The following is a 72089-nucleotide window of genomic DNA, read 5'->3' on the forward strand; positions in this document are numbered from 1 at the left end:
TCTTGTTTTCTTCATGGTATCAGAGCATGAATTCAAGGCCTGACTCTGTAATTGTTGTTGTGGAGTTCCTGAGTTTGTCAGCTTATCATGGCTGGGAAATCGAGTTCTAAAGGTGAGGAGCCTCTTGTGTCCTCCGATGTTGAGTTTAATCCAAACCAACGTCTTAGTTCTGTTTTGTTGAATGAATTCAACTATCGTTCTTGGGCTAGAGCTGTTACACTTGCACTTGGAGGAAGGTCCAAGCTTGGCTATGTCAATGGAGTCATACAAAAGCCTAAAGATGACTCTCCTACATATGATTCTTAGTTGTGCAAGGATCAGTTGGTTATGTCTTGGCTGCTCAACTCTATGGAGAGTAGAATAGCATAAATTTTCAGCTTTTTTGAGTCCGCTATGCAGCTTTGGAAACATGCATGTTAAAGAGATGTATGGAAATCAGAATAATGCTACTCGAGTTTTTCATCTCAAACGAGATATTGTTGATCTTCAACAAGAAGGTAACCCTTTTGTTCAACATCTTGGTAGTCTTACAAGCATGTGGAATGAGCTAGATGTTTATAGACCTCATACCATCGAGGCTAGTGTTTTGTTAAAGAGAGATGAGGAGGACAAAATTTTTCAACTCCTTGCAAGCTTAAACTCAGAGTATGAAGATTTAAGAAGTCATATTCTTATGAATGCTGAGTTACCATCTTTCAACAATGTGTGTGCTACCATTCAAAGAGAAGAGGTTCGGAAAAAGGTGATGAATATGGAGATCAAGACAAGTGTGTCTGAAACTAGAGCTTATGTTTCTAATCACAGGCAAGTTGAAGCTAAGGTGTACAAAGGCAAGAGACCAGACTTGAAATGCAGCTTCTGTGAGGGTGTTGGACATGTCAAGGATAGATGTTGGGTTCTCCATCCTGAACAGAAGCCGAAGTTTCTAAAGGAAGGCAAAGGTCCTCAAAAGGGTTGGAATCCACCAAAAGCAAACCTTGCAGCAGCTTCTTTTACTCCTTCTGAGGGTATGCTGAACTTTACCTCCAATCCCACTACTCTAATTAATGAATTTGCTGCCTATCTCTGCAAGAAGCAGATGCATGGTGGAGGTGAAGAAGTCAAGAAACAGCCATGGCTGGGATTGAAGGTCACACTGCACTCCTTGGGAAGTTTGCTGGTTTTCTTGCTGAAACTGACTGTGTCCCTCGTAAAGAAGCTTCAGGTATTCTAAAATCCTTCTCAACTGCTCTCAATGTTTGTGTTATGGATGATTATTGGATTATAGACTCAGGAGCTACGGATCCACATGACAAATAAGCTCGAAAATTTGCATGATTTTGAAAAATTGTCCATTCCCTCTAAAGTTTCAGTAGCAAATGGCAAAGGAGTTTCTGTTTTGGGAAAGGGAAAACTAAAACTACTTTCTGGTTTCATTGAGTCAATTGCCCTTTATGTTCCTTCCTTTCCTTTTCAACTTCTGTCCGTCGGAAGAATTATACATACCTTAAAATGACTTGTCATTTTCTCTCCTTATAATGTTATATTTCAGAATCTCATCACCAAGAAGAAGATTGGTGAAGGTTTCTTCTTGAATGGACTTTATTATCTGTCAAAAACCTCTTTTGTCTCCAAGGCTTTTCAAGCTAGTTCAAGTTTAGCACAAGATCATCACCTGTGGCATCAACGTTTGGCTCATCCTTCTGAGAAAGTGTTGTCTTTTTTGTTTCCAAATATGTGCAAGGCAACTAATCAATGTGATGTCTGCCATTTATCAAAATCCTCTAGATTACCATTTACTTCTTCCTTGTCTAGGGCTAGTAATCATTTTGAAATCGTGCATTCAGACATTTGGGGTCCAGTTCTTGAGTCCTATGATGGATTTAAGTATTTTGTAACCTTTGTAGATGATTTTACGAGGATTACTTGGTTGTATCTTTTGAAACTAAAAAGTGAAGTTGTGGATTTTTTAAGGATTTTCATAATCTTGTCACCACTCAATTTTCATCATCTATTCATATTTTACGATCCGATAATGGTTCTGAGTATATGTCCAATAACATGTCCCAATACTTGTGCATCAAACAAGCTGTGTTGGTACTCCTCAACAGAATGGGATTGCCGAAAGAAAAAATTGAGACCTTCTTGAAATAACCAGAGCTCTTATGTTTCAAATGAATGTTCCAAAAAATTTTTGGTCTCAAGGTGTTCTCACTGCCACATATCTCATCAATAGACTTCCTAGTAGAGTGCTTGGTTTCAAATCTCCTCTTGAAGTGTTGAAAGGTAGAAAGATTGATCTGTCTCACTTAAAGGTCTTTGGCTGCACATGCTATGTTCATATTTAAGCTCATCAATGTGATAAACTTGATCCTAGAGCCAATAAGTGTGTTTTTCTAGGATAGACATCCACTCAAAAGGGGTATAAGTGCTACAACTATGCTACTAGGAAGCTTATTGTTTCTAGGGACGTGAGATTTGATGAACTAACTCCCTATTTCACTAAGAAATCATGTGATACTGGTCAGGGGGAGTTTCTATCTGATCAGTTTCCAAGTCCTAATATTCCTGTCGATGAGGATTGTAACTTGCCTGTCATTCCTGATATCAATTCTAATCTTCCTGTTGATGAGGATTGCAACTCGTCCATCAATCATGATATTCCAATTCAAGAAGTTCCAGCTGTAATCTCTGATTCAGAAATTGATATGCAACCTGTTGTTGAGCCTTCCTCTCCACCAGCAGTTATTCTTTGTAGAAACCCTTTGGTATCTCCACTTGTAGTTGTTCTTCGTAGAAATCCTCCACGAGAACGAGGTCCTCCGTAAAAGCTCAATGACTATAAAACCTACACTGCAAGGTATCCGATGACACACTTTATATCTTATAGGCATTTTTCCTCTACTCATTCTGCTTTTCTAAGTGCTCTTGATTGTACTCATGAACCTCAAAGTTTTGAGGAAGCTAATTAGCTTGGTGTATGGATGCAAGCTATGGCAGATGAACTTCAAGCACTTCATGACAATAATACATGGAGTGTTGTTCGAATTCCTAAAGGGAAGAAGGCTGTAGGCAATCGTTGGGTTTACAAAACGAAGCTTCATTCTGATGGTTATGTGGAGAGACATAAGGCTCGTTTGGTAGCTCGTGGTTTTACTCAAACATATGGAGTAGACTACAAGGAGACTTTCGCTCCTGTTGCTAAAATGAGTACAGTGAGAGTTTTGTTATCAGTTGCAGTCAATCATGCTTGGCCTCTATATCAAATGGATGTAAAAAATGCGTTTTTACATGGTGATCTTGAAGAAGAGGTTTATATGAAGTTGCCTCCAGGTCATCCTCAATCTCATGATCCTGAGATAGTATGCAAGCTTCACAAGTCTATTTATGGCTTAAAACAATCTCCTCGTGCTTGGTATGCTAAGCTCAGTTCAGTACTTGAGGAAGTTGGTTTTCAAAGAAGCAATGCAGATTCTTCTTTGTTTGTTAGGATTGGTTCAACAAGTAAGCTTGTGGTACTCATCTATGTTGATGATTTAATTGTGACAGGTGACAATGTTGAAGAGATTAATACTCTCAAGCAATCCTTGCGAAATAGGTTTGCTTTGAAAGATTTGGGCATTCTGAAATATTTTCTTGGTATAGAAGTGGCCACTTCTCAGAAAGGTCTTTTTATAAACCAAAGAAAATACGTTCTTGATCTTTTACAAGATACTGATCTACAGGACAGCAAGCCAGCTTGCACTCCTCTTGACAGCAAGCCAATTTGATGTACAAGGTGAGCCTCTCCTAAATGTGAGCTATTATCAAAGGCTGGTAGGTAAGCTTATTTATCTTACCATTACTCGTCCGGATATAGCTTATGCAGTAAGCATTGTCAGTCAGTTCATGCATTCTCCCACTTTGGTTCATCTTCACATTGTTAAACGAATTCTTCGTTATCTCAAAGGCTATGCTGGAAGAGGTGTTTTGATTAAAAACAATGGTAACACTCAAATCATGGGTTACACAGATGCTGATTGGGCAGGGAACTCTCTTGATCGTAAATCAACTACCGGTTTCTGCACATTTGTTGGTGGTAACTTAGTTACCTGGAAAAGCAAGAAGCAGACAGTTGTTGCTCGCTCTAGTGCAGAGGCTGAGTATAGAGCTATGGCTACCACTGCTTGTGAGCTCATTTGGTTAAAAGGTCTCCTATCCGATTTGGGGTTTCCTAGTAGTCAACCAATGTCCATTTTTTGTGACAATCAAGCTGCAATGCATATTGCTTCTAATCCAGTTTTTCATGAAAGAACCAAGCACATATATAGAAGTTGATTGTCACTACATTCGAGCTCAAGTCCAATCCAAGATCATTGATACTCACTACACCCGAAGCCATGATCAGTTAGCTGATATTTTCACCAAATCCCTTCCCACTGCTCAGTTTCACAGAATTTTGGGCAAGCTTGGATCAATGAATCTCCTTGATCCAGTTTGAGGGGGAGTATTGGAAGTATAGTTGCAGTATGGCTGCTCCTATTCACTGTCATTAGCCTTACTTTTTACTGTTGATAGCTTACCTTAGTTGTTAGAGTAGTTTAGCTAAGTTATGGGTGGGTTGTCCCTTAAATTAAGGGTCAGCTTTTCTGTTTCTTTTTCTCTTCTTTGTGTATTTATAGGAAAGCTTGTATTCAGTTTAATAAATAAAAGTAATATCAGAAAACCTTCCACAAAGTTTCTGTCTTGTTTTCTTCACCTATTCAATTTGGTCTTAAAATGATACTGTTAGCAATATTCGTTGTATTGGGCGTTCTGTACAAGTCAAACATTGGGGAGGGCTCTCCCAAATCCGTAAGTGCCATAATTTAATGCAAAAGCAGCATATTTGGAACATGAACGATGATCCTCAGGTCTCAAATTTTTCAGTTTTTTTTTTGTTTCTTTTCTCCTTTTAGTACTATTACAAGCGAAAACAAAAGAAATACATGATGTAGTCGTTAATTCTGACTGACTGTGGCTTTTTGGTCACTCAGCTTAGCAAAAGAAAAAAGACGAAGAGAAACTAATTATGAAGTTCACACTACTAGAATTTTGTTCATAGACATCGGTTCTGGACCGATGTTAAACTAATTTTCGACCGATGTCTTAGTGGGTGTAGAGAAAAGTATAGACATCAGTATAAGCACGTTTTCAACCGATGTCCCAGACAACAACCAACATCGATTCTAAAAAACAAATCGATGTATAATCGTTATAATCATCATATTTTTGTATGTTTGGTATGTCTAATTCTTCATATTTTCACATTTTATGCTTAAAAAAATATATGTCGAACAATACCTACTTGAACATTTGCATCGATTTCTATTCCAGAAGCGATGTCCAGTACACTTGTAGACATCAGTTCCCATGAGTATTGTTTGTTCGTGGCCATTTTTACATGTAGGTTGCCACATTATTTTCCTAGGAACGATGTCTGCATCTTTATTCTACATCGTTTTTTTATTCAGAAATGATGTTTCCTTTAAGACAGAACATCGTTTCCAATTAAGTAAACCGATGTTCAATGGTATTATGTACGTCGGCTATTTTTATTCAAACTGATGTGTTAGTTCATTGAAGCCATCGTTTTTGCTTTCCAAAACCGATGTTCACCTTTTGACCACACATCGGTTTGCTCCATGGTAGGTGATTTGTATGTTCATAATAGATTACTGTTTGGTGATTAGAAATCGAGAAATCGATGTGCAGTAGTTTTGATTTCATCGGTTTTGAGTTACAATTCGATATATTGATAATCATAGGACATCGATTTCATCTAGTTGCTGGAAAAAGAAATACATTTCTCATCACCCAAAAATTGGAGCTTTCCATTAATTTTCTTTCCAAATTCATGATTCAACATAATTCACAAAATAAAACGCAAAACCTACAAAGGCTAGCTTAGAAACATATTAGCAACCAACTACAAAAGTACGTTCTACACCAAACTTTGCTTCAAATTAAGCAAAAACTAGCCTTACTCAAAATCATGGAAGCCAAAAGTCTTACACCAAACTCTGTATAGAATCAGCCACTTCAATGCACACCTCGTCAATATCAATTTGGCTATATGATTTGCGCGCCTTTACTGCCCACTAGAAATGTATAAAACAACATATAAGTCACAATCATTGGGTAAAATCCCACAGTTCACTCAAAGTAGGATAAAGTCTTACCTCTTTCCTTAAAACATGTGTTATCAATAAGGGACCCTATAAGTAATGTAACAAAATTCTTCAACCAGGGGTGCACAGATCTCCTCATATTTTCTGGAAATATAAAGTATTTTGTCAAAATCATGTGCCAAGTGTAAAAGAGAACAAAATATAAGATGAACAATCAATACATAAGTAATTTTAACACACTGCAAACAAAGAAGGATGTAAGTTCTTACGACCTTGTGATTAATTGTTTTCTTTGTTCTTTTTTCTTTCTCAGCCTTGTGCTTATACCAAACCCAAAGTCCAATCAACATCCCTTATTATTTTACTCAAATAGATATATCTCTCTCTAGAAGTCTATATAATTTACTTACTATATATCAGGTCTACAAATATCATTGCTATGTAATTGACAAGACATACTAGACATAACAAGCTAGCTGGTCCCCATTTCTTAAGTGGAAGACTTAACTAATGCCATTTTTTTCCCGATCTGAAGACAGAACCATGTGATTCTCAAATGCTCATGTCTCCCTTGTGTATATTCATTCTCAAAACAACTATGATTTTCAATACATATTGGAAGAAGCTATTAGCCTATTACAAAAGAAGTCCAAGGCATGAATCAAAGTGCAGTACCACATTCTTGAAGCCAAGAAAAATAGTATGTGGAAGCATTACCAGGCCTTATAAAATCGGAGAGACCAAAATCAATAACCTTCACTGAAGCATCCTCTTCTCTTGTGGCAAAAAGAAAATTCTGCCAAGCAGTCATATGAAAAGAGTTATTGGTAATAGGTTCGGACGAGAACTGAAGATGTAAACAAACTACATGTGGAGGGGACTTTCAATACTATTCCATCAAAGTAGTGGAAAGTAGAAACTCTGAATGTAGTTGTACCTCTGGCTTTAGATCTCAATGCACAACATCTTGAAGATGACAATAGGCAATAACACTTAAAATTTGCACAACAATAACTTTAGCATCTTCTTCTGTGTATCTTCCACCCCTGCCACAAGGAGTTACTGAGAATAAATCAAACTGAAATCATAAATCTGAAAGTGCCCAACCACAAGTTTCAATATAAAGAATATAAATCTACCTGGACAAAATTTTATCCAGTAGTTCTCCACCTTTACACAACCTGAAAGTGAAAGAAATGAGAGAAAATCATATCAAATTTCAAAACAGGTTTTTCTGCCAACAAAAGTGTTCATTCTTCTCAGTTCTAAGACTAGGCTTAATATGTGTGTGTGTGTGTGTGTGTGTGTGTGTGTGTGTTCATAAAACTAAACCATAAACAACGATACAAATGATGTCCCAACAAGGCTGACTCCTATAAATTGGTGTGAAGGAATAAGACTAAAAGAAAAATTACACGTACTCCATGACTATGTAGACATTATTGGCATCCTCAAATGCATCATAAAATCTGACCAGATTCTTATGTCTAGATAATGCTTTCAGTATTTTTACCTCTCTACGGACATCTTCAATAGCTATTACTGTTGTCATCTGCAAAGAATCACTTAATTAGTAACCAATACGACTTCAAACAAAAACTTGTGTGATGACCATATAATACGACTTCAAAGAGCTAAATTAGATAGGATACAGAAGATCAATAAATTGAACCAATAATCTGATACAAGCAAAACCCATCAAGAGAAACAATCAAAATTTCCCTCCAAATTTTGATTGTTAACTTAATTAATGACTTAATTGTTAACTTGTGCAGTCAACAACAGAAATTCCTTTCCTAGTCATTGGATGCTAATTATTGCTTCTTCATTTTGGTCATTAAAATAGGGCTGAAAATATCTGCCTTGAAACTCATTTCATAATGTGATGAAACAAAAATCTATTGACAATATAACAGTACAGAACCTATTACAGGTTACCACTCATTGATGGTTATTCCATATTTTCATAAATCATAACATTATTTGAGAGAGAAACAACAGTATTAGTTTACTTGATTAAAAAAAAGAAAATAAGAACATGTTGAATAATATAATTAGGGGCTTCTAGCCATGTGATGCCCACATATCATGGTCAGTAATAGAAAATTATGTGGCAATAGAATATAGTTTGAGCACATTAAGAGCAAACAATTATCATGGCTGAACGTTAATATTATGCATCAAGCATGATGGTCAGATAGGATCAAAGCCTTGCAACAGAGTTATCAGTTATTTGTTGATATTCTTGACAGATGGCATAATCCCCAACACTGATAGTGATTTTGGCAGTTAATATAGATAGTATGCACATTATGCTAGTGGAAACATGAAATACTTTCCCAATGTATATTCACAGATTACCAAGCTTGAGAAATCAAAGGATATGCCAGCTGCGGCACTCTGTATCAACTATCTTAAGCAAAGTAAATCATATTGAGCAGAATGTAAGCAATACTTACCCAACTAAATCAGCTGCAAGAACTGAGCGCAGGAGCTCTGATCGTGATGGCAGTGTCCTATGAATTTCAGAGGAAGGAAAGGGAGTGTGGAGAAACCAACCGACTTTCATTTTGTTGTTATATTCCTTCAAGCATTTTGGAAGAAACATAAGATGGTAGTCATGGCACCAAACAACATCACCCTCTTCATAGTGCTCATTAACTACATCTGCAAACATTTGATTTGCCTTCTTATATGCAGAAAACTGCGACTGGAAACTCCGAGTGGTAGCAAGTCGATCTTCTTGTGGAAGCCCAAGGTAATGGAAAAGGGGCCACAAAATATTGTTGCAATAGCCATTGTAATATTGATGAACAATCTCCTCATCAAGGAAGACGGGGATACACTTCTGCAGCCAACAGTACGAGTGAAACAGTGTGTTACAATGTTCAAGCACAATCACCTCGCAATTAGTGAAAAAGAGTTGGATCTATGTCTATGAATAGAGAAATAAAAATCCATGTACAGAATTTGAACCTTTTCAGCTAGAGCTTTAGTAAGTGCCCTCTGTCCAATATCATCTGGCACATTTACCCCTGCCCATCCAAACCACCTTGCCTCAAACTCCTTTACACCTATAAACAACAACGAACATTACGAATTAGTTTCATATTTTGAGGGGGAAAACCGAATCATAAGTTAAAAGAACATGATAAGCACAGGATACAGAAACTTTGTAGAGATTGAAGATCTTAAGCAGAGTGAGCAACAGTCTCAATAAGAGTTGAAAGAATCCAATTAGATAAAGGACCAGATCTGTGACCCAATAACATGTAATCAAAAGAAGCAAACTTTACATAAGAGAAAAGGAAGCAAAGGCAAAGAGATCGCAAAGCAAATGCAGAGAAAGAAAAGGTACCTCATAAACCAAGTCGAAGAGGGCAATGAGAGTCGGAGGCGATGAGGAAGGCTCGACGCGTTTCAGAACCCCTTTTTGATTAGAGAGAGAGAGAAGAAAACAAAGGGAAAAGAGGAATAAGGGATGCTGTGGTACGACCTCGAAGAAGAGCAGAAGCATAACGATGGAGGAGGCGAGAGTGATGACGCCGCCGGGAAAGATACCACTGTCGAAATCTTCATTGATTTTGGGGTTGGTCCGTAGCTTGTTCAACATATTCTCCATAGTTTATAGAGAGAGAAAGTGAGAGTCGGGGGGGGGGGGGGGGGGGGCTTGGGTTTGAGGGAGGGGGAGAGAGATAGGATTTGGAAGGAGTGAGAGTCATTAGGGTTCGAAAGTTTCAGAGAAAGTGAAAAAACTTTCAGGTGTTGGAGGGAATGAAAGCTCAGAATGAAGGTGTCGCGCAAGACTAACGTTAGGGTTTTCTGTTTCAGTTTTGGGGTTGGGGTTGGGTGCAATTTTTTTTCTAAGTACGAAAGTTTTGAGTTTTAGTCCCCGCTTCTTCATTTCACTGAAAATACTTAGCGCTTTTTGCAAAAATAGGTTCCCGCAAATTTTCAAACAAAACTTTTAACACCGGTCATTTTAAGAACTGATGTTAATGATATACATTTAAATCGGTATTTTCGTAAAACGATGTTAGATTACTTTTTTACATCGTGGGCAAGTCTGACCGATTTAAAACATGCGATGTCTAATAACATAATTCTAGTAGTGTCAGGAATCAACCGCTGCCAAATCCCTAGGTTATTATCAGGTGTGATAATTGTTCGTATGACATTAACACTTGCATAATGAACGCAAAAGGAAACAGAGAAAGCAAAAAAGACTAAAATCTTCCATATCTCAACAAACTCAAAACGTAAATGAATGGTGTAATAATATGTTTGTTGATAAAGGATGACGAATCCACACTACTCAATTACATGTTTCTGTTGATGTTTTCGCATTCCGTTTCCTAATTAGAAGAGCTGGGTATGGTTGTCTCCCACTCGAAAGCAATTTTGTATGCCGACACAACCCCAACAATATTCAACCATCAATGATCAATATTGATGGTTGTCTTTACATTTTTTCTCAACCGAGAGAGAGCGAGAGAGAGAGAGAGTCACATTAAGTTTGCTGCTTAGCAATCGGATTATTAATTATAAATGTATATATCGACTTGTTTAAGTGCACCAATTTAATGATGCTCTAAGCCTCTAACAAAAAGTCTAAAGGCCTACATTGCTGCTTATTTCCTTTTTATCCCACTAACTAATCAATCCTACTTCTTTTTGACCCATTTCTTTGAAGATCAAGGAACTAATATGAAAAGTGGTAATTTTATAATAAATCAGTTTTTAAGAATTTGGTGATAAGTTGGGTCGGTTTTATAAAATACTTCAAAAACATAGGAATGTTAAATGTGGTTAGAAAATGCAAGATAGGGTTGACATAAGGTACCCATTGGTAATCATGACTGTGCTTAGCTCCAACCATTATGCCAACCCAGCACTTATTCTTGTCAATGCTCTGGTTACCTTTATTTAGTATCTTCTCTTGCACTTGATTTATTATCATCATTATTCGATATATACTTCATCCACAAGTTTATTGTCAAACTCTACTAAGCCAAACACCAAAACAATTGTCAAATTCTCAATGAGAACAATTTAACCATTAAGCTTTAACCCATATTTTTTAAAAAGAGTTTAGAACCCAGCCTAGCTAGGAGACTCAGCCTCACGCGGAATTCTATTTATTATATTAAAATTTTACATCAAGAGGACATATAACTTGAATCTTAAGCTACATAAAAAATATAATAATAGTCTTCATAGAAAACGTCTTTAATAATAACAGGTAAGGAAAGCTCATCTAAATTCCACATCTAGCAAGGTGTGCTAATCTATTGGCAACACCATTTACTTCACAAAATACATGTTAAAAGTGAGAAAAAAAAATTCAATGCACTAACATGATGGAAATAAAATAAAATAAAAAATGACGTGTCAAATATAATAGTCCACATACATGATGGAAATCGCATAGCAAATATTGAGGATATTCATATTAATGATGTGGCGAGCCTTTATTGGTCAAGTGATGTGGAGAATCCTAAATAAAATAGAGAATCAAGAAATTGGCTTCTCTTCTACTTCAAGGAATCTCAATCCAAAAAGGAATGAAAGTAAGGAGAACTATAAAAGTGCAGAAAAACATCTGAAGAAACTCTTACACACGGAAAATCAAGCAAGAGATCTGAGTAAGAACACAAGGAGACATGCTGTCGTTCAACGTACCAGTCGATATCCAGTCATTTTGACTAGTTGAATTCCACCCTGAACCACTTCTCAATTTTGGTTTTCCTTAGTTCTTTTCTTGATGAATTTTAGTGTGCTTTCACACAAGACTGTGTAACTAAACATTGACTTTTGAAGTCCTAAACATGATGTTAATAGCTTTTTGATACTTGATACTTTTAAATGTTATTTGGATGAAAGTTGGTTTTTTAATTTCTCATTGATGATTTCTATTTGCATGTTCTTTGAGTGCACGCTTAGAATGTATGATGATCTATTGTTTTCAGTTTTTAGATGACCACCTAATCAATGCATGTTTAATAAGAAACAACAAGGAACTTAACCCTCTTTGTGAAAATCAATTTCTAGGTAACCTAGTGATAACACCCTTTATTAGGTATCTTAATTGTTATCTTCATATATTCGATATTCTTCCTTAATGAGTTCAGCAACTTAGGTTTTTGATAACAGTCATCTTTACCATTTTTTTGAATATCACCCTTCACATAGCATGTCAACGAAGAGAATATCCAATACGGTTTTGACCTTAACATCCTAGGTTTAATCGTGAACATAGTCATCCAATTGCATTGAATTAAGTTAAGCAGATTGCTATTAATAAATTGTTTAGTGGTGTAGACATTCCCTAACTCTTTTTTCTGATTGGATTCTTTCGACGTACTTTTCCGAAATACTTAGTTCCAATAATCCTCTACAGGAGAACGTACTTCGATCCCTAAAATATAAATGACATTCTTAAGTGGTGGTAGGAAAATAATTGGGTAGTAATTTACCCATCAAGGCTTATTTGAACTAACCAATTACATACTAAAAAATGAAAGCCTAATAGAACTTGAAAAACAAGTGGCATGAAAGAAAGGGAGGAGCCTACGGTGATAATTTTTCTCTGTGTATAAAATATATACCCATTTTATCATGGATTAATCTATTATCAGTTAGTGTTGATAAGTCTTGTTCTGTTGGTTAGCTATAGTGTAAATAACATTGCGGGCCTTAGTTAGAGAAATATGAGATATGATGAGGGCTGTTGACCCATCATGTTGTACTCTCTGTGGACCAATCATGTTGAGAGGACGGAATTGGGATAGAATAATGGGGACAACTGATTTCATCCCACAATTAGATGTGATCCATCCACTTATAAATTATATTTTATTTGTCACTTTTCCAATGTGAAATCTTTCCTCTCCAACATGTATATATGTGCTCATGTAGGGTCCAGTTGATGTCTGTAGCTAGTAAATAAATCCCACAGATTTAAAGTTAGTATGTTCAAAATCAGTGTGGGTTGTCAGTTTTACTAGTAGTGTGGGATAACTACTAAACAGTTTCTAAGTCGGTAAAGAAATAAAGAGAAAAGAATGAACGCAAATTAACAGTAGAACAACTGAATAAGCTAGCTAGGACATGAAAGTCGATCATGAGGAAACTGTTTCATGATGCATCACCAGGCCAATACATTTTCTTGTCCAATTCTGGTGTGTCTCAATTCAATGACATAATGACACTACTGTTAGAGTAGGTCATGTCGACTGACAATGGCGAGTTGGGTTGAGGTAGTTCTGTGAGCACCGTCCGAGGTATTTCTGTGAGCCGCCAAAGCCAATTTAGGTTGAGGTACCAAATATGACTTGGGAAAGCTTTCGTGGCATCTTCTTATCTGTTAGCTCAGGATTATACATTTCAATTCAACTATTATGACACCATCCACGCAAATTTTCCACTAGGATCTGAGAATTCTGATCATCATACGCCTCGAGACGTGTTAGTTCGTCAGTGGGACAAGAAAGGAATCTATATCTCGAATGAACAGAAATAGGATAAATTTTTAACTCGAGCAGTGTCCTACAGATCTGCAGAATCAATACGTGAACTCATTTCTTGCTGATCGAAGAGCTTAATATATACGTGAACTTAGCCCGCGGATAACACTACGATGATCCACATGCGCTTTTTCTATAAACCCTTTCTGAAGTTGCATGCATGCACGCGAACTTAATTATCGAGCAATTTATGCTAATTAAATCCATTTATACGCATGCATGAATTAGGTACATGGAGCCATACCCGTTTAACATCTGCTTCACATCTTATAATGCTTTTCCCAGATGGAGTCGCCGCTATCAATAAGAAATTACAAAGTAATCAAACAGCAGAAACTAAAGGGGGCCGGGCTTAAATCTACTGCCTTTAAGAAGCATTATAAAGCACCGTTGAGCTAGCTGTGATGCCCTACCAGCTAGTATCATCTTCCACTATCCGGCCATCAACTTCCAGAACCCATCATGCAATTCAATCAATACAATATATATATATATATATATATATATATATATATATATATATACACGGAGCCGTTTCAAAGAGGACGTCTGCACTTTCGCTAAAGTGAGGACGATGACGCTGCAGCCCCGCTCAGGCCGCGACAGCGCGGCGCCGCTTGCCGGACGGAGGCCAGGGGTCGGACGGACCGGTCTGCAGTCGGGTGGAGTCGCCGGCGACGTGGTTGCAGCGCTGCCCAGAACCTACAACCTCGATCGCTGCCCAGAAGAGGTCTGGGATGCCTACAGCCTCCATCCGGCCCAATTCGCACTACCGACACGGCCTGAAACGCTGCAGAAGATCGACGTCCGCACTTTAGCGATAGTACGGACGTCCGCTTTGGAACGGGCCTATGTATATATATATAATGACTTGTACAACAGCTTCTTGGAAACTAAGAAAACTATATATAATTCTTTCCTTTTATTGGTTTAGGCGGCAGGTCAGTAACTCAGTATATATTGATCGAGTAGTGAGGTGTCAATTACGAATTATCTTCCCAACTGGGGATATACTTAAATGCATCATATTTTAGTCATATATAGTTTCCATCAGTAGTTCCGATCGAGTTACCGTACTTAATATATGGTTATTTTCATAAACGGTACGTACTTGGCTTTACCTCTACCTATTAAGGGTATCTAAATTTTAATTTTGCATTGTCACAACCCACAACTAGTACTTAAAGTTTTTGATTTCAGTTAAGTTTAAGTACCTAAACAATGGTTATTCATAAACTTTACAGGAGAATCTTCTAGTAGTAAACCCACTAATATAGAAATGCAAGCTTCAGGAAATAATCTCTATTTTAGAGATAAAAGTTTATCTACCTCTTCTTGTAGTTCAGTAGTGGGCTGATAACTGCGAATTGGAACCTTTTTTAGGTGTAGTTCACTGCGAATTCCATATAGTAAAGGATCAAGATGACTGATGATCCTATTGGCTTTTTCAACTGGCATTATGGTTTGGTTGACCTTGATGTTCTTCAGTTTCTGTTGATAACCATATTTGATATGATTGGTAAAACTTGTCTCGCTCTCTAGCAATGCTGAAAGGGAGAACCTTCAAAGAAAGACCAACAGAATAAAGTCAAATGAAGTCAAAGCACCTCATGGGGTGTATCTATAATGGAATCAATTAATGGGTTTCTGCCACGTTTTTAGCTGACTTTTTAATAGGTCATTTGAAGGAGCCGATAGTGCTGGAGGGAGAACCTTCAATTGTATGATTGTATTCAGAGTTTGGAATACAGTTGTAGTCATTTTAGAGACAAGAGACGTCGCTAGTGCTCCTACTGCCTTTGACAAACCAACCAACCAACCAACCTTTAAAAAGATATATATGATCGAATACATGACACAGCTAGCTAGCAAAAGTCATTAGGCTTTTTGTGTGCCTTGACTGCCTTCCCCTGCAACACGTCGATCTTACCTAATTTACGTTAGTGGCTTTAGTGCTTCTTCAAAGTTTAAATTCAAAAGAGTCTATAACATTTTAAATGGGTCCAACTATATCCGCATCAATTATCAAATAGTATAGGCTATATAGGCAACATATGGTTAATTGCTTCTTTGCCATACCCTAGAGGCACGTCCAGAAACTTCATATATTGTATAGATATATAAGACATGACATAAAGTCCGGCCGATGTGTCTATTACTTTGACTTTGCTTGTCATTTGGGATCGGAGACCACAATGGACGAGTGTCAAACTTTTATGATGATGAGAGTATTTGATTATTGTATTGGATATTACTTACAGTAGTTGTAACTAGTATACCAAACATATATGACGTGTTTTTTTTTTTATGCGAAATGACTATAATTAAATATGAAAGCCTCTAAGATAACCAACGTTTACAACATTAAATAGCAAAGCAGCTGATGTATTTTTCAGGACTGTATTAGTCCAAGAAAAACCATCAAATGACCTATAACCTACGCTTGCAATTGCATGTGCAACAGAGTTTGCTTCTCTAAAGACATGTTTGAAGGAGATGGAAGTAAACATAGTAGCCATCTGTTGAATGTCTTGGATTATCTTTGCTATCCTCCATGGTGGCAAAACAATCACTCTTACTGCATCAATGACCAGTTTTGAATAACCTTCAACTTGAAGGTTTGTAAATCCTTGTTGTTGTGCACTAATAAGGCTATTTCGTAGCGCTGTTGCTTCTGCCACTGGGACCGTTGTGCTTCCAAAATCTCTGACAGCTGCATATAGTGGTTTACCAGCAGCATCTGTAATGATGAATCTGCCTGCTGAAGAGTCTCTTTGTCCAGATCCATCAAAATTAATCTTGACATAGTCTTTGGAGGGAGGTTGACATATAATAGTGGCTGGATGGTTTTGTGAAGCCATCCCTCCATTTGGGTGAACCAATCCTTTGATGTCATTTAGTATAGTAGCTGAGGCTGCTAAAACTGCATTTGGGAAGCTAATAGTTCCTCTAAGGACAATTTCATTTCTGGTTTTCACACTTGCCAACAAATTATTATCATCTTGGCAAATCTTTAACTGTCATAAGATTGATTACCAAACGTCCCCTGAAAAACCTTTAAGTAGCCTTCCTCCCAACTAATTGGGGTCTGAGCTTGGGCTATTCTCCAGACTTCACTAGTAAACTCACAAGAGCCAAACAAGTGGTTAGCAGTTTCATTATCATTGTTACATAAAGGGCAAGAATTATCATCAATGTTGCCAGACTAGGAAAGTCTATCTTTTGTTTTTGTTAGCTCTATGGTCCTATTCAGCTCAACACCAGTAACTAATTGGTTAGTCTGCTCACTCTACTGCGTGCTTATATGGATGGTTAATTAGCCTGTGGCCTACAGTTGTAGTCCACGTGTAAGCAATCTGCAGCATAAGTAGTTAGTATATAAAGCTAGTAGCTACCTCAGTTTTCATCGATTGTATAAGAGCCTTATTCTTCATCAATAGAAATTCTGTCTCTCTCTAAATTCTCTATTCTCCTCTGTTCTTCACACAAAGCTTTCATGGTATCACAAGCCAGGTTGCGACCTCGGGTTTGTTCTTCGAGCTCCATCGTACTCCTTCAGCTTAGCTTCGTCTTCAATTTCACTTTCTCTGTGTTCAATCTTTGGATTTGCTACAGAGATAAGTGCATCCCTCTCTCAAGACTCTAACTTCATGTTCTTGAAGATTACTGAGACATTTATAAAAATTGATTAGCTTCGAAGCTTTGTTATCATATACATTTTGTTCGATTTTGATTTGGCACAAGATACAGTAGTTGATTCATAAGAAATTCTGAGCATTTGATACTTTGAAACCCTAGAATTTTGGGGATTGTAGATCAGAAGTTCTCTTTGTTATGGTTTGTGGTTTCTTTTAGAATCTGGTTGTTGATCGATGAAAAATTGGTGAAAGAACGAAGTATACTTTGATGCACATTGTCAAGAAGAAATGAGCGGTGAAGATTTCTGAGTCTCTTTCAGGTTGCCTTGCATTATGGATACCAATACAATGTTACAAAATTGTCTACTATCCAATTTCTATAATCTCATTACAGTTCAGTTAGATGACTCTAACTACGTAACATGGAAATTTCTAGTAGCTAGAGACATTGTTAAAAGGTTGTGGCCTAATGAGATATGTCGATGGATCAGTCCCTTGTCCTTCAGAACGCGTGATTATGGAAGAAAATGGGGTTGCATCTGATATAGAAAAGGAGTACATGAATTGGGTACAAATTGATTCTGCCATTATGTCGATACTTGCTTCTACTCTATCCAGTGATGCTTTCTGCTTCATTATTGGAAGTAAGTCTTCTAAGGAAATTTGGTGTCGACTTAAGGAGAAATATGTTGATGATTCACGGTATAACGTCATGAATCTCAAAAACTCCTTATACAACATCCAAAAAGACTCAGACTCTATTGATAGGTACTTACTTCGAGTCAAGTCAATCTGTGATCAGCTTGCTACAATGGGAGTTTATATGGATGATGAGGACATGGTAGTCTCAGTTATCCATGGTTTGCCCTCAGAGTTTGCTACCATAAAAGCTGTAATAAGAATCAAAACACTAAGCTCCTCTGTTGCAATGAGAGGATTAAGATCTATTTTGCTCATTGCTGAAGATGAGATTGAACAAACTATGAAGTCTATCTCTGCTCCTGCAAGTCTTCCTTTATCACCATTGAATGCAAGTATTCCTTTGTCACCTCTGGCTGCTATGGCTGCACAAAATAATCTTGTCAACTCATCTCAGAAAATGCAATATGGGATATCAAATGCAGGAACACCATCCAATGCATTCTTTCCATCTCCATATGTTGGTAATTGTTCTGTGTGATCTACTTCACATACTACTGCACCTATTATTGGTTTGATGCCCTCATTGTCTATCAGTAATGGTGCACTTAATGGGGCATTCAATGGTACTCGACAACTACAATCACAAGTACACAATGCTGCATATGGTGATGGTTATTTTCAGCACAATGGAGGTTTTTCACAACAACAAAGTAGTGGTGGTTTTCAGCAAAACAATGCCCTTCAATCTATTGGTAACCTATCATACAGTGGATCTAAATCTCAAGGTCAAGCTCAACATGATGTCAAGTTTAGTAAAGGCTGCTCAAAATCAAAAGGTGGTGTGTTTCAACACAATGTGAGTTCTTATCATAAGTCAAGAAACTCTAACTCAGGTGATGGATTTTATATGCATATTCTACCAATTATTGTTCCCCCTGAAAAACCTGTTGCACATGTGAGTATTCCACAACAAAATGATAAAAGTGAGCCAAGTAGTTCTATTATGGGTGCTACTGCTACTACACCAGGAGAGAGTTTGGTAGGAACAGATTTTGAGAAAATGATTAAATTTGGTGCTCCAGCAGACATTGGTCAGAATGTGACTAAGACAAGCTCTGAAACATTGGTTGAACTTGGAGTTAATGTCATATTGGCTGCTAAGACAGGAAATGAAGGTACAATGAAACAATATGAAGAACTTGAAGTTTCCTCTATTCTTAACACTACAAATGGTACGGTCCTGCTACTATCGATAGTGTGATTAATTCGAAGAAGGGAAATATCAGCAAAGGTGATGATTTTCATATTGTTTCCAGTAGTGATCAAATGAAGCACTTTACTTCACTGTCTGGAAGCATGAGACCAATGGTTAGAGTCAAGCAAGGAGAGCAATAGTTAATAGAAAGCCAAATGGATTTGGTCAACACTGGCAACTTGGTATCTCAGGCAATGGAGCTCCAGAAGGTCAAAATTATGATGAATTGTAGGAGAGCTTGTCAATCAATGGAGTTATGGCCATCACTTCCTCTTCTTCATCCTGGTTGAAACAAACATTATTTGCTGCCATTCTCTAGTTTTCTCGTTTGCTTCTTTTACATATATGATGGTGCTAAGGAGGGGTATTACAACTTACTTGTCATTTGCTGCATCTTGAAGCTTCACTACACCAAAAACTGCATCACACGACGGTGAAAAAACGTCGTCTGATTTGAAGACTCACCGTCGTCTATCTCGATGTTGTCTGATGAAAAATCAGACGACGGTGAATTCACCGTTGTATGATACAAAGTCAGTCGACGTATATTTCTTAACACCGTTGTCCAAGAACTCGACAGATGCCGGACGGACCCATGCGCAGCAGTTCACACAACAGAATTTGCTTTTATGCCGTTGTGGGTTGAGATTTTCATACAACGGTTTTGTAGTTTAGCTGTTGTGTGATTAAAAGTAAGACAACTGTGTTCTAGTATTTTCTGTTGTATGAGCTTAAAACTAGACGATGTTACTTATTGAAATCCATTGTGTGATATCTATGAACGAGTTAAATTAGACAATGTTACTTATTGAAATCCATTGTGTGATACCTATCAATGCGTTGTGTGAATACCCAGAATTTTTGGTTCAGACAACGTTGGTTGACATTTTTGAAAATCTGTTGTATGATTGCTGCAAACATCCATTCTCTGAATTGATTTGTGCATTAATTTGGTCCATTTTACCTAATAAACAGTGACTATATCTTTCAAGCAATCCATCATAATCCAACATTCTGTACATAAAACTGCAAAAGGCAGTAGTTCCCAAACAAAATTGTCCAAATTTCAAGCCAACAATAAAAGAAGAAAAGCATTCCTAACTAGCTACACATGAATCAAAAGCTGATATAATATCTTTTCACTTCAACAAAACCTTCATGTGTCACTTTACCAAGCATCTTGTGCACTATATTCTTATTTGCATCACCTCCAAGCTTGTTGTGAAGCTTCACAAGTTAGCACATATTGCAGCACCAGGAGGAATGTTCCTATTTGTTTGTGGTGTTGAGTAGAACAAATCTGAATGGTTCTTCTAGGATTTGGATATTGGAGTGCGAAGAACCGTTTCCTCTATATCTACATCTTCACCATTCAAAATCCTGCACAAGGTTTCCCATCACTTATCAAATACTAAATTACCAATTCATGTCATAATAATTCTATGTCGATAGATAAGTCAGACTAGTGATTGTATCAGCTAAGATAGAGGTACATTTGAACATTATACACATTTAATTAATGAGACAAAGAAGCAAATCATAGTCTACCAATGAGACTAAACAGCTTAAATGATAGAGCAAACCTGAAATGCACAGGAGCATAAGTTCGAAAAAGTACATAAGTATTGCTCATGTTGACTTCACTATCAATCCAATCAATCAAAGTTTCCATTGATCTCTGGTATGCAGTTTAACATGAAAAAGTCAAATTAACAAATTAATAATAAGCCTCTAGTTGTGAAGGGTACCAGTAGATGTCGGATGGTTTGTAATCAAAAGCATATTTAAATTTTGTAGCAGCTGCACCATATATCCCCAGTTGTGTGCAGAACTCGCTGCAAGGTAAGAAATACATGATATCTTTGCCATATGCCAATCATTTGGCAGCTGAAGTCAAACTTCTAATCAGATTTGACAACTACAATTTGTCTCACAGTCAAAGCAGCTATACAAACTGAAATGTCAATAGATATATTTATTACAACATGGGTACTACACTAAAATAAAAGAACTAGATTAAAAATCAACCTAGTAAGCATTCGCAACTAATCAAAACCAGCAGTACACAAAACTGAGCTAATTGACCTTATTACTAACCACTGAGACAGTATTACTAACCATATTTAGAATTGAGCAGCTTAGAGTTTCAATAATTTATTTCTTCCCAGTAATTTTTTACCATCAGATCAAAGGAAAACTAAAAAGTAGAAATGTACCTTAACCACTTCCCGATGAATTGCTTTACGATTCCTTCTTCCCTTTTGAGCATTAAACATCTTAATGGCACTGCATCATGGAGAGCTCAATAATAACCACAACACTTGAAGCTCCATTGATATTGGTCCCTCTATGCATGAATTGAACGTAATAGGTCCCTCTATGCATCTTTTGGTTTTGCTCTTTCTTATCCCTGAAAGGGTGTTGTTTAGCTCATGCATTGAATATAATACATAAAGAGAAAGATAATTAACAGAAGTTTAAAGACACACAAGCACTATATCAACTCCAATAAAAGTCGGCAGATATTAATAGCAGGCAATTCATGGTATTTTGCAATCATTTCTATATTTCGTGTTTTTGTGTCACTGGATTTGAAAAATGCATGAGACAACACAAAATTGACAATAAAAACTGATGGTGATGTTATACCATTGAGTTTGTTTGAGGTATCAAAAGCAAGATGAAGCAGTATGGTAGTCTTTAATGGCTAAAGCAGTAAAACTTAAGATACTGTTCCTGCAAGAAAATTGCAAAAAGCACATTGCTATATACCATGAAGAAAGAACCATCGACTGACTCATCCATATATGTTATTGATTCTGTAATTTTTTCTGTTATAGTAATTATTCTTGGCTACCATTTGTTTCGTACCAATTTCTTTGGTGTACCGAAAAAGCAAGTCTATGCAGATCAGACCGGCCATGTGAACTGGTGGCCAGGAACAAAATACCAACAATCATTGAGATATACCTGCTTGTGCTAATTTGCTACTTCTAGTCTTTCAGAGAGCAGATCATATCTGTTCTTGGAAACTAGTCTTCACACCAATGATGGTACATATAGTCTTGTGCAATCAATGTCCTTTACCCTTAGCTGCTAACAATAACCTTAGCTGCCTATATAAGAGAGAAAATTCATGTTGACAATAAAAGAAGGAATGTTCATACTCAAGATTAACTGTTTCTGACAGACTATAAAGAAACTACAGCTTCAGAAATTGCCAGTGCAATTATTGATCCTGTAATTATTTCTCATTTGGGTAGTACTTATAAACTGAAACCGCAAGAATTATTACTCGAGATTTCAACAAGATAATGAGTACGGACACACTGCCTTGAACTGAAGCCACAAATTAAAGACCAGAAAGTAAATCACTGCCAGACATGATTCTAGAGAGCTATGTGAATGAGCTTATTTTGAGTACATCTATACAATGCCAAACCTCACAAAGTCATACTCAGTGGATTCCCCTAATTGAGTATATAGCAATATTATCATATCATAGTACTACTACTACCCCACCTTCACTAACCCATTATCTGCAGCACAAAATAATAGCCTGACAAAAAAAAAAAATCTCTTCACATTTCGAATGCAAAATTCTGACCAAGTAATTAACAAGTTAACATTTAACAAAGCTAGAACTCCACTTTACCTTCAATAGAGATCTGAACAACTTTTCTCGAATCACCATTGTTTTCTTCTCTCTTTTTCTCTTTCTCATCTCTAAAGGTCCTGAACTTTTATCTGGAAACAATTCAACACAATATCAAATTGTTTATACTTTATTCTCTTCTCATCATAAACCTACAGAGCAAAACTTCAACTTTCCATGCCGAATTATCCAAGTGTCTTCTGTCTACTACATAATAGACATCAATTACACACATTCATGTATTGGTATTTGTTCTAAAATCCAATACCCTTTCTCTACTAACTTCATTCTACATAATCCCAGAAGCATTCAAGTCAATTCAAACAGCAAAACGAATCAAAAACAAAACTTGAATCAAAGTGCAAGAAATTAAAGCGACGACCCTTTTCAACAGGCTCCAAATTTCTCTGGGCAAGCTCCTTGTTCTTCTTCTTCTCCTTGACTCCCATCTTCTCTCTGAGCAAATAGCTCAACTACAGAACTGAGACTACCTTATCTTACTTGAAACCAATGCAAAGCAAGAAGAAGAAGAAGAAGAGGGTATCTAAACCTTAAGGAAACAAACCAAAATATGAGACCAAGTTCGGAACTTGACTGAACTTGACTGATTTCGCAGGTGTTGCGTGTCTTTGGCTCATGGATTGTCTCAGATTCGAGCGAAGACTTCGACCGGGTGCTTAGATGGAGATTCTTTTTAGGGTTGAGTTGGGGTTTGGCCAGAGACGGGTAGACTTTCAAGAACTAGAGAAGACGACGGGATTATGGGGTTTTGATTAGAGTTTGGTGGCTGTGATTGGACTTGGTGGAAGAAGGTGTCGGAGCCAAGGGATGATGCTGAAGCCTTGAAGAGAAGTTGAGGCTTCTGGGAGAGAAGAGAATAAGAGAAGAAGAGAAGAAATACCCCGTCTGGAGCTTGCAAAGAATGAGATTTATCTTCTCTCTGGGGCAGAAGAAATACCCTAATCGAGTAGAACCCAACTCGATTGGTCATAACTCAAATCCCCCATTTCAGCAGAATGAAAAACCCCCAAATTGAACCCAACTCGAACCCTAATCGAGTAGAACCCAAATCGAATAGAATCTAAATCCAGACTTTGAAAGATGGTGATTTGTGATGACTAAGTGTTTTGCGAAGATGATGAAGAAAAGCTCCAGATTTTGCTCGAAGTGAAGAAAAGCAGGGGTTTCTCTCAGACATGAAAAATGGCCAAGGCATTAAGTGTGCCCTCGAGTTGCCTAAGGCAATAAGCATTAATTTTTTTTTTTTTTAAATCAGACAGACAACGTATAGGTACGTTTACGTTGTCTGATTTGTTACATAGTTGAGGGAATGAAAGATGGAAATTTCCGGCCCCTGTAATCAAAATGTTAGGTTTCGCACTTAGGCTAGTCATTTCTCATTCACACAACAGAAATAGTTCATTCTGTTGTTGGAACTTGCAAGCATAACAAACAATTGCAGCCGAATTTTCTCGTTTTGGGGGGAATGAATGTCTTTTTGGAGCCATTTCCAAATTTTGGTACTCACTTGCACAGCAGAACATTAAAAACCATTGTGTGATGATTTGCAGGTATACTCCTACAACGGAAGTAACTAAACTGTTGTCCAATTTAATGACATCTAGGGTACAATTTGGAGCCAAATTTGACTCAATTGTAGGAGGGAAATATGCCGGTCTTTTTTTTCATTCAGACAACAGATAATCTTTCTTTCCGTTGTGCCATCACCTCCTAACTAGAAGTTTTAGAATTTGAGCCTCTTTATACAACGAAGATTTATTAAATGTGTTGTATGATTCAATTGTCGTCAACAGATAACAGAGGATTTGTTCTCCGTTGTGTGATGCAGTTTTTGGTGTAGTGCTTGTATCCAATCTTCAAGCTGAGGAGGGGTGTTAGCTCTATGGTCCTATTCAGCTCAACATCAGTAACTAATTGGTTAGTCTACTCACTCTGTTGCGTGCTTCTATGGATGGTTAATTAGCCTGTGGCCTACAGCTGTAATCCACGTGTAAGCAATCTGTAGCATAAGTAGTTAGTATATAAAGCTAGTAGCTACCTCAGTTTTCATCAATTGTATCAGAGCCTTATTCTTCATCAATAGAAATTCTGTCTCTCTCTAAATTCTCTATTCTCCTATGTTCTTCACACAAAGCTTTCAGTTTTCAAGCTCTCTCTTAATAAAAGCCAGCCAAAAATTTTAACTTTCGGAGGAATATTAAGCTTCCACAGCTTACTCAAAAGCTCAATATTGCTATGCTTTTCCATGCTATCAAGTTGCAGACTTAATAATGAACTGACCATTAGAAGAGGGTCCCCAAACAAACTCATCTTCCTGATATGTGTAGGGAATAGGAATGTCAGTAATATGGTTAACATTAACATGGTCCAGATAGTTTAAAAGTTTAGTTTTATTCCAAACACCATTACCAATATAATCAGGTATTGTTTCATTTAAATCAATTCTATCTTTTAGATGATATGGGATAATATCAAAAAGAGGGTAATTAATCAAACACCCAATTAAAAGTCCAGAACTTTTTGGACTGACCATTTCCAATAATCCATCTCATACCTTTAAGAAGGAGAGGCCTTGCATCCAATGTTCCTTTCCAAGCAAGAGAATTTGATTGCTTCTTCTTAACCTGAAAGAAAGAGCAGTTTCTAAGATAATTGTTTATTACTATTTGAGACCACCAATTATCATGATCTGTAATTATTTTCCAAGCTAGTTTTGCAATGGCTGCATTATTAACAAAGGCACTAGGCCTCACTACACCAAAAATGTTATCAGACAACGGCAGAAAACCGTTGTGGGATTTGGAGACCCACCGTTGTAGAGCGAGCTGTTGTCTGATGAAAAATCAGACAACGGTGGAACACAGTTGTGTGATAAACAGCCAGACAACAGGTATGTGTTATAACTGTTGTGTGATAGCTCGGCAGATGGCTCGGCAGATGCCAAGCGCAGCTGCGCAGCAGTTGAGGCGCTGTCTTCAGACAACAGTTCCAGTTTTAAGCTGTTGTATGTTAAGTGTATCAGACAACATTTTTTTATTTCGTCTGTTGTCTGATTGATCTTCAAACTTCAGTTCTTGGACTATATCCGTTGTGTGATGAACTTTATGACAACAGAGTTCAATTAATTATGTTGTCTGAGTATAAATTAGAAGACACTGATTTGTTAAAAACCGATGTGTGATATGATTGATTACAATGTGTTTTTGTCCTATTTTTGTTACCTGATCATTGTGTGATCAGAATTAGGCAAAATTAATGCTCAATTATTACCTAAATAATGGTACATCTAGATCGTTGATCAATTGGAAAGAAAACACATTGCAAATGCTCAAATGAGTAATCAAACCTATTTCATTTATCTCTTAATGTTAAAAGCATTTCCCAAAAGCTGATACAACTACGTAAAACATGCCACATATAGAGTTTGTGCAGGAACTTGGTTTCAATAGCCAACATATTAATACAAACTCTTGTCTTCCCACTATTCCAGGAACTTAGTCTGTGCAGCCATGGTGTCAAGCCTTTAAAGTTGAAGCGAGTGGTTTGCAATTTCTGTCCAAATGTCCAACCAAAGACACCTCAGCCAAAAAAGCCAGTCTAGAACCTATATACAAACAAATAAGCTTCAGAAAGTTGAAATTCCTTTCTATCCATCAGAACACAACCTTCTGCATGCCATCCAAAAGTGCATATATCCAATTGTTATGCTTATGATTTAAATATTGAAAGTTGTCTAAATAGAAGTCATATACATCTATGAGCTGTATATTAGTCATTTGCTACACTCTTAATATGATTTGATTGATACATGCTAATATATACCAACCAATGTTACTTACAAACTTCGAATCGATATAGTGATCATTTATGTATGAAACAAAAGAAGTATATAGAGTTAACCATTCTGACCAGACGTCAATCTTCAGAAATTTCTCATAAAGAAGTATGTAGAGTTATTTTAATAATTGGAACACATACTAATATTATACAGCATATCTCATTATCAATAGTCTGAACTGAAAGATAATATACATTCAAGAACTACTTATAAAGTACTATCAAACATAGGGGTTTGGGTAATGTCTAAAGGTCCTTCACAAGACGAATAACATATATCATTCATAATGTTATATCAGAAGTAAATATTATCTCAGAAAATAACTAAAAGGCATCTGTTCAAAACAAGGGTGATCCTGTCAGAATAAAGAGATGAATAAAAAGATAATCTTCACAAGGATATCATTATACAACCACGCAGCCAAATTTCCTGGAGAATCTGAAAAGCGAGCACTTTTTTCCTATATTCAACCTCATAGTACTCAGAATGGCAACCTTGGGTCGAACAATGACCAGAAAGTGAATATTCCAACCCAACATCCTCACACAATCTTCATACAGTTTAAAATTTGCCATTTCATCAATAACTTTTATTGGACTCATTACCAATCTCATTCCAACCAAACAGGCATACAAGAAAATAGCACGAGTTACACAACGGAGAACTACAGGAAACGAAGAAGGCTAGAGCATTCACATCACAGATGAAAGAATACTTCGTCAGGCTATGAAAGAAGAAGACACATTCACCGAGTAATGAAATGAAATTTAGGAACGATACCAAGTTTATCTTCCCTTGCACAAGCGAAAAATCCCAAGCAATATACGAATTTATCGAGTCCACAGACAGAGAAACCTATAAGAGTGATGAAATTACAAAATGCCATAAGTTTGGAGCAGTATTGCAATAATATTTGACAGAGAAACTGAATAAGATAATTGCAGGATTGTTTCTATACCACAAACCAGCTAGTTAAGAAGGTTGTTTCTCAACCTATATTACTTACTAAGTTTCTTCACTACCTACTATACTAAGCTTGACTAAATCTTATAACACATTACTCAGTTTAGATGGACAAGTTTTCAGATTTTCCTTACTCTCAATGTACTAGAATTGAAAACTTGTAGTTTTTTTTTTTTTTTTACAAACACCAACAAATCATAAATCAAATAACACATTACCCATTTACTTGGGCTTTCAGTCACACACTCAAACTGATCCCTCAATCACATCTGGACTAGATAAAGGGTACGTGATGCTGATCTGAATGAATATAAGTAGCATCCACCCAAAATTAAAGGAGTCCAACAGATATGAAACATACCTCATGTGTTTTACCGGCAGGAACAGTTGTCTCTTTGTAATCATCATTATTCCTGTACAGGAAGCGAATAAATATTATATATTATATATGTATATACATATTTTGAATATAGAGAAGTGAAGCATGATAAGGAGAAAAAGAAAAGGAAAGAAAGAAAAAGAACAGAATCTAACCCTCCATCTAATGCACCGGCAACCTCTGCTGAAATTAAGAAGGGCGAATTCGCAAAAACCTCACTGAAAAAAATGCATATTACATTAATTGATATAGAAATAAGCAGCTGACAGTCTAGCGGCAGTGGGCAGTACATTTGAAGTCAGATTTGCGGCCCAAGAAGACAACACAGCTTCGTTTTGGCATTTAGCTATCTCAGTTCATGCAAACTTAAATGATGCATGATCAGAAGCAGCATACCATGAAATCTATTTGTCAATTTTCACTTTTACGCATTCATGGGATGAAAGGGTGTAAAGAAATAATCAAACACTAGCTAAAAGGAAAGGGTAGATAAATTGAAACTTTGAAAGTAATATGCTTTTTTTAAGAAGAAGAGATGGTGAAAAGAATCATTACCATAAATAATAACATCAACTAATGTTACCAAGTCAACAGAGGAAATAGCATTAATACCTGATAAACCTAATAAACCTTTCAAACTCAGTGGTGTAAACGTAAACAGCTTGTTCCAAGACAGCTACCTCTTGAGATCAGGTTGTGCAAGATTGTAGGTTGTGCAAGTTTATGTTTAACCCAAAGAGCAAAAGTAGGTTTCACTCCAAAATCAGTGGCAACTAAACCTGTGAGGCGTGAACATTGATGCAGTAACTATTACAGATCATTAATTGTGTTGATGTACTCTTGAAACATATAAAACTGCTTCCAATCTCTGTAGATCTTGTAGGAGCATCATTTTATGGTCCTTGCAGAAGCTATCGAAAAATGTCGAAGCTGGTAATATATAGAAACATATAGAGAATTATTTGACTTGTTACCAAAAGTTTACAAAGTGAGGTGCCAAAGTTGGAAATTAGAGAGATAATTACCTGAGTTGCTGAAGTGCACCATCCACTTATTTATCCACTAAAAATGCTTTAGGCTTGCTAATTCATAAGAAGCAACCAGCCATAGCCCCTGCAATCAAAACTCAAATACATTCACCTACTAAGAAGCAATCCAAAATATAGGAAGTATAGAATAAAAAGACGTATCTTGCAAAGTGGCAGAATTACATAATAAATTTGTACCATGCAGAATGGCTTTCTCGGCTGCTTTCTCAATCAACACCAGCACCACAGAATCCAATTAGACTGGAACAGATTGCAGGAATGCAGTAAGTCAGATATCAAGAAAATTAATCCGTTATCTACTAATGTGCATGCGAAAGACAGTTATATCATTCCTGCATGAAGTACTGCTCAAATCAAATCTTACTACCTATTAATTTTCATCAAATCATGATTATTTCAGTATAAGCTGTTAACTGCCTAGCATATACATGAAATCAAACCGAGTAAACAAACCAACTCACATGGTAATGCAACTGAAAGTGCATATGTATGCAAATCCTTCTTAGCATATTCCATGGTAGGACGGTCTTGAACCAAAGTCATCAAAAACACCGAACAACCAACAGCCATAACAGTAGGATCAAAACATCAAACTTGATTATCACAAGTCATTCAACTCAAGGCAAACAACCTATTCAATCCAACTCGACCAATTTCAACCAAGGCACAGACACGCATTCAAACTTGAATTTCACTCCCAACACCACGATTCAATCAATTCATGCTAAGACACAAACAACCCATTCTGCACACGAAATCAAATCGACAATTTCAGGCTTGCTTCTCTGGGTTTACCTTTGCTAGTTTCTGGTATTGTAACAGAAACTTCGTTTTCCAAAGCTTGCTGCCGAGACTGGGTTGGTGATGAGTTGATGATGCCTCGTGCTACAACCCAGAAATCTTCGAAGTTTAACTCCCACTCAAGGTCAGGCCTCATCCAGGGAAGCAGTCGAACCAGAAACCAAGCCCAGACGCGTCGGAGAAGTCGCCGGCGTAGCAACTGCGTCGAACCTGAGCTAACCGAGAAACCAAGTCGACAAAACTCCATCAATTTTGAAAACCAATTAGCCTAACACGTAGAGAATGGCAGGAAGATGAGTTTCCATACCAGATGAAGCTTAATCGGTCTCCGGAAATTGCAGAGGTTGCCGGTGAATGTTCGGGCTTCTCGTCGTCGGGTTTCCTTCTCCGTTCAGTGCATGGACAATCCAAGGATAGGAGGCTGTTGGCGACGGCAAGACGAAGAAGATGGTGGTCGTCCGTCGTCTATCGGTGGCCGGACGTGGAAGTTCTGGTCGGTCGCTGACCGGGTCGCGTTGTGTCCGGGTCAGAGAGCAAGCCAGGAAAAAACCCCAATCGAATTGGTGAGAACCCAATCCCCATTTTCAGCAGAACAAAAACCCCCAAATCGAACCCCACTCGAACCCTAATTCAGACTTGAAAGATGGTGATTTGTGATGGCTTAAGTGTTTTGAGAAGATGGTGAAGAAAAGCTCCAGGTTTTTCCCCGAGTGAAGAAAAGCTGCAGTTTTTCTCTCAGACATGAAAAAGGCATTAACTTTGTTTAAGTGTGCCCTCAAGTTGTCTGAGGCATTTAGCATTAACTTTGTTTTTTTTTTCCCTTTATTACTCAGACAACGTATAGATACATTTACGTTGTCTGAATTGCTAATAGCTAAGGGAACGAAAGATGAAAATTTCCCGCCTATGCAATCAAATTGTCAATTTTGGCGCTTAAGCTAGGCATTTTTCATTCACACAACAGAAATAGTTCACTATGTTGTGGGAACTGCAAAACATTGAAGCCGAATTTGCTTGTTTTGGGGGGGGATGAATGTCATTTTGGAGACTTCTCCAAATTTTGCCATTCATTTGCACAACGGCACATTAAAAACCATTGTATGATGATTTGCAAGTATACTCCTACAACACAAATAACTAAACTGTTGTACAATTTAGTGGCATCTAGGGTACAATTTGGAGCCAAATTTGAGTCAATCTAGGAGGGAAATCTGCCGCAACTTTTTTTTTTATTCACACAACAGATTATTCTTGTAACCGTTGTGCAATGACCTTCTAGATAAAAACTTCAAAATTTTAACCACCTTATACAACGTAAGTCTAGTAAACATGTTGTCTGATGCACTTTCCTTCATCACACAACACTTTTTTTTTTTTCGTTGTGCAAAAAGTGTAGTATGTTAAGGTTTTTGGTGTAGTGCCTGATACCCAATCCCCTATACTTTTGGGGGTGCACACCTTGTCCCAGGCAACTGGAGGGCATTTTTTTGAACCCAAAAGAAAGTTATAGCTTGCCTGTCTATGTTACTAGTAATTTCTGTGGAAATTTAAAACAAGACATGACATAGTTAGGCATAATAGCAAGATTAGATTTAATGAGGGTTAATTTGCCAGCTCTTGAAAGTGTGCCTTTCTTCCACCCTGCTAACTTATATGAAATTTTCAGCAAAAGTTCCTTAGCATTTATAGGGTCTTTCCAGAAGATAACATTATGTATTCCTAAGTACATACAAATTGTAGCTTTCTGTTGGATATTATGAACATTAACAATGTCCAACTTAAGGCTGCTTAGGACCTTAGGAGAGAAGTAAAGAGAAGATTTGTGAAAATTAATACATTGTCCAGAGGCCAAAGAGAAATTAGAAAGAAATTTAAAAATATGTTTAGCTACTTTTTTCGTGGCCTTACCAAAAATGAGGCAGTCATTAGCAAACATCAAATTAGAGATTCTAGATCCTAAAAGGGAGGATAAAATGCCTACTTGTGACTTGTAGTTGCTAGCTAAATTGTTAAGGTGCCTAATCAAAGGTTCCATGGCTAAAATAAAAATGTAAGGTGAGAGAGGGTCACCCTATTCCACTCGATGGTTTGAAGCAACCTGTAGCATTTCCATTGACAAGAATAGAAAAGGACAATGAAGTGATGCAGTTCATAATTTGATTGATCCAGTATGCATGGAAACTAAATTGTTTAAGGCAGTGCATAATGTAGTTCCAATTAAGGAAGTCATAAGCCTTTTCTAGGTCAAGTTTGACAGCCATTGCTCCCACTTTGCCTCTTTTCTTTTGAAAATATGAGAAAATTTGACGAGTTATTAGGATATTATCTTGGATGGCTCTATCAGGTGCAAAAGCACCCTGGTTTTGAGAGATACATTTCTGTAATAAAGGTCTTAATTAACCTTTTAACAATAATCTGGTGATTATTTTATAAGCAACATTGCAAAGGCTAATAGGCCTGAAATCTGAAATTGTTTCAGGGTTTTCAATTTTAGGAATAATATTTGTGTGGTTGATTATGTTTAGGGCTGTATTATTAAGAAAGAATTTTTTAACCATGGGAATGATAGTACTTTTTACCTCATTCTAGCAGCTTTGATAAAAGGCAGCATGTAGTCTATCAGGTCCAGGTGCCTTAAAGAGGCCAATTACTTTAACAGCATCCCAGATTTCCGCCTGTTAACGTTAGTGATCCATGTGATCTCTAGTTAGCTTTAGAGAGAGAGAGAGAGAGAGAGAGAGTGACACGAGATGTATAGTGGTTCATCTCCCGCCTTAGCGGGAGACTACATCCACTTGAATGTTGTACTAGTGTGTGTCGAGCCTTGCGGCCTAACAAGATACAAAGTGTGTTGTAATGAAATGTCTTGAGTTGTGGGAGGAGAGTTCCTTTTATAGGTGAAGGAGTGCTCTTCTTTTACATTTTCTTAGATGTGGGACAAGAACTCACTATTCTAGTCTAGAAATGCCTATTATGGAGGCAACTTGGCAAGGCCGGAAAGGTGGCTTCCCGGCGGCGGATTTGCGACTTCCGGATACCGTAGCGTAGCTTGAACATAGGGCTACAAGATGCAAGTAGCGGTTGGGCCTCACCATGGCTTGTGGGTGTCCCAAAGAGGGTGTTACTTATGCTTGGTGAGATAGCAAACTAGCCTTGCTAGTAGAGGTATTTACAAGTCCCCGAAGTCCCCAAGTAAGAGGAGCTTCTTGGTTGGGGAGTTATACACATGATGTCACCAAGCATAAGTTACCGGGCGGTACGGAGACCCTACAAGTCCCCGAACTCCGTAAGCAAGAAGGGACTCGTTAACCTGCACGACAAAGACAAAAAACAGGCATACGTAGAATGCTCGTTGCATTGGGCAACAAATGTGAGTTGTATGGATATGCGTTGGCATATATAAACGTATGGGGTGCGTGATACATGTTGATGCATATACGCGAATGGTGCCGAGTACGATCGATTATGACGTACAAACTCGAGAACGCGTATGGTCGTGTGAGCGTATGGATTGCATATGATAAATGTAAGTTGCATGAGCGGTGCGAAGGTAAGCGTTTGTAACTCATGAACGATGACCGCGCGTACGGTTGTGTCTGTTTGGTTTTCGCTCGTATTAATGGAACGCGAAAAGAATTTGATTTGTCGCAGTCGGTAAACGACAAATGGTAGAAAAATTCAATGTTCCATTAACGTGTGGTGTGTCGAGTAGACATGAGCGTAAAGCTCGAGGATTGCCGGGAAGGCATGAGCGGAAAGCTCGTGAGCGGGAAACTCGGGGTTGCCGGGAAGGCATGAGTGGGGAGCTCGTGGGTTGCCGGGAAGGCATGAGCGGAAGTTCAAGGGTTGCCCGGAAGGCATGAGCAGGAAGCTCGAGGGTTGCCGGGGAGGCATGAGCGAAAGCTCGGGGTGCCGGGAAGGCATGAGCGGGAAGCTCGTGGGTTGCCGGGAAGGCATGAGCGGGAAGATCGAGGGTTGTCGGGAAGGCATGAGCGGAAGCTCGGGGTGCCGGGAAGGCATGAGCGGGAAGCTCGTGGGTTGCCGGGAAGGCATGAGCGAAAGCTCGGGGTGCCGGGAAGGCATGAGCGGGAAGCTCGTGGGTTGCCGGGGAGGCATGAACGAAAGCTCGGGGTGCCGGGAAGGCATGAGCGGGAAGCTCGTGGGTTGCCGGGGAGGCATGAGCGGAAGCTCGTGGGTTGCCGGGGAGGCATGAGCGGAAGCTCGGGATGCCGGGGAGGCATGAGCGGAAGCTCGTGGGTTGCCGGGAAGGCATGAGCGGAAGCTCGTGGGTTGCCGGGGAGGCATGAGCGGAAGCTTAAGGGTTGCCGGGAAGGCATGAGCGAAAGCTCGGGATGCCGGGGAGGCATGAGCGGGAAGGTCGTGAGCGGAAGCTCAAGGGTGCCGCGAAGGCATGAGCGGTATGCTCGTGAGCGGAAGCTCATGGGTTGCCGGGGAGGCATGAGCGGAAGCTCAAGGGTTGCCGGGAAGGCATGAGCGGTATGCTCGTGAGCGGAAGCTCATGGGTTGCCGGGGAGGCATGAGCGGAAGCTCAAGGGTTGCCGGGAAGGCATGAGCGAAAGCTTGGGATGCCGGGGAGGCATGAGCGGAAGCTCGTGGGTTGCCTGGAAGGCATGAGCGGGAAGCTCGTGAGCGGAAGCTCAAGGGTGCCGCGAAGGCATGAGCAGTAAGCTCGTGAGCGGAAGCTCAGGGGTGCCGCGAAGGCATGAGCGGTAAGCTCGTGAGCGAAAGCTCAAGGGTGCCGGGAAGGCGTGAGCGGAAGCTCGGGGGTGCCGCGAAGGCATGAGAGGTAAGCTCGTGAGCGGAAGCTCAAGGGTGCCGCGAAGGCGTGAGCGGAAGCTCCGGGGTGCCGTGAAGGCATGAGCGGTAAGCTCGTGAGCGAAAGCTCAAGGGTGCCGCGAAGGCGTGAGCTGAAGCTCGGGGGTGCCGCGAAGGCATGAGCGGAAGCTCAAGGGTGCCGCGAAGGCGTGAGCGGAAGCTCGGGGGTGCCGGGAAGACGTGAGCGGTAAGCTCGTGAGCGGGAGCTCGGGGGTGCCGCGAAGGCGTGAGCGGAAGCTCGTGGTGGCGGGAAGTCACGAGGGCGAAAGCCTGGAGGTGCCGCTGAGGCACGAGCGCGAAAGCTCAAGGGTTGCCGGTGAGGCACGAGCGTGAAAGTCTGGCGGTGCCGTTGAGGCACGAGCACGAAAGCTCAAGGGTTGCCGCTGAGGCACGAACGCGAAAGCCTGGCGGTGCCGCTGAGGCACGAGCGCGAAAGCTCAAGGGTTGCCGCTAAAGCACGAGCGCGAAAGATTGGTGGTGCCGCTGAGGCACGAGCGCGAAAGCCTGGCGGTGCCACTGAGGCACGAGCGCGAAAGCCTGGCGGTGCCGCTGAGGCACGAGCGCGAAAGCCTGGCGGTGCCGCTGAGGCACGAGCGCGAAAGCCTGGCGGTGCCGCTGAGGTGAGAGCGCGAAAAGCCTGGTGGTGCCGCTGAGGTGCGAGCTCGAAAAGCTCGGCGGTGCCGATGAGGCGCGAGCGCGAAAAGCGCGGCGGTCCCGCTGAGGCGCGAGCGCGAAAAGCTCGGCGGTGCCATCGAGGCACAAGCGCGAAAGCCTGGCGGTGCCGCTGAGGCACAAGCGCGAAAGCTTGGCGGTGCCGCTGAGGCATTAACGGGTAGCTCGAGGTGATGCCCTGAGGCATGAGTGTGACCGTTGCTAATTATGTTGGGCTGTATGTACAAGTCCCCGAAGTCTCCAGTAAAGGAGGGTGTTCTTGCGGGTTGATACCAAAGCGTAGTGTATATCAAGCATAATTAGTGCGAGTGCGTCGTCCATCTAGAATTGGTCGGAGCGAACGCTTTTGCCCTTTCGGGTGGGCCCCTACTTGGCCCTGCGAGGAGTCCCCCACTCCTGGCTATAGACCTCCGGATGGTCGGAAAATTGTTTGATGAGGAGAGCTTCGTGGAGCAGAGGGTGTTGGGTAGCGAGCCCAATCTTTGGTACCCAAGCGTCGGGGTTAACTACCGGATCAATGGCTGCCGTGGGCTGTGTTAACTAGTCCCTTTGCTATTTCTCAGAGGAGAAACTTGACTGCAATGCCGCGTAGCGGTCATTGTCATTATAAGGCATTGCCTTACCGCTTGGCGGTTGGTCTGAATGAAAAATGATAAACACCTAGAGCAAGTAATAATATTTTGTTTGAGTGTCCCATGTTTATTTAATTGAGTTGCAATTAAAAATAGAAGCATGGCATATTTTGTATAGCATGTACTTGTAATGTGGATGCTAATATCATTTTTGCATTTTTGTAGGCATGCTTAGAGATCGTTTGAGATTGGTATGTGAAGCATGGCATATCTAGTATGTGAGATCTAGAAAGTGTTGCCAAATTTACAAAATGTTGTTGGCATGCTCAAAAGTTTATGGAATAATGTAAAAGCATATCAAGTGTGATATATTGTTGGCATGCATAGAAGTAGTAAAAGCATGGCATTGGCATGGCACTAGCTCAAATTGAAAGAGCGTAAAGGAAGATATAGTTACTTATCTTATGTCGATTTGGAGCGAGTTGGAGTTGGAATTGATTAAGTGCCCAAATTATGTTGGAGTTGTCCTAGCCGCGCTAGCAGAGGAATATGTCGCCGCCGGACTCGTTAGCGGAATATGTCGCCGCGGACTCGCTAGCGGAATATGTCACCGCCTGACACGCTAGCGGAAAATCTCACTGCCGGACACGCTAGCGGAAGATGTCGCCGCCGGAATCGCTAGCGGAAGATGTCGCCGCCGGAATCGCTAGCGGAAGATGTCGCCGCCGGACTCGCTAGCGGAAGATGTCGCCGCTAGACTCGCTAGCAGAATATGTCGCCACTGGACACGCTGGCGGAAGATGTCGCCGCTGGACTCGCTAGCGGAAAATGTCGCCACCGGACTCGCTAGCGGAAGATGTCGCTGCTGGACCCGCTAGCGGAAAATGTCGCCGCGGACACGCTGGCGGAAGATGTCACCGCCGGACTCGCTAGCGGAATATGTCGTCGCTGTCCTGCTTGCGGAAAATGTCGCCGCGGACACGCTGGCGGAAGATGTCGCTGCCGGACTTGCTTGCCTCGCTGGAGGAATATGTCGCCGCGGACACGCTGGCGGAAGCTATCGCCGCCGGACTTGCTTAGCGGAAGATGTCACCATTGGACATGCTAGCCTCGCTGGAGGAATATGTCGCCGCTGGACACGCTGGCGGAAGCTGTCGCCGCTGGACACGCAAGCGCGGAAGATGTCACCGCCGGACATGCTAGCCTCGCTGGAGGAATATGTCGCCGCGGACTCGTTAGCAGAAAATGTCGCCGCTGGACCCGCTAGAGGAAAATGTCGCCGCTGGACATGCTGGACATGGTGTTCTGTTGACTGATGTTGACTAGAGTTGGTCGGCGTTGACCGGTGTTTGATCAGTGTTGACTATTCTTTATGGGCGTTGATCGGATGCCAACGGGCCAAAGTTCATGGTACATGACGAAGCCTTTGTGTTGGCTTCCCACAGACGGCGCCAATGTTAACGTTAGTGATCCATGGGATCTCTAGTTAGCTTTAGAGAGAGAGAGAGAGAGAGTGACACGAGATGTATAGTGGTTCATCTCCCGCCTTAGCAGGAGACTACATCCACTTGAATGTTGTACTAGTGTGTGTCGAGCCATGCGGCCTAACAAGATTACAAAGTGTGTTGTAATGGAATGTCTTGAGTTGTGGGAGGAGAGTTCCTTTTATAGGTGAAGGAGTGCTCTTCTTTTACATTTTCTTAGATGTGGGACAAGAACTCACTATTCTAGTCTAGAAATGCCTATTATGGAGGCAACTTGGCAAGGCCGGAAAGGTGGCTTCCCGGCAGCGGATTTGAGACTTCCGGATACCGTAGCGTAGCTTGAACATAGGGCTACAAGATGCAAGTAGCGATTGGGCCTCACCATGGCTTGTGGGTGTCCCAAAGAGGGTGTTACTTATGCTTGGTGAGATAGCAAACTAGCCTTGCTAGTAGAGGTATCTACACCTCCTCCATTACTGGCTACAACAAAGAAACATTATCATTATGGTTAAGATATGGTTCATATGATGTGTTACGACCACTTCATCCAATATATTTTTGTAAAAATATAACATATGAAAAGTAGCTTCATTAATAATTAAATATAAGGTAACTAGAGGGAAAAATAGCCATACAGTGAAGATGATGTTTCCCGGTGGCGGCAGCATCTCACTTCCCACGACGGCCTCGTTGGCTCCGTGTCCACTTATTTTAGCAGTTACCTTCCTGAGCAGAGCGACTATATGACCAAAACGTCTGAATTGATCCCTAGATTTATGATTTCACTCGTGGCGTCCTCCTTTAGGGGCGCCATTATAACTGGACTCCAGAATAGACTTGGTTCCTATGGGTCTCGAATTATAATTCTTCACAAGGATGTTGTCGTGCTTTTCAGCAACAGATCGACATAGCTCCAATGAGCTCATAAAACCTTGTGTTCCATCTCCCATTCACTTCAATATGACAGTTTTTAGCAACCATCAATGTAGAAACGAGGAAGGTGGAGAGAGTCCTCTCAATCAACATAGTATCTGTGATATCTTTACCACAAAAATCCATCAAAGATTTGATGTGTAAAACTTTCGAATTGTAGTCAAAAACAGACTTGAAATCACATAAGTGGAGATTATGCCATCGCACTTCTAAAATCGGAAGTAGGGAGTCAAGAGCATTCCCAAAACGCTCCTCGAGTGAGAACCACAGCTTTCTAGGATCTTCTTCATTTAGGTAATCAAATTAAAGAGACTTGTTCATATGACCTATCATCAGAATGATTGCTCTGGCACAATTGGTCTCCAAAGCATCAGAGGCATTTTTGGTGAGCACATCAGTAGTGCGCCCTTGGATCGCAGATTAGATCCCTTGGGCTTTGAGGTGATCTCGGACATCACAAACCCATGTGATATCTAATGCTCATCATGTCCAATGGAGCAAAATAAAGCTTGTTCAAGTTCGACATCCTGAAAGGAAAAACAAGAACAAGGTTAGCTTCAGAGCCTAAAAGCAAAAAATGAAAATAATATGAATTTTTTAGCGTAATTCGCAATCAAGAAATTCGATTTTTGTTAATGCTTTGATCCGTGGGGATCTAATTAACGATAAGTAAAGAGAGAGAGAGAGATTGACACGAGATGTATAGTGGTTCACCTCCCGCCTTAGCGGGAGACTACGTCCACTTGAAAGCTTATACTAGTGTGTTTAGCCTTGCGGCCTAACATGATTACAAAGTATGTAATGGGATGGATGAATGTGGAATGTGTTGAGTTGTGGGAGGAGGCATTCCTTTTATAGATGAAGGAATGCTTCTCCTTTACTTGTTCTTCGATGTGGGACAAGAAACCACACTATTCTAGTCTAGAAAGCCTAGTTGTGAGGGCATCTTGGCAAGGGCGGGAAGGTGGCTTCCCGGTGGCGGATTTGCGACTTTCGGATACCGCCGCGTAGCCTGAACATAGGGCTATACGATGCATGTCTCGGTTGGGCCTTGCCATGTCTTGTGGATGTCCCAAAATGGGTGTTACTTATGCTTGGTGATGTAGTAAATACTCCATATTATTGGAGGTATGTACAAGTCCCCGAAGTCCCCAAGTAAGAGGAGCTTCTTGGTTGGGGAGTTCAAATCATGAAGTCATCAAGCATAAGTAACCGGGCGGTACGGAGCCCCTACAAGTCCCCGAACTCCGTAAGCAAGAAGGGACTCGTTAACCTGCACAACAAAGACAAAAAACAGGCATACGTAGAATGCTCGTTGCATTGGGCAACAAATGTGAGTTGCATCGATATGCGTTGGCATATATAAACGTATGAGGTGCGTGATACACGTTGATGTATACACGCGAATGGCGCCGAGTACGATCGATTATGACGTACAAACCCAAGAGCTCGTATGGTCGTGTGAGCATATGGATTGCATATGAGAAATGTAAGTGGTATGAGCGCTGCGAAGGTAAGCGTTTGGTTGGTTGTCGCTCATATTAATGGAACGCAAAAAGAATTTGATTTGTCGCGGGCGACAAATGGTAGAAAAATTCCATGTTCCATTAACGTGTGGTGTGCCGAGTAGAATGCCGGGAAGGCGTGAGCGGGAAGCTCAAGGGCGATGAGCGGAAGCGCAATGGGATGCCGGGAAGGCATGAGCGGGAAGCTCGAGGATTGCCGGGAAGGCATGAGCGGGAACTCAAGGATTGCCGGGAAGGCATGAGCGGGAAGCTCGTGAGCGGAAGCTCAAGGATTGTCGGGAAGGCATGAGCGGGAAGCTCGTGAGCGGAAGCTCAAGGGTGTCGGGAAGGCATGAGCGGAAGCTCGAGGATTGCCGGGAAGGCATGAGCGGGAAGCTCGTGAGCGGAAGCTCTAGGGTGCCGGGAAGGCATGAGCGGAAGCTCAAGGATTGCCGGGAAGGCATGAGCGGGAAGCTCGTGAGCGGAAGCTCAAGGGTGCCGGAAGGCATGAGCGGAAGCTCAAGGATTGCCGGGAAGGCATGAGCGGGAAGCTCGTGAGCGGAAGCTCAAGGGTGCCGGGAAGGCATGAGCGGAAGCTCGAGGATTGCCGGGAAGGCATGAGCGGGAAGCTCGTGAGCGGAAGCTCTAGGGTGCCGGGAAGGCATGAGCGGAAGCTCAAGGGTGCCGGGAAGGCATGAGCGGGAAGCTCGTGAGCGGAAGCTCAAGGGTGGGCCCCTGCTAGGCCCGCTAGAGAGTCCCCGACTCCCCAGCCATGTTTGTTGAGGGGGAGCTGCACGGAGCAGAGGGTGTTGGGAAGCGATCCCAATCTTTGGTACCCAAGCGTCGGGGTTAACTGCCGGATCAATGGCTGCCGTAGGCTGTGTTAACTAGTCCCTTGCTGCCGGATCAATGGCTGCCGTAGGCTATTATGAGGCGTTGCCTGACCGCTTGGCGGTTTTGGTCGTAGACCGTGGACTCGTAAAGTTTTGTATGTGCACGAAAAAATGACACACACATAGAGCAAGCATGTACGATGTAGTAAAGTGGCCAAGAACATGTCGTAGGCATGCTTAAGGGTTATAGAGACATGTAAGACATGGCAATAGCACTAATCGCAAGAGCGGAAAAGATAAGAAATAGTGACTTATCTTGTGCCGGTTTGGAGGCTAGCGAGCATGACGCTACATTTGCTCCGGCGGAGTTTCTTTGTAGAGAGATGATGATTTCATTACTTGCGGAGGTAATTGGTGATTATATCTCCTTGAAACAAAATAGGTGATTAGTACATGTGTGTAAAATCAACACTAGTATTTATGTTTATTTGCGGTAGATCATGTAGGAGAAGTACAAATAAGCAAGTAATGCTAGCGGTTGAGTTGGAGCATGCGTACTTATGTGTGAACAATCAGTGTGTACTAATTGCATGTTGTAAGTCAAATCTGCGTTTGACATAGATTCACTCCAAGTGGCCTAAATTGTATACCTCCACATATACACATCATGTAATAATGAACAGCCAACCGTGTAAGTTTTTATGAAGTCGGCGGAGTGAAATGTGCATGGGCTTATAGTCAAATTGTGTCATGTTGATACGTGGTATCATAGTAAACTAGCAACTCATTCATGAGTAAGGACAAGCACATGGCTTAGTATTATATAAAATAACTTTCATGCATGCTTTTGAGCTAAGAGGAATCAAGGCATATATGATTAACATATGGATGGGTACAGCCACCTGCAACTTAATTATGCTTCCTATTGCAGCATATGATGATGTGCAGCGGGATAAGTGTTTATGGCAAGTGCACAGATAAACCAAGTGTGAAATATATCATGCTATTTGATAGGTGGCATAAGAGCTGTGTATCATGCTGTTATGTAAAACAGAGAAATGTAGATAGATAAATAGGTGTGTGGTATTGCTGATACGTGGCGTTGCACTATGCCATAACAAACCATGTGTATCAGTGTGTAATAGAAAGCATGATACGTGTGTGCAGCGGCCATCTCACAGACGTAATTTCATGGATAGATTATTAATGTTCAATTGTTCGTAGAGAACTCAGTAAGCATATAAAGCATGATGGAGAAAAACTCATCTTTAATTGAAACTGTGATCAGCGTAGAAGCTGAAAGCTTAGAGCCCGAGGCCGTGCTTGAAGGCAAGTGTTTGAATGAATGCCAATAAATTGAAGGAACATCCAGAAATGCTCCTGGAGGTCGTTGTGGATGACCGTTGGTTGATAGGGAATGAGCTCGAGTTAGTCATGGATGAGCTGATGGTCTTGACGGGTGCAGGTGAACGGTCACGTCAATTGGACTTTGCCATTTGCAGTTGCCGCTTGGCGGTGATTCCTGGCTGTTTGGTGATGCTTGGCGGAAGCGTAAGGCGGAGACTGAAGGACAGGCCAAAAGGTCGGCTGGGTGTGGGGAGTTTAGCGGTGTACAGTCAGCGGTAGCACAGTTGGTGTTCAGCGGAGCTTTGGCGCCTTAGCCAGCGGTGGCTCGTAGCGGTGAAGGTCAGCGGTGCCGCTGATGGATATCTAGCGGAGCTTTGTTTCCGGCTGACGAAGCCTAGCGGAGAAGTTTCCCGCTGATGAAGCTTAGCGGAGGAGGCTTTGCACGGTGGGTCAAGATGGTCAGCGGAGGAGAGTTCAGCGGTGGAGCAGCTCGGCGGAGCGGGGCTAGTGGTACCGCTGATGGTTGTTGGCGGAAGGGCTTACCGGCGGAGGTTTTGCCGCTGCTGTATCCTAGCGGTGTTTGTGGCTAACGACGGACTTGGTGTGCAGCGGGGACTCGGTGGAGGACCGGACTGGATTCTGCAGCTGCCATCACCAAGGAGCCTGGGGTCAGCGGTGAATAGTCCGGCGGAGGCTCGACACCTGGAGCGCAGCGGAGACTGGAAGTTCGGCGGAGACTCCTAAGGGCTAGCGGAGGTCAGCTGAGGCTTGCTGGTGCACGCTGGGCTGAGCTTGGCAGTTGCTGACCGCTAGCCCCAATACCGCTGGGCCGATGGCAGCTAGGAGCTGTGCGAGCAAAGTTTTACGTGGTGGTTGACAGTGAATGTTGGTCGCTGGGTGTCGCTGACAGAGGCCCAGAAACCTGTTCTGCCGCTGACGGAGATTGGCGGAGGCCCTCGTCCAGGAGATTCTAACCTTTTGGCAGTGCTCTGCCTGGCGGAGCAATGAGTCAAGGACAAGGCTGGGTGCCCAGAGCATATTTCTGGGTGTCCAGAGAAAAGTTGGCACCTACAAGTTTTTTTTTTTTTTTTTTTTTGTTCAGCGGTGACTTTTGTTGTTGGCGCTGACTATTCGTTGCCCACGTTTGTTCGGCGTTGACCAAACTTGATCAGCCCTGCAGGCGTTGACTGGAGTTGACCTGGATCTCAATGGTAAGTGACGAAGCCTTTGTGTTGGCTTCCCATAGACGGCGCCAATGTTAATGCTTTGATCCGTGGGGATCTAATTAACGATAAGTAAAGAGAGAGAGAGAGATTGACACGAGATGTATAGTGGTTCACCTCCCGCCTTAGCGGGAGACTACGTCCACTTGAAAGCTTATACTAGTGTGTTTAGCCTTGCGGCCTAACATGATTACAAAGTATGTAATGGGATGGATGAATGTGGAATGTGTTGAGTTGTGGGAGGAGGCATTCCTTTTATAGATGAAGGAATGCTTCTCCTTTACTTGTTCTTCGATGTGGGACAAGAAACCACACTATTCTAGTCTAGAAAGCCTAGTTGTGAGGGCATCTTGGCAAGGGCGGGAAGGTGGCTTCCCGGTGGCGGATTTGCGACTTCCGGATACCGCCGCGTAGCCTGAACATAGGGCTATACGATGCATGTCTCGGTTGGGCCTTGCCATGTCTTGTGGATGTCCCAAAGTGGGTGTTACTTATGCTTGGTGATGTAGTAAATACTCCATATTATTGGAGGTATGTACAATTTTCAAGAGATATTGGATTAGATCTAAATAGTGATGTATAATGGTTGATTGTTAAAACACTCTCAACAAACCAATGTTCGGAGATAGCACGAACCCTCACAGCTCAGCTCAATCCCACCTAATAAGAAATGTGGGAGGTAGAAGAAGGGATATTAGAATCCCCGAGTCCGAGAAAGCAAGAATTTTAAATCAAAGCAGCAACTTTTATAAAAGTTTACATTGAAAAATTGCTAGTGAGGCTAACCGGGGCTACTAGCGAGGCTAATTGTGTGTGGAGGCTTGCGGGGGCTATTATAGGATGTGTGATAGAGCATGCAGGGTGCTGTGCTTGTAGATGTGCGGGGCTTGAGTGGAGGAAGAGCCTAGCGAGGCTAGCAGAAGGCACATGGGTGCGCTAGATTGGGCTAGCTGCTGGGGGGCGCTGGGCTGGCGAGGCTTGTGCAGGAGGGCTACACTAGCGAGGCTAGTTGTGCAAGGGGTATGCAGAGGCTGAGGGACGTTGGGCTAGCGAGGCTAGCAGGCTCGGTAGGACACTGGCAGGGCTTGTGCAGGAGGGCTACGCTAGCGAGGCTAGCTGTGCAAAGGGTATGCAGAGGCTGAGGCTAGCTAGGCTAACAGATTTCAATTTTGGTTTTTCTTTTTCTAGGGTTTTTGACTATTGATTCAGGGTTAGGGTTTCATGTTGATAAGGTGTTGCAAAATAAGAGACTTTGGGAGAATACAAAGATGCTTTCATTGATAATAGTGACCTCTTTATATAGAGGTTTACATGTACAATATCTTGGAGTACAAGGTATCCTAATCAAATACAGATTAGGAGATCTAGAATATTCTACCCTATTACATCTGGAATAAGTAATTATGTTTGAGCCAGATACACAGAAATTGGGTTTCCTTCAACAATTAATATATTTGAAAGTTGAATTCTTTAATTATGCTATTTTGATTTTATAGGAAGTTGGACTTGAATTAAAAACAACTATGTTGAATGACGTGATTTGAGGGCTGATTGAGATTGAGTTGTAATTAGTTTCCTATTAGGATTAGTTAACTTATTCTGTAATTAGTGTATTGATGTAGTTTCCTTGTTGTATAGGGCTGTAACTTGTATATTTGCCTCCAATCGTGAGAAGAATAGATCATCTGGAAATTTCCCATGTTTGAACTCTTTAGTTTCTACATGGTATCAGAGCAGGACGACTCCTAATCGTACCTTGCTCTCTCGAAATGAAGCGAAGCGAATTGAATCCGAAGCAAAGCATATTGAAGTAGCACACCACAATCTGAAAATTCCGCTGCGTAGCCCAAATCGAAGAACCCTATTTTTTTCACAATACCTGTGCAGAGTGAAGATAATCTGAAGCTCAATGGGATTCTCTTGCAGCTATGTATACCGACACCACAGATGAAACTCAGATATTTGAATTGCATAGAAAGTGTTTTTCAACAAAACAGAATGGTCGATCTCTTGCAACTTACTACGATGAGTTGGCTGCTGTTTTCCAAGAGATTGATCAACGTACTACTGTGAAAGCTGGAAGTGCTGAAGCCATTGGTCTCCTACAACAATATGTAGGTCGCCTTCGGGTTCATATGTTTCTCTCTGGATTGGATGCTATATATGATAAAGTGCGGGGTGAGATTTTTCGGAAAGATCCACCACTTACTCTATAGCAATCTTATCAAACTATTCGTCGGGTTTTCACTCATAAACAGGTGATGGGAGCTCCTACACCTGTGATTGATTCTTCTGTAATGGCTGTTAATCGTCCGAAAGGGCAAACACAGAGTTTCTCTAATCCTCCTAAAGGACCTCGGCCTCCCCGCACTGGTCTTCCCCCATTGGAGTGCACTTATTGTGGAGACAAAGGGCATACTGAGCAGAGGTGTTATGAACTGGTTAGGTATCCGGAATGGTGGGATTTCACCAAGAAGCCACGGAACAATATAGCTGCGAAGAAGAGTAAAGGTGTTGCAGTCACTACACAAGAACCCCCTCTGCAAGCATTGCTCAATCAAGTATGGATGGTAAAGGTAAAGTTTTTTCTGCAAATTCTTTGAATAGTACTTGGTTAATTGATACTAGTGCATCTGATCACATGGTTAATGATTCTAGTATTGTGTCATCTTTCAAACCCTCATCTCAAACTTCTATATTTACTGCGAATGGCGGTTCTTCCCAAGTAATCGGGGAGGGCTCCATCCATCTCTCTGAATCCCTTTCTTTAGACTCTGTCCTTGTTGTTCCTTCTCTAGACTATAACCTTTTATCAGTGAGTCAAATCACTCTAGCACTTGCATGTATTGTGACCTTTTGGCCTTACTTTTGTGTGTTTCAGGACATTCTGACTCGGCAGGTTCTTGGTTATGGTATTAAAAAGGGCAATCTCTACTATTTGGACCTGACAAGTGGTGGGGAACAAAGGATTCATCAGGCAAATAAGGTTGGAGAGGTCGAAGAAGCAAAAGCTACTGTTTGGTTATGGCATCGGCCTTTGAGACATCTCTCCTTCGGCTACCTTCAGAAGTTAAATTCTTCTTTATTTTCCAAGTGTAGTGTTTCAGATTTTAAGTGTGATGTTTGTGAACTGGCCAAGAGCCATCGCATTACATATTCCCCAAGTTTTAATAAAAGTTCAGAACCTTTTAGTATCATCCATTCTGATGTTTGGGTTCCTGCTCGAATCCCTACATTGTCAGGTGCTCGGTTTTTTGTTACTTTTATAGATGAATGTACTCGTATGGTGTGGGTATCTCTTCTTACCCATAAAAGTGCAGTTTGTGATGTATTACAGCAGTTTCACCGTATGGTGTCTACCCAATACCGCAAGCAGATACAGGTGTTTCAGTCTGATAATGAAGGTGAATTTGTTAATAATGTCTTGTCGAAGTTCTTTATGAGTAATGGGATCCGACACCAAACTTCAAATGCTTATACTCCTCAATAGAATGGTTTGGCTGAACGGATGAATAGGCAGTTGTTGGAAGTTGTCCGGGCATCTCTCTTTGGAATGAATGTACCGCTTGAATATTGGGGTGAAGCCTTGAAATCTGCAGCATATTTGATCAACCGTACACCGTACACCGTCCCGAGTCATTGAGTTTCAAACACCGTTTCACAAGATGCCTAATCTTCTCACCATTCCTGCAATGCCAAACTTAGAGCCTCATGTGTTTGGTTGTGTCGTCTTCGTTCATATACCTCAACATCAACGAGGCAAGCTGGATCATTGTGCTCGCAAGTGTATTTTCCTCGGGTATGCTGAATTTCAGAAGGGCTATCGGTGTTATGATCCTGAGGAAAACAAGGTGTATATTTCTCTGGATGTCTCTTTTCGTGAGTTGGATGCGTATTTCACGGGTTCTACCCTTCAGGGGTAGAATCATCAAGTTGAAGGGCAGTCCCCGATCATTGGAAAGGAGTTTCTAGAATTGGAAGACTTGGAAAATAGGCTTCAAACTTGTACTGAGACTCAACCAGTCGGATCAGATGACACCATAATGATTGACTCTTCATCTGACAACGATTTTGGAAGCCCAAATATTTCAGGAAGTGAAACTGGTCAGTCGACAGGGGGAGATCAAACGGGAGAATCAGGATCCGAAGCGCAAATTATAGTGGAGCATGAACCTGAAATAGTAGAGGTTGGCCATGATTCCAATATCTTTCTAACACCGCCAACTGAAGAACTGTCGCAGGATGTCGAATCTCAGGTATTACCTAATCCTAATCCTACTCCTAACCTTATTGATAATCCACAATCTAGGTATCCACAGAGGTCTAATAGAGGTATCCCAAAGAAACAATACGAACCTGAAAATATTACAACCAAAACTAAATACCCAATTGGTAATTATGTGTCTACCCATAGGTTGTCTGAATCATTTACCTACACTATGAATCAATTATCCTCTGTATCTATTCCGAGTAATTTGCAGGAAGCGTTATCAGATGAACAATGGAAGAAAGCCATGAATGAAGAGATGAGTGCCTTACAGAAGAATTCTACTTGGGAGCTTGTTGATAAGCCTCGAGGAAAAACAATTGTTGGTTGTCGGTGGATTTTTACTGTGAAGATGAATGCTGATGGAAGTATTGACAGATACAAGGCAAGATTAGTTGCTAAGGGGTATACTCAGAAGTCTGGAGTGGATTATCAGGATACGTTTGCTCATGTGGCAAAGATCAACACTATTCAAATTCTTATCTCTCTTGCAGCTAATCAGAATTGGCCGCTACAACAATTTGATGTGAAGAATGCATTCTTAAATGGAGATTTGGAAGAAGATCGAAGTGCACATGGATGTGCCTCCCGGAGTTATGAACTCTAAATCCGGGAAGGTGTGTAGACTAAAGAAGTCTCTATATGGCCTGAAGCAATCACCTCGAGCTTGGTTTGGACGGTTCACGAAGAGTATGAAGGCATTTGGATATAGGCAAAGTAACTCTGATCATACTTTGTTTATAAAGCGCAAATCAGGGAAACTCACGGCCCTTATTGTATATGTTGATGACATGGTTGTTACTGGAGACGATCCGATAGAGATGAAAGCACTGAAGGACTATCTAGCACGTGAATTTGAAATGAAGGATTTGGGTCAATTGAAGTATTTTTTGGGTATTGAGGTTGCTAGATCAAGTCAAGGTATCTGCCTATCTCAGAGGAAGTATGTATTGGATCTTCTTGCTGAAACTGGAATGCTTGATTGCAAACCAGTAGAGACACCTATTGAGATGAACCATCGGTTGGGTGAATTTCTTGACCAAATTTTAACTAATAAAGGGAGGTATCAATGTTTAGTGGGAAGATTGATCTATCTTTCTCACACTCGACCAGACATCACATATGCCGTGAGTGTAGTCAGTCAGTTCATGCATAATCCTAGTAAAGAACATATGAATGCAGTGTATCGTATTCTTGGGTACTTGAAGATCTCTCCAGGAAAAGGTATCTTGTTCAAAAAGGGAGGTGAGATGGAAGCTGTAGGATATACAGATGCAGATTGGGCAGGAGATCAGACTAATCGAAGGTCAACTTCTGGCTATTTTACCTTTGTATGTGGAAATTTGGTGACTTGGAGAAGTAAGAAACAAAAGGTAGTTGCAAGGTCTAGTGCTGAAGCTGAATTTTGGGGTATGGCTCATGAAGTTTGTGAATTGTTATGGATTCGAAATGTATTGAAAGACTTGGGGTACAAGCTTACAAAACCAATGGACTTGCATTGTGACAACAAAGCAGCAATTGAGATAGCACATAATCCAGTACAACATGATCGTACTAAGCATGTAGAAGTGGACCGATTCTTTATCAAAGAGAACCTTGATAGAAAGATAATTCGGTTTCCTTTTGTTGAGTCTGAAGATCAACTTGCCGATGTTCTTACAAAAGGTGTATGTGGACGAATATTTAGAGAATCAACTAACAAGTTGGGCATGATTGACATCTATGCTCCAACTTGAGGGGGAGTGTTGAATGACGTGATTTGAGGGCTGATTGAGATTGAGTTGTAATTAGTTTCCTATTAGGATTAGTTAACTTATTCTGTAATTAGTGTATTGATGTAGTTTCCTTGTTGTATAGGGTTGTAACTTGTATATTTGCCTCCAATCGTGAGAAGAATAGATCATCTGGAAATTCCTCATGTTTGAACTCTTTAGTTTCTACAAACTAAAGTTACTAAAACATCAAATAAGCATTGTCATAGGTAAAAAAAAAAAAAAAAACTAGCAACCCCTCTTTGCTATGATTTCGAGAACACTGCCTTATGAGTTGGTGTCGAGAACCTTCCTTTATCATCCATGGAAATCTTTGTCTACATCACTCGTGTTGCACTCCTTGAGATAAGGTCTTTCTGTCTCTCCCTTTTCTTGAGTTCATCCCAAGAGCTCGTGGTTAGAATCTTGTCTTCTGCATTTTGGTGGCGTCCTCGTGGGTATCTTCATTTCAACTGGCTCATGGTCATCCTACTCGAGTCGTCCCCATATATAGTTCTTTGGTGATTCCAATGTAGCAATTGAGTGATAGGGTGATTGTAGATGGTTTGCACAGACTATCCCAAGGAAAGATGGTGGATAGCCAATTTGGCTAGTCGGACATGGGTGGTAAAAGAAACCACTTACCATATCGCTTGGACTCTTACTAACTAGCTAGCGGGATTTGAAGAGCAAGTAGTTGGTGCTTTTGTTGTCATGGAATTGCTGCAAAAGATTGTCGGCATTGTACTTCGAGTTTAGGGTCGGGTCCACACTAGGAACTCAAGTTGATTATAGATCTGGGCTTGGAGTTAGGTTTGGATTAGCAATTGTATTTTCTAAAATAATAAATATTGCAATGTGAACTATTATATTCTAGGGATGCAAGATGAATTTTTTTTTTTTTTTTGTTAAAAGAGAAGCCGGGAATAGCAGAGTGCTCTCCCACCCCAAATTCATTGGAAATAAAGATAATGTACAATCTAATAGGGTGACACAACAGTCAAACCCCTGAAGAACAAAACGAATGACATCAAATTTAAACAATGCAACCAGCACAGAGAGAAAGAACAAATCAATGAAAATGAAAGTTAGGGAGACCAAGGTTATTTCGTCGACATTGGTCAAGAATGAAGTGAGCAGGATTGTCCCACCAAGTCAATGGAGATAACGACATACCAGTATTAGCAAGAGCATCTGCCACTTGATTAACATCCCTAAAAATATGAGAAGATCGAAAGTTAAGCTAAGATATGCAATGCAAACAATTACCTTTACCACTCGTAAATGCCATAGAAGAAGATTAGGATCACCGCGAAAATTAAGCACATGTTTTGAATCCACCACCTCAAGCCAAATATGATTCCATTCCCTAACCCAAGCCAGCTCAATAGCTTGAAGTACCGCCATGACCTCTCAATTGAGAAGGAATGCCAAGGTTTGGAGCAAAAGCACTAAGGAAGGAGCCCAAAAATCTCTAAAAACTCCACCAAAACCCGCTCTTTCTTAAACACTAATTTGCCATGCACCATCAGTATTAATGAGGTCACAACTATGAAGAGTATTTTTTTTGTAGGTGATGTAGAACATGTGTAACAATTTCTCAAACTATACACGTGATTGACCTGCGCGTCATCATAACTAAAAACAGTTGACATTGATAAAAAAGAACAAATGTTTATAAATCTATAGGCAAAATCATATTTTTCAATGTGAAATTTTTTTTTGTATTCTCCAACATTTTTAACAGTAATTGAAGTAAACATATCAATTACAACAAGATATGACAATATTAATTGCCAGATTTGTAACCTATCAATTACAATAAAATCCCAACAATTAGTCTCATGTAATCAAGCTAATAAATCAATGATACTCATTGTGATTTTCAACACTCCACTACCTCTAGTCAGAGCATGAATGTCTAGAATGCCCAACTTGTGTGAATGTGAACGGAAAAGTACTGTAGCAACTTGTTGGGTAGATGGCGTATAAGCTGTTAAAATCACTCCCACTTGAATTCTTTCACGAACAATATGACAATCCATTTCAATGTGTTTAGTGTGCTCATGAAATACAGGATTTGCTGCTATATATAGAGCAGCTTGGTTGTCACAAACCAACCTTGCAAGTTCTAGATGATGTACTTGTAAATCTTGAAGAAGATATTTCAACCAAGTGAGGTCACAAGTAGCAGAGGCCATGGAACGATACTCTGCTTCTGCCGATGAGCGAGATATAACACTTTGCTTCTTAGATTTCCAAGAGATAAGATAATCACCAAGGAAAACACAATAACCAGAAACTGATCTCCTTATTGTAGGGCAACCACCACAATCTACATCATAATAGCCTTTTAGCTTTAAAGAACTTTGTGATGGAAATAATAAACTCTGACCTGGTGTGCCTTTTAAATATCTTAAAACTCGTAGCGCTGCCTCAAAAATGTGGTTTTCTAGGTTGATGCATGAACTGACTGAGGATATGAATTGAATACGTGATGTCGAGCCTTGTGACTATGAGATAAATGAGACGACTAACGTACCAACCTCCTATATTGTGAGGGGTCTTTGAGAATTTCTCCATTTTTTGCAGTCAATTTCAAGTTCTGCTCCATAGGAAATTTTGCTGGACGTGCACCAAGTAAACCAGCATCATCAAGAAGATCAAGAGTATATTTTCTTTGGGAGATAGGAATGCCTTTCTTAGAACGAGCAACTTCCACACCAAGAAAATATTTCAAATTTCCAAGGTCTTTGATGCGAAAGTTGCTGCTCAGGAAACTTTTGAGATTATGGATGGTAGATTCATCATTCCCTATAATGATCATGTCGCCAACATAAATCAAAACAACTATAAATAAATTTTCATGTAACCGAGGGAATAATGAATAATCTACCCTTGATTGTTGAAATCCTGCATTTTGTAAGGTATGTGCAAATTATGAAAACCAATTGCGAGATGCCTGTTTCAACCCATATAAAGATTTGTTGAGTCGACACATCATGTTCTCCCCATGTCAACGTAGGCCTGGAGGTGGGACCATGTAAACTTCTTCAACCAAGTCACCATAGAGGAATGCATTTTGAACATCAAGTTGATGCAATGGCCAATTGCAAACGGAGGCAATAGTTAAGAGGCACCTGACAGTAACAAGTTTGGCAACAGGAGCAAATGTCTCTTTATAATCTAGTTCTTCCCTCTGAGTATGTATACCCTTTTCTTCCCTCTGAGTATGTATACCCTTTGGCAACTAAATGGGCTTTGTAGCGTTCAATGGAGCCATTAGAGTTGTATTTAATTTTGTACACCCACTTGCAACCAATTGCATTCTTCCCCGGGGGCAAAGAGGTAAGTGTCTAAGTTTTGTTCTATTCAAGGGCCAAAAGTTGCGATGTGCAAAGAGGACCGCGCGGCACTTACAAGTAAGCAAGTCAGCCAAGTGAGTACCTTGCAAGGAACAATGAAAACTACACGATATTAAAAAGGTGGGGGCGGCAAGTAAGAACACAATTGTATAAAAGTTTGGCAACCACGAAGAACAAATGAATAATCGAAAGGAAAGATCAAGGAGCAATCTCACGGGACACAGATGATTGAATAATTTCTCTTTTATTGATGGTAAGATGGTAAGGGAGGCAAAAGTACATGTGCTTACCTATACTAGTTCCGTAGTCCAAACTATGCCGACTAGGAACCCCTCCCTAAAGAGCATATCGGCCTTACATGAACATGGCAGGAGGAAACATGAAAAAGGCCAAGGAGACGAAATGCTAAATAAAATAAATTACATAATTTGTAAATTACCAAAACATCCCTAGCACACAAGCAAACCAACCAAAGGCTTGACTAATGACCCTGGACAAGGTTGCTTGCGGCATTACAAGTGCGACCCTTCCACTTGACCAGGAATTGCTGGCATGGGCGCTTTGACACTCTGATCACTCTCTCTGCTAGGATCTCCTCCACTTCTTTCGGCTTGGGTGGTCTGATGTCGACGTGCTCCCGAACAGGCTGGTTGCGTGCTTGATCTTCACGGTCTGGCTGGTGCGGCTTGAGGTTGCTGACGTGGAAGACGGGGTGAACTCTCATCCAGGCGGGAATATCGACTTTGTAGGAGCATTTCCCCACTTTAGAAATGATGGGGAATGGTTCTTCATACTTCCTGAATAGTCGCTTGTCTCTGGAGCGCAGGAACCTGAGTTGTTCCAGAAGCAGCTTGACAAGAACCATGTCTCTTGCTGTAAACTCCCTGGGCTTGAGGCCTTGATCTGCCCACTTCTTCATTCTCCCCGCCGCTTTCTCCAGGTAGGCTTGAGCAATCTCGGCATTGGTCTTCCACTCTTTTGTGAAGTTGAAAGCACGCGGATTCGCCCCTTTGTAGACTTCTTGCACAGTATGAGGCAAGAGAGGCTGTTGACCAGTGACAATTTCAAAAGCACTCTTGTTGGTGGATGAGCTCTTCTTCGAGTTGAAACAAAATTGTGCAACATCTAGCAATTGCGCCCAATTCTGTTGATTGGCATGAACGAAATGGCGCAAGTATTCCTCCAACATCCCGTTGAACCTTTCTGTTTGCCCATCAGTCTGTGGGTGATAACTTGAAGGTATGTTAAGCTCAGACCCGAGCAGCTTGAATAGCTCGATCCAAAATGTTCCCATGAACCTAGTGTCCCGATTGCTGACAATGTTCTGAGGCACACTGATTACATGCATTTCTATGCATGTAATTGTATCTAAAACACTAGAAATAAGCTAATCTTTGAGCCAATTATAATGTAATTAATCCAATTTTATTTATTGTGCAGGAAATAAGCGGAGTCACAGATATCGAAAGAAAATAGCACAAAAAAGGACAATTTAGAGTTTTTGACGAGTAGTCGATCAATCCCCACACTTAGACGTTAACAAGAGATTGGAACGATGAGAATTTGTGCGAAACTTCTTACAAGGTGATCAAAGTGGGCCCATGACTCGTCTTAATTAACTTCTTGGTTAATTAAGGAAGGACATGACACTAGATTAATTACACAAAGTCAATGGCTGCACGTTGCACTTGAATTGTTTGGTTAATTAATCAAACCAGTCAAATATTGACACGTGGCATCAGGGGGGGGGGGGTTAATTAAGATTACACAGACTTGGCTCATTCTTTAATTAAACCCACGTGCAGCTAGCCATCTCTCGTTCTGTTTTCTCTCACGCGCCATCACAGCAGATCATTTCCTCTTTCTTCTGAGACCAACACACGGCAGCCACGTGTTCCTTATCCTCTTCTCACCCTCACGATACCAAGGCAGCCATCCATATATTTAATCATCCTTTTCTCCCTGGACGACATCAACCTACAGCGCCGCAGAGCCAAACGGGGAGGGCTGCTGCCCTCTCCCCTCAATCACCTTCCCATCATCTTTTCTTAGTAATCTTGTGGGTATTTGGAGGATTTCTCGCTCAAGCTTCAAAGAATCATCATCAAGAGCACCACCTCTATTTTGAGTAGTTGGGTGAAGAAATTGCTTGGTTCATACTAGCTCATAGCTAGGAGTGAACAAGCTAACTCTCCCCTCTCTTCCTTATTATCTATTCCATAATTTTATTTGCTCTTGATGATGTATTTAACTATGGATAGTGAGTAGTTCAATTTTGGGAGTTAGGGTTGTGAAGCCCTAACTCATCTTGTATAAATATTGATGCTTTAATTTTAATAAATGCAATTTCCATTGTGTATGCTTTAAATCCGAATTTATTGGTCCTTAGAAGCATGTTTCTAGGCTTTGTCACCCTTTGAAATTATGTTGTGGGCAATTGTGATGAATGGATTGATAAATTGACAACTTATTGGTCTTGTTGCATCTAGGATTTAAGTGTGGTAACCATTAGCTAGCTTAATTGTAGCTAAGCTTGCTTGGGTCTCTATTATCTTGCACTCTAGGCCTCTAATTTTGGATATTGCGGCCTTAACCGGCGTAATGCCCAAATTAGAGAGTTGATTGTGGCCTTAACTGGCATAATCAATACACCGAAAGGATAATTGGTTTAGTAGCCTTAACCGGTACTAGATACGGGACTCGACACATAGGAAATGCATGCATTTGTGAAATTGGCATTGATATTTGCAAGATAGTTAGTGTGAATTACCCGACACTCTCATGTTCCCATTAATTTGAAAACCCAAATTTAATTTTCTAGTTCGTTAATTAGTTGTTTAGTTTACTTTTCGGTTGCGTTTAATTTAGTTAATTCACAATTCAAAACTCTCTACAATTTTCGACTCATTTGTGCATATCCACCACTAGGCTCTTAGTTTTGATTAGGCTTTGGTGAAAACTAAAGCCGAGCATTGCTAAGGCTTGGTGTGCCTTAGATTAGCCTTTTTATTTTATCTTATTTTTCTTTTGTTTGCTTAGTGACTCTAGTACCGACTATCCAATGATTGTGGGTTAGCCACTAATCCCCGTGGTACGATAAACTAAGGTCCAAATACTTCCCTTACTTGACAACGATTCGTACGCTTGCGAAAGTTTATGAGTCAAGTCACACACCCCAATACTTCACCACGTGCTTGAAGAAGAGGCTTGCTGTATCTTTCGCCGAGCAATACTTTGGGGTTGGCACAAAGGTGGCATACTTCGAAAACCTGTCAATCACCACCAGGATGCCTGATAAGTCTCCCACCTTCGGGAGGTTAGTAATAAAGTCAAGGGAGGGAGACACTCTCCCACGGGCGAGTCGGAATAGACAGTAGTTCCAATAGCCCTGGAGTCTTTTGACGCTCAATCTTGTCTTGCTGGCATGTTAAGCAAGTCTTGGTGTATTCCGTGACATCGTCCCGCATCTGGGGCCAATAGTAACCCTGCTTGAGGAGTGCGTGGGTTCTCTGCCATCCAGGGTGACCTACCCACAGGCTGTCGTGACACTCCCTCATGAGCATTCTTCGTAGTCTGTCAGCTCGCGGAACAAACACTCGTCCTCCTTTGGCCATCAATATGCCATCCTCCATCCAAAACCGACGGCTGTTCCCTTCCTTCACCATTTTTATGAGGGATTGCTCCATGGGATCCTTCTCCAAACTCTCCTTGATATGTTGCTTGATGTCTGTGGCAATGATACTGCTCGACAAAGTGGCCAACATCTTGAGGGTGGCAAGGTCGGCCTTGCGACTTAGAGCATCAACAACTTGGTTTGTGTGCCCCGCCTTGTGTTCGAACTGGAAGTCGAACTCTGCGAGAAACTCTTGCCATCGAGCTTGCTTTGGAGTTAACTTTGGCTGGGTCAGAAAGTGGTCGACTGCAGAATTGTCTGTCTTCACAAGGAACTTTGACCCCAACAAGTAGTGTAGCCATGTCCTCAAACAGTGAATTACGGCTAGCAACTCTTTCTCTTGAGCCGTGTACTTCCTCTCAGCTTCCGAGAGTTTATGACTTTCATACGCAACAGGATGCCCCCGTTGCAACAGGACCCCTCCTAAGGCGAAGTCAGAAGCATCTGTCTGGACTTCAAATGGCTGATTTGAAGGAATGGATGGATTTCAAAACTTTTTAATTAGTGCGGAATAAGTTTAACAATTAAACTACTAACTAAACATAAAATCCATTCCTTTAACCCATGATCTTGGCTTATTGTGATATGTATATAAACATAGCATACATAGTAAGGAAGAACAAAGAGGGAGTTTATGTTCTACTCACCCTTGGAGCGTGATTTTAATCCGATCCAAGTGAACCACCAAAGTTCCTCTCCTTGATCTCTCCTTGTGTGTGTTTCCTCCACCTTGAAGCACCTTGAATTAAGAACTGCTTCTTGTACTCCTTCTTGTGCTTGTAATCTCCTCCTTGATGTAACAAGTAAAGCCACAAAAATATATGGCCTCTAAGGATCTTCACCAAGTGAATCAAGAGATGAAGAAAGATGAAAGAAAAGAAGAAATTATGCAAGTGTTCTTCTTTCCTTTAATTTCTGAAAAATGGACCAAGAGAGAACACTCTTTCTCTCTCTCTAATCTGAAAATAATAGTGTGGAGACACACATATTTCTTTGTCCATGCTTTCCCTTTTATATAATAGGAAATAACTCCAATTACTAAAAGAAAAATATTGACTTTCATAAAGCCAATATTTTGGCTGGTCCATACATGTTATTGGGCACTAAAAATGTGTCTTGGGCTTTCATTTAAATCTCATTTAGTGAAGCCCAAGTCCACACCAAAAAACCCGACAATCGTTTAGGCCCAATAGGTTCGGTTTTACCCGAAAATCCTAATTATGTTCAAATAATAAATCTAATTAATTATTTGCTCATAACCAACTCTTGTTTAATCTTCTTCATATACTATCTCAAGGATCCACTTATATGGTGTGCGATCTCTTAGGTTCTAATTAACAAGGCAGTGAAGTTTATAGAAACCATTCTATTTTGTTTACGAATCAAAAACTCCATTGTTGATTCTCCCTTGTTATTAGGATAATAAATGTTTATTAATCCTCGGGGACTTCACAAGTCATGAGTGACGTCTTGCAACATATCATGACTACCCTAGTTAATGTAGAATGACAAAGAACCTATTCAATTGGAATTACAATACAATACGGTCCTTCTCTAACACGATGTTCTAAATCACATCATCGGGGTATGGAATTGATATGTCAATCCCCTAATGCGATTTTCATTCTTATGTGATTCTTAGAATATGATTAAAAACTCCTTTTTAAATCTCATTCAATGCTTTGGCCAAAGACTCATTGAATCACATCTTTGAACATACACCTTATTTACTTAAGGATAGAGATTCCTTGTTGTACACTCACATGTCTCCATGACCGAATTGATTATACCAATGAATGCATCTATTATATCCATTAAGGGACACAATATTATTGCATCATCAAGAGATAATCCATTCACTCATAAGACAACTATGGTGTCTCAGGTCAAAGGACTAATTTGTATTATTGCAATTTAGAGTTCAAGTTTGACATGTAAGTAAGACTCCATACAAGAACTCTAATGATCGCGTTCAGTGTACTCTTTAAGTTAAGAGCACCCACATACTTGTATTAGTGTCTCTACACAAATGACAAGAGACATATCATCCTCCATATTGAGCATACATAGTATGTGCTAGTCTTTCCGGATTATCAATGTCCAAGTGATAATCCTATGACTAGGAACCTTTTAGGATAAGAGTGTGAAAGAGTAAAGGTCTCACACATCTAACTCTTTAGATTACTTTCTCTTTAACTCATATTCCTTGGACCTTGTTCAATCAAATATTAAATATAAGCAATGAACAATAAACTTGCCCTTTTGATTAATAATAATTACAATAATAATTACATCAAAATGATTGTTTTAGGACACAATTCCTTCATGATTCAGGTCGGGTAAGGCAAGGACCGGATCTTCCATCACGACCTTCTTCAAATCTTGAAAGGCCTTCTCACAATCACTACTCCAGTCCCATGTCACTCCCTTCTTCAAGAGCTCAGTTAAGGGGGTTGTCTTCTTTGAGTAGTTCTCAATGAAACGTCGGTAGTAATTAGCCAGCCCAAGAAAAGAACGTAGCTCTTTCACATTCTTTAGGTTTCGCCACTCCTTTATGGCTTCTACTTTTTCCATATCCATCTTGATTCGACCCCTTTCAATAACGTGACCTAGGAACTTGATGGTCACTTGCGCGAAGGAGCACTTCTCGCGCTTGACATACAACTGATTGTCCTGCAATCGTTGGAACACCAGCTTCAGGTGCTCTACGTGTTCTTCTAGGGTAGAGCTGTACACCACAATGTCATCCAGATAGACCACCACGAACTTGTCTAAGTACTCATGGAAGACTTGGTTCATCAAAGTGCAGAATGTGGCTAGTGCGTTGGTCAACCCGAACGGCATCACCAGGAACTCAAAGGCGCCATAACGGGTGACGCACGTGGTCTTGGGTTCATTGCCTTCTGCAATGCGAACTTCATAGTACCCCGAGCGGAGGTCTAGCTTTGTGAAATACTTGGCACCACTGAGTTGGTCAAACATATTTGCAATCAGAGGAATCGGGTACTTGTTGCGCACAGTGACTTTGTTGAGAGCCCGATAGTGCACACACAATCTCCAACTTCCATCGTGCTTCTTTTGAAACAGCACGGGCGCACCAAAGGGGGCTTTAGATGGCCTAATGAATCCTACCTTGAGCAGGTCTTCGAGCTGCTTTCGAAGTTCCGCCAGTTCTAGGGGAGCCATTCTGTAAGGTGCCTTTGTAGGTGGTTTGGCCCCCAGAAGTAGTCGATCTCATAGTCCACACTCCTCCTTGGAGGTAATTCTTTGGGAAGTTCAGGTGGCATCACATCTACATAGCTCTCCAATACCCCCTCAATCTCCTTCGGAATCACTTCTCCTTTAGTCTCATCCCTTATCAGGGGAACTGCTACATAGGTAGGCTCATGACGCTTCACGCCTTTCTTGAACTGGAGGGCAGACAAGAGACGGGGTTCACTTGGTTGTTCGATTCTTGCTGGAACCACACACGGCCTTTCTCCCATAATGAGCAAGTGTTGGGCACTAGGAATGGGAATAGCTTTGTTCGCCAACAAGAACTTCATCCCCAATATGACATCAAAGTCGTCCATCTGAACAACTACGAGGTCGGTCTTCCCTTGCCAGTGACCCAACTTGAGTGATACCCCTCGCGATAGTCCAGTTGTGGGTGAGGCCTTAGAGTTTACAGCTTTCATGCGGCCAACATCCTTCTCCAACTTCAGCCCCAACCTTCGTGCTTCAGTTTCTGACACAAAGTTGTGAGTGGCCCCTGTGTCAACCATCACGCTCTTGGCTATTTTTCCATTAATACTACCATCTATGAACATCAAGCCTTTAGACTGGGACTTCTTAGGTGATTGTAGTCGCTTCTCCACCGCACCCAATAATCTCAAAGCTCCCATGTGGCTAGGTTCCTCCTCTGGCTCTTGCTGATCCTCCTCTGCATAAGAACCATGCTAGTGGCTTTGGAGCATAGCCTGAGGGATTAAAAGGTCAAGGGGTGAAGACCCCTGTCGAGGCAGCAGGCTTGGACGTTGCCGTGTCCCTCGTATTCGCTGCTCTCCTGTCCCCTCCTCCTGGGTTGGAAAATTTGGACTCCACTCCCCCACTTCTACTCGGTCCAGGCCTTATATTTCTGTTGACATTCTCATTCGTAAACGGCTGAGGCTTCTTAGTAGAGTTCTCTTCGAATGTGTAGTTCGTCAACCTCTCAGCAGCAGCCTGTGCGGAGGCCAAATCTTGGACCCTTTGCCGCTGAAGTTCTGTCCTCACCCATGGCTTTAGGCCTTCAAGGAAATAGAACAACCTATCCTTCTCTGACATGTCTGGGATGTCAAGCATGAGCACAGAGAACTTGTTCACAAAGTCTCGGATCTTGTTGGTGTGCTTGAGTTCCCTTAGTTGCCGTCGAGCAATGTACTCTACATTCTCGGGGAAGAATTGAGCTTTGAGCTCCTTCTTAAGATCCTCCCAAGTGTCAACGGTGCATACCCCTCTTTGTATGTCATTATATTTGGTCCTCCACCATAGTTTCGCATCTCCCGACAAATACATTGTCGCCATGTTCACCTTCACCTCTTCCGAGTCTAGCTTCCCTGCTCGGAAGTATTGCTCCATATCAAATAAGTAGTTCTCAAGCTCCTTGGCATCTCGCGCCCCTCCAAAAGCTTGAGGTTCCGGTATTTTTACCTTTCTGAAGTCCGTCACAGATTGGTTTCCCATCGCACGGATGGTCAGGTTGAGCTTGGTATTCATCTCCACCAGCTCGTTTCTGAAAGCATCAATGGTGGCCCAGACATCTTCTGCCATATTGTCCACAATCACCTGGAGTGTGTCAAGGGCATCACTCATCGCCCCCATTTGCTTGTTCGGAACGGGAGCTTCTTCCTCATTTCTCTCCCTTCCGCTTCCTCGAGCTTTACATTTTTCAAGGGCCATAACTCGGTCCTTTAGGCTCTCCACCTCTGTCATCCGTGCCGCCAACCCATCTAGGTTGACGCGGTCCAACATATTAGTGATATCAATCAATCTGTCTGGCACCCCCGCAAGTTCTCCGAGTTGTTGGTCATAACAATCGAATCTTTGTTGGTTTGTCATTTTGCCTGTCATCATAGTGAGCTTTCTTGAGCCGAGTTGGCTCTGATACCAACTGTCATGGGCCAACTTTGCGATGTGCAAAGAGGACCGCACGGCACTTGCAAGTAAGCAAGTCAGCCAAGTGAGTACCTTGCAAGGAACAATGAAAACCACACGATATTAAAAAGGTGCGGGCGGCAAGTAAGAACACAATTGTATAAAAGTGTTAATGTCTAAAAGTTCAGCGGATAGCTGAACCTTTGTTAACGCTGATCCAGTGGGCGGATCGATGCTTGTAGTGCTCTCAACGCTTCCGCTACCTGTCAAGTAAAATACAAAGGGCGTCAGAGGGAGACCGCGCTGGGCGGTCTTCAACTCTCCGATGCCTAAGTTAGTCAATGTATTTATGTTGACAAAGTAACAGTAGGTAAGTATTGAATGCGTAATTAATGAGGAGAGAGGAGAGAACCTTTTATAGGTGAGGAAGAGGAGGTTCTTCTCTTTGTTTTCGATGTGGGACTGAAGTGTTTCGGTTCCCAGCTCTGGGAGCCACTGATGTCATTTTGGCACGGCGCGTGGCGGCGCGTCGGTGGTGATCTGGGGGTGATCCGACGCTGAGGTTGTAGCCCGCCTGGCGGTGTACCTGTATGTCATTCCTTTGGTTGGAATTAGTACCTTTGGCGGTACAATGAGCGTGGCCCATTATAGCTAATTATGCTTGCAAATGTACATGTATGTACAAGTCCCCCAAGTCCCCAGTCAAGGAGGGCAATCTTGGTTGGGGAGTTGCTCGGCGGTTTGAAGCGTTTTCTTCCGCTAGACTTTGCAAGAGCATAATTAGCGTCAGTGCGTTGTCAACCATGGATTTAGTGAGCAAACGCTTTATACCCTTTCGGGTGGGCCCCTGCTAGGCCCCCCAGGGAGTCCCCCACTCCCCGGCTAAGATAGACCTCTGGATGGTCGGCAAATTGTTTGTTGAGGGGGAGCTGCACGGAGCAGAGGGTGTTGAGTAGCGAACCCAATCTTAGTACCCGAGTGACGGGGGTCAACGTGCCTGATCAGGGCCGTCGTAGACTGTTGACAAGTCCCCGTGTCCCGTAGGGACGGTCTGATCGTAACGCCGCGTGGCGGGCGTTGTCAGAGTGAGGCGTGGCCTCGGGATCCGCCGCTGGCGGATATCCCCCCGCTGACTGCAGCAGGAAGCAGCGTCTAGTAGACGTGCCTAGCGGTACTTTATTGAGCGATATTGCGCTGAACAAAGCACGCAGCTTGCAAGATGAAAGGGGGTTCCGCTAAAGGTGTGTAGCGGAAGACGCCCCGCTTGCAGGATGGCAAGGGAGAAGTTCCGCTGGCGGGGTTTCGCTCAGCGGAGACTTCGTCACTTGGGGGATGACAAGGGAGAAGTTCCGCTGGCGGGGTTTTGCTCAGCGGAGACTTCGTCACTTGGAAGATGACAAGGGAGAAGTTCCGCTGGCGGGGTTTCGCTCAGCGGAGACTTCGTCACTTGGAAGATGACAAGGGAGAAGTTCCGCTGGCGGGGTTTCGCTCAGCGGAGACTTCGTCCCTTGGAAGATGACAAAGGAGAAGTTCCGCTGGCGGGGTTTCGCTCAGCGGAGGCTTTGTCACTTGGAAGATGACAAGGGAGAAGTTCCGCTAGCGGGGTTTCGCTCAGCGGAGACTTCGTCACTTGGAAGATGATAGGGAGAAGTTCCGCTGGCGGGGTTTCGCTCAGCGGAGACTTCGTCACTTGGAAGATGACAAGGGAGAAGTTCCGCTGGCGGGGTTTCGCTCAGCGGAGGCTTCGGACGGTTGGGGAAGTCATCCCAAGTGGTTACTTCCACCAGACGAAGGCTTGTCCAACCCGTAGAGTGTTAGCGTGCGGAGGGTTAGCGTGCGGAGGCTTGTCTCCTAAGCCTGGCCGTCTTCTCGCCATTAATGATAGTAATTATGGATTTCGTAACCGAGGCGTCGCCTCGGTGAATCCGGAGAGTAAGTGGAGGTCTGCGACACGTGTACGGCTGTCGTGTGATGTCGTTTTTGAGCGGACGGCTTAGAACGCGTTGATGTTGACATAAAAGGGGGGGGAACTCTGTCGAGATTTGACACTTTGTGAAAACTTCAAACCTGAGTCGTCGTCTTCAAGCTCTGTGCGATTTGCGAAGAGAGTTCCGGGGGACGAAGTTTGTTGAGCCATCGGATCTTGGGGACGAGGCCTCTACCTGCGAAAACAAGCGCCTTCAATCACACCAAAGATTTCGCCTTTGAGGTTGGTGCTCTGAATCTGATCCCTGTTCCATTGAATTTCTGTGTATTTGCTTCAGTCATTTTTCTGGGTTTCGTGAATTTGGGGTGTTCTGAGTGTGTCTTTGGTGTTTTTTGGGGATGGGGATGGGTTTTGGTGTTTTTTTGACACAGTTGGGATTTCTGGATCCACTAGATGGTCGAATCTGGGTTAAGTGTTTGCGGGTTGTTTGTTCTTGTTTTGGTGTTTTCTGGGTAAACTGTTGGTGATGTTCTTGGCTATAACTGATGTAAAGATAGGCTAGATCTGTGTTTGTGCTAACTGGTGTGGGTTTTAGGGTTTGGGATGGCTAACGTCATAGAGATTTCGAGCAGTGAGGATTCCGGGTCTGACGTGTCGTTCAGCGCGGCGGATAAAATATTTATTGACTCGTTGCGTCAGTCTGCCCCATGCAGGAACCTTACTGCCAGAACCGCTAGAGGTTGAGCCGCTACAGACCATACCTTGGGAAGTAGCTATGGGTCGTGCTCCACGTCCAGAGAGCTCTAGGGCGGGTGAGGTCGCTGCTGCCAAAGCTAGGCGCGACGAGCGGTTGGCAAGCAACAGCGCTGCCAGCGGCTCCGCTGGGGAAGAAGAAACAGCGGGGGGGGGGGGGATGCAGAGTCAGCGTGGTTCCTCCAGGATGGTACCGCCGTTGACGAGGCAGGAGGGCGGATGAATGCCGCCGCGGTCGCTCCGGTGAAGCTGATGTTCCGGTTGCCGGGTTCAGTGAAGCTGCGCCCGCCGACGGCGGATGAGAAGGCGTCGATTCTTCCAGAGGGGTTTGCCGCCGTGCATGAGGCGATATTCCGCCAAGGAGTGACACTCCCGCTGGTTCCAAATCTTCAAATCCTGGTGTGCGAATTTGGCCTTGCCTTCGGTCAAATTTGCCCCAACATGTGGCGGTTGATGCTTGCGCTAAACTCTCTGTGGCGGTTGTCTGGATGTGAGGGGCCTACTGTGGCAGAGGTGCTTCACTTCTACGAGCTGGTCTACGTGAAGCGCTAGGGTTGCAGAGGGCAAGTGAACTTGAGCCGCCGCCAGGGAGCACCCAAGCTGATCGAGAATCCAAGGGACTCTATGTCCTACTGGCGGGGAACCTTCTGCGTCGCCACAGAGGGGTGGGAGTATCAGGCTGGGTCGAACGAGTAAGGGCCGACGTTTAGGATTAAGTCGGAGTTCCAACCCATCCGAGGTTGGTAACCGATTTCCGCTGAACGTAGTTGGCGGGTTCGTGTATTTGCAGACTTGTATTTTTACTAACGACTATTGTGTTTGTGCAACGGGACTGCGGTATAACCTAACGCGCGAAGAAGAGTGTCGCGTAGCACGGATCAGAGGTTGCTGGCGGAACCGCAACTTGCTGGACTTCCGACTTCTGACCGGTTGGGAGTTGCTGGTCGATCAGCGGCTAACTCGCTCCGTTTGGTAAGAAATCTCCGCCACAGCGCTTTTGTTTTATAATAAGTTACCCAGGCTGACTGGTTTTTTTTTTTTTTTAGAAACTCCGCCGGGTAACAAATCGAGTCGCGACGCTTTTGAAAAAGCAATGGACCGTGCGGAGGTAGATAACTTCCTGGAGACTATGTACGCCGAGGGGCTGGCGGCCCAGAAGACACTGGTGAACCCCGAGACACTGGCGCTGAGCCAGTCCGAGGTTCCGGTGGTGCTGCCAATGCCGCACCACTCCCATCTAGGTGACGACGGCTTGCCTGTCGTCCAAGCGGGGGCCCCCGTGGCGGGCGGGAAAAAGGGGGCCGCAGCGGCGGCTTCACAAAAGGAGAGGGTACTCGCCATCAGGCGTGGTTCCCACAAAGAAAGAACAGTGCAGCCGACGGAGACTGTCGCCGCGCCCAGGGAGGAGCCGCCGGCGAGGGTGACGAGGGCTGCTGTCGGGAACCCAAGGGCGCTGGAGAGAAAGCGCCGGCAGATTGACTCCCCCGACGAGGAAGAGGGGGAGGATGTGGAGACTATCGGAGTCCGCCAGCAGAAGAAGGCCCGTCAAGCTCCATCGAAAGCTGCCGTGGTGGAGGGAGAGGCGCCCGCTGCCAGTGACTTGGACTCCTTTGCCGCGTATGCGGAGTTTATGACGGATGGTGAGCGGGAGTTCCTCTTCCATCTCTGCGAACGGCTAGGGTTCGGCGGCCTAGCGGGAATCTCGCGCCCCACGGCGATTGACCAGTCTCCCTACAGCTCAGCGTTTGGTCAAATATCAGCTGGGCTGCACGACATGTTTGAGGCGGCGAAGAAGCAGCCTCTGGTCGAAGGGGAGCTTAGGGAGGAAATCCAAAGTCTCCAGAGGGAGCTGGCGGAGGCGAGGGAGAAGCTGGCGGAGGTGGAGCGGCGCCTGGCAAAGGCGGAGTCTGACTTCGCGGACGCCCGAGGCAAGCTGACGGTGGCCATCGAGCGGGACTTGGAGAGGAATGAACGCGTCTCCAAGTTGGAGCAGGACATCTCCCTGCTGCAGGAGCGGATAGCCGCCAAGGACAAAAAGCTCATTATCGTGCAGCGGGAGTCCGCCGCCAGAATAACGGAGGTGAAGCGGCTAGAGGGTCAGGTTGCCCGCCTGAGGGTTAAAGGGGATACTGCATGCCGCGGACGCCGCTGTTGAGACATTCAAACAGTCGGCGGAGTACAAGAAAGCTCTGACCGAGTCGGCGAAGGCTGGGGCCCTAGCGAACATAGACATGCTGAAGCGGAAGGGCGCCATCGACTTCGCAAAAGCGTCCCAGCCCGACGTGCCACCGGCAAAGAGTGCCCCGCCGGAGAAAGGTGTCGTCACTGCCCCCGCGGAAGGTGCCCGCTCAGGTAGCGGAGAAAGTGGCGCACGCCCGGCGGAAGGATCCCAGCAGACTCCTCCTCCTACCCAGTCGGAGGTGTCACGTGCTGGCTTCCTGGCGGCGCACACCCGGGCGGACGGCACAATAGAAACTCCAAGTCCCACAGCCCGAGGGTCTGATCAAACGAGCCGCACCATTGCGCCGCCGCATGCTGAAGCAGAAGATGCCGAGGGCAACCCCTGAAGTTGGAACCTCTACTGTGTTTTCTTTTTCCTTTTTTTTTTTTTGTAGCCGCTGAGGCATAACAATTTGTAATAAGTATTTTGCAATGGAACGAAGTTTTGAATTTGTGCTTGTTATGATGTGTTTCTACCGCTAGTAGTTTGACTTGGATTTTTCTTTTGTCAATCAATGAAACATTAAAGGAATTAATATTGGTCCAAGTGCACCACGTAGCGGACGTGGTCCGCTGACGATTGCTGGCGTTGCCAGTTGCCCTCAGTGCTAGACTTGGTAACAATGGTTTGAATAATTCCTCGTTTCATTGATAGCTGATTGATCAGCGTGTACAAAAGTGGGGTAGTACCCGTTGGGTAGCTTCCCTTAGCTAAATATTGAACAAAAATTTAGCTAAGTCAAGATGCTCCTGGGTAGCGGATGACTATTTATAGTAATACCGAAGGTGTTCGGTATTCCAAGGGTGGGTTGACGTGACGCCATCCTTGTCCATTAAGTAGAAGGTGCCTGGGCTAACGACTTCCACCATTTTGTATGGACCTTCCCAAGTTGGGCGGAGTTTTGTTGGCGGTGGAATGACTTCCTTCATTACCCAGTCCCCCAGTTGGAGGTTCCGAGCCTTGACTCTGGCGTTGTAGAAACGCGATACCCGCTGCTTGTTTTGTAAGTTGTGCAAGTGGGCCTTTTATCGTTTTTCTTCTAGGAGGTCCCTGTCCAGGTTGATGCCATCGCTGTTGGTCTCTGGGAAGTAGCCTTCGACCCGAGCGGTAGGTTGAGTGACCTCGATGGGTAGGACAGCCTCTGTTCCGAACATCATACAAAAGGGTGTTTCGCAGGTGGCGGAAGTTGGAGTTGTCCAGATGGCCCATAGAACCTCTGGAAGCTTCTCCGCCCATAAACCCTTGGCGTCGTCAAGTTTCTTTTTTAGCAGCTTCTTGATTATCTTGTTTGCTGCTTCGACCTGGCCGTTGGTTTGGGGATGGGCGACAGATGCAAAACTCAACTTGGTGCCCAAGTTGGCGGTAAAGGAGATGAGTTCCTTATTATTGAACTGCGTGCCGTTGTCTGTAATGATTGTATGTGGGACACCATAGCGGCAGTAGATGTTCTTCCAGAGGAAGTGAATTACCTTGGCGGTAGTTATTGCCATCAGTGGCTCCGCCTCTATCCACTTGCTGTTGTAATCGATGGCAACAATGATGTACTTGAACTGGCCCTTGGCGGTTTGGAACTTTCCCATCAAATCAAGGCCCCACGTGGCGTGAATCCATGGGCCGATGATGATTGACAGCGGTTATGCCGGTGCATGTGGGAGATCTGCAAACTGTTGGCATTTGTGGCAAGACCTCGAAATCCGCCGGGCGTCATCACCAAGTGTGGGCCAGAAGTAGCCCTGTCGCATTGTGCGGTTGGCCAAGGATCTGGCGCCTGAGTGGTTTCCACATTCTCCGCCATGGATTTCCGCTAGGACGACCTTTCCCTCCTCTGGGGTTAGACAGCGGAGGTTGGGATGGGTGAATCCTTGGCGGTAAAGCTTGCCATTCTGGATGTTATAGCGGGTTGCTCTCCGTTTGAGCTGTCTCGCCTGAACCTTATCCTCTGGCAATGTGCCGCTGCGCTTGTATGCAATGATCTCGTCCATCCAGCTGGGACTGACCTCAATGCTGAAGATCTCCGCCAGGGACTTTGTGATACTTGGTCTGTCAAGGCACTCCACTCTTGTGTCCGCTAGACTTTGATGTGGTTGGGCGGTTGGCAGTCTGGCCAATGAATCAGCCTTGGCGTTCTTTTCCCTGGGGATTTGTGTGATAGTGTGAAATTTGAACTTTTTGAGTAACGTTTTGACGTACCCCAAATATGCCGCTAACTGTGGGTCCTTGGCTTGGAAGCTGTCGTTGACCTGGTTAACGACTAATTGAGAGTCACTGAATATGTTGCGCTGTCAGCACCTGAGTCGATGGCGAGGAGTAGGCCGGCGATGAGTGCTTCGTACTCCGCCATGTTGTTTGAAGCTTTGAAGTTGAATTTCAACGCGTACTCTGCGTTCAGTCCCCCGGGTCCTGTCAGGATGACTCCGGCGCCGCTAGCCTTGATTCGTGCAGGTTCCAATCTGAGTGTGGGGGAGCTGCTTCTTCAGCGGTGACCATTCTTGTTCCGGGCTCCGTCTCGGTACCGGGTTCTGGTTGACGCTCGGTGAGCTCAGCGATGAAGTCTGCCACTGCCTGGCCCTTCATGGCGGTTCTTGGCTTGTAATCAATATCGAACTCACTGAGCTCAATGGCCCACTTGCTGAGGCGCCCCGAGTGTTCAGGGTTCTGCATCACTTGCCTCAGCGGTTGATTGGTTAGCACATGGATTGTGTGAGCCTGAAAGTATTGGCGGAGACGCCTGGCGGCAACGATGAGTGCGAGGGCTAGTTGCTCCAAGGGAGGATACCTTGTTTCTGCTCCGTTCATGCCTCTACCGGCGTAGTACACTAGGAGCTCATCCTGGCCTTCCCGCCGGACAATGGCGCAGCTTACCGCGGATACTGATACCGCTAGGTAGATGAACAATGTCTCTCCTTGCACAGGGACAGAAAGGAGAGGGACTGCCGCTAGGTATTCCTTCATGCCCTGGAATGCCGCTTGACACTCTGGGTTCCAGTTGATGACTTTCTTGTGAGTCGTTTTGAGGAGCTTGAAAAATGGGGCACACTTATCAGTGAGTCTAGAGATGAATCGAGAAAGGGTGGTTAACTTGCCCTGGAGGTATTGGACGTCCACCTTATACTCCGGGTCCGCCAGGTCAAGCATGGCCTGTACCTTGTCCGGGTAGCCTCGATGCCTCGCTCGTTGACGATGTAACCCAGAAATTTGCTGGCGGTGACCCCAAAGAAACATTTTTCTGGGTTGAGGCGCATACCATAGGCCAGGAGAATGGTTACTATGATCTTGAGGTTTGCCACATGTCCGCTGGCCTTTATGCTCTTAACTAGCATGTCGTCCACGTAGACCTCGATGATTTTTCCCAGATGTTCAGCGAACATGGCGTTCATCAACCGCTGATAAGTTGCACTGGCATTCTTCAGACCGAAAGGCATGACATTGTAGCAGTAGAGGCCTTTGTCGGTGGTGAAGGTGGTGCATTCCTGGTCGCCGGGGTGCATCTTGATCTGATTATATCCGAAGACAGCGTCCATCATGCTGAGGAGCTCATGTCCGGCGGTTGCATCGACTAGCTGATCGATACGAGGTAGTGGGAAACTGTCCTTTGGGCATGCCTTGTTGAGATTTTTGAAGTCGACACACATCCGCCACTTGCCGCTGGGCTCCTTGACCATTACCAAATTGGAGATCCACTGGGGATAGACGACTTGGCGGATGAATCCAATGCCCTGGAGCTTGGCAACCTCCTCTCCTATTGCCTGGTACTTTTCCTCATCAAAGGCCCTCCGCTTCTGCTTGATGGGATAAAAGGAGGGTTTGATGGTCAGCTTATGAGTGATAATTTCAGGAGAGATACCTGGCATGTCCTCGTAGGACCATGCAAAGACGGCGGCGTTATCACGCAGGAATTGAGTGAGCTCTGCCGCCACCTCTGGGTCTAGCTGGGCGCCTATGCGAACCGTCCGCTCGGGGTGTTCGTCCAAGATGCAGACAGCTTTCAACGACGTGTCCAGGTTGACCGGCTCTTTCTTGACATACTTCTTCTCCTCATCCCTAGGATCCTCAAAGATGTTTGGTGGCGGTGCCTGATTACCCACCTTCAGGATTTCATGGCGGCGTGCTGACCGCGCTATAGTCGTTGAATAGCTTTCTCGTGCCAATTGCTGACTTCCCCTCACACAGCCCGTGCCGTTGGGCGTGGGGAACTTCATGAGAAGCATGTATCCGGCGATGATGCACTTGAGCTTGTTGAGTGCCGGCCGCCCAATGATGGCGTTATACGAACTGAAGCAATCGACAATTATGAATTCCGTATGTACCTCCGCCATGCATGGACTAGTGCCAATAACCAGTCGCATGTAATCCTACCCCAGCAGTTGTGTGACGTCGCCGGAGAAGCTGAGCAGTGGCTCGTGATCTTGGAGTAGTTTCTTGTTCCGCTTGAGATGGTCGTAGCAACCGCTGAAGATGACGTTGACAGCGGACCCGCTATCCACCAAGATTCTCCCCACTGAGAATTTGCCAAGAATGGCGTCGACCAAGAATGGGTCGTCATGGGGTAGATGCACCCTGCGCTCCTCCTCCTCTGAGAAGGTAATAGGTTCCCAACCTGATTTTGGGAGCTTGGCGGACCTCTCGTAGCGGATGTTGCAGACCTCCTTTGGATGATTAGCGCGTGCATAGCGCTTTCTTGCCCTGTGAGACATGCTAGTGATTGGGGCACCGCCGTCGATGCTGTTGATACGGCCCAAGGTCTCAATATTGGTGATCACAGGTGGCGGTTGGTGCACCTTGAACTGCTCCAACTTGCCGTCACGGTACAAGGTCTCAATGGCCGTTTTGAGAGCATTGCAGCTGTTGGTATTGTGGCCGCTGTCCTCGTGGTATTTGCACCACTTGCCGGTGTTCCTGGGTTTGCCCGTTTTTGGGTACTTTGGAGGGGGGGTGGTGGGATCTGATCCCTGCACTGATTGTAGATGTCTTCATACGAGGCCGTGAGGACCGTGAACACTGCATACCGCTGCGAGGACTCCGCCTGCTTGTTGCGGTTATCCCCATGGGTTGGGCGGTTGCCCTTGTTGTAATGCTGGTCCCTCTGCCGCTTGTTCTAGTGGTGGCCCTGCTGCCACTCCCTCTTCTTGTCAGTTGGAGGTGCTGAAGGGGTCTTGTTAGCGGTTTCCTGATGACTGGAGGATGGCTGTGTTGACTTTGCTGGAGTTGCTGGTGGCGGTGGGGTTTCTCCATATGTGAGGAATTCTGCCTGGGCATGGATGACCGCCTCACTCATGACGTGGTCATATGCCGCATTAGGATGATTGTAGTTGAGGTGATAGAGGAATGGCCCTTTAAGGAGTCCCTGCTTGAAGGCCGCCAATGCCATTGTTTTGTCTAGGTCACGGCACTGAGACGCTGCCGCCCGCCACCTTGTGACGAAGGCCTTCAGTGATTCGTCCACCCCTTGCTTGACGCTGAACAGTTGACTTGTGTTGTGATGTCCGGCGGACAATAGGATGAACCGAGAGAGGAAGGCGTGTGATAGTGCATGGAATGAGTCAATGGACCCTGGCGGACACTCGAAAAACTAGCTCATCGCCTCACCGTCCAATGTTTCGCTGAACAAGTGGCACAGGGTGGCGTCGTCGAATCCCTTGTTGTTGGTGACTTTCTTGAAGGTCTCCATGTGGACGAAGGGATCAGACATTCCGCCGTAATGCGACATCTTTGGGGTT

General features: G+C 42.9%; 1 protein-coding gene and 2 long non-coding RNA genes across 8 annotated transcripts; all 3 read right to left on the reverse strand.

Moving 5' to 3' along the window:
- Positions 1 to 20191: 20191 nt before the first annotated feature.
- Positions 20192 to 24091, reverse strand: LOC133738211 (uncharacterized). 6 transcript variants are annotated; one of them, XR_009860015.1, is made up of 6 exons: positions 22845 to 24091; positions 22160 to 22305; positions 21839 to 21925; positions 21406 to 21599; positions 20773 to 21024; positions 20192 to 20569 (listed from the first exon to the last, which is right to left on the reverse strand). It is a non-coding gene; the product is annotated as an uncharacterized LOC133738211 (long non-coding RNA). The 6 variants fall into 6 exon arrangements; XR_009860013.1 differs by lacking the exon at positions 21839 to 21925 and adding an exon at positions 22712 to 22748 and having other exon boundaries at positions 22845 to 24090; XR_009860012.1 differs by lacking the exon at positions 21839 to 21925 and having other exon boundaries at positions 20773 to 20867; positions 20938 to 21024; positions 22845 to 24089.
- A 2919-nt stretch (positions 24092 to 27010) lies between these two features.
- Positions 27011 to 28489, reverse strand: LOC133735687 (uncharacterized). The gene is made up of 3 exons (XM_062163080.1): positions 28201 to 28489; positions 28028 to 28079; positions 27011 to 27558 (listed from the first exon to the last, which is right to left on the reverse strand). Exons 1-3 carry the CDS (start codon positions 28335 to 28337, stop codon positions 27283 to 27285), a joined length of 465 nt encoding a protein of 154 aa, XP_062019064.1. The 5' UTR covers positions 28338 to 28489; the 3' UTR covers positions 27011 to 27282.
- Positions 28490 to 28770: 281 nt separating this feature from the next.
- LOC133741337 (uncharacterized) lies at positions 28771 to 30522 on the reverse strand. The gene is made up of 4 exons (XR_009861832.1): positions 29556 to 30522; positions 29272 to 29426; positions 29071 to 29158; positions 28771 to 28975 (listed from the first exon to the last, which is right to left on the reverse strand). It is a non-coding gene; the product is annotated as an uncharacterized LOC133741337 (long non-coding RNA).
- Positions 30523 to 72089: the final 41567 nt, after the last annotated feature.

Source organism: Rosa rugosa, chromosome 3 (assembly GCF_958449725.1).
Source record: "Rosa rugosa chromosome 3, drRosRugo1.1, whole genome shotgun sequence".
In the NCBI taxonomy this organism is placed as follows: domain Eukaryota; kingdom Viridiplantae; phylum Streptophyta; class Magnoliopsida; order Rosales; family Rosaceae; genus Rosa; species Rosa rugosa.

Bases quoted from the DNA above. Each gene is read 5' to 3' on its own strand.
- LOC133735687 (XM_062163080.1), bottom strand. From the start codon at position 28,337: ATGTACTGCCCACTGCCGCTAGACTGTCAGCTGCTTATTTCTATATCA. The intron at 28,080-28,200 runs GTTAGATTCTGT...CTTCCTGTACAG, and splicing joins GCCGGTGCATTAGATGGAGG to GAATAATGATGATTACAAAG. The intron at 27,559-28,027 runs GTATGTTTCATA...TCACTCTTATAG, and splicing joins CTGCCGGTAAAACACATGAG to GTTTCTCTGTCTGTGGACTC.